This window comes from Octopus sinensis, unplaced genomic scaffold, assembly GCF_006345805.1.
Source record: "Octopus sinensis unplaced genomic scaffold, ASM634580v1 Contig02842, whole genome shotgun sequence".
NCBI classification, from domain to species: Eukaryota; Metazoa; Mollusca; class Cephalopoda; order Octopoda; family Octopodidae; genus Octopus; species Octopus sinensis.
The window spans coordinates 560,780-632,868 of record NW_021826031.1 but is presented as its reverse complement, the minus strand read 5'-3'; the positions used below and the strand labels follow the sequence as shown (position 1 = coordinate 632,868).

At 38.8% G+C, this 72,089-nt stretch overlaps 5 protein-coding genes and 1 pseudogene across 5 annotated transcripts in view; 5 read left to right on the top strand and 1 right to left on the bottom strand.

Moving 5' to 3' along the window:
• The window catches only part of LOC115227370 (myosin-9-like), a 2,723-nt gene extending 2,235 nt beyond the window's left edge, over positions 1-488 (top strand). The window contains exon 4 of the mRNA XM_029798232.1: positions 335-488. Coding sequence (XP_029654092.1) covers positions 335-488 — 154 coding nt within the window. The remainder of the gene's footprint in view (positions 1-334) is intronic.
• A 3,246-nt stretch (positions 489-3,734) lies between these two features.
• Positions 3,735-6,522, bottom strand: LOC115227379 (serine/threonine-protein phosphatase 6 catalytic subunit-like). The gene is made up of 3 exons (XM_036498605.1): positions 6,307-6,522; positions 4,324-4,537; positions 3,735-3,925 (listed from the first exon to the last, which is right to left on the bottom strand). The coding sequence occupies exons 1-3, from the start codon at positions 6,520-6,522 to the stop codon at positions 3,735-3,737; spliced, it is 621 nt and encodes a 206-aa protein (XP_036354498.1).
• Positions 6,523-10,375: 3,853 nt separating this feature from the next.
• On the top strand, positions 10,376-13,026 carry LOC115227369 (SCAN domain-containing protein 3-like). Its single transcript, XM_029798231.1, has 3 exons — positions 10,376-10,477; positions 11,638-11,874; positions 12,517-13,026. The coding sequence occupies exons 1-3, from the start codon at positions 10,376-10,378 to the stop codon at positions 13,024-13,026; spliced, it is 849 nt and encodes a 282-aa protein (XP_029654091.1).
• A 25,947-nt stretch (positions 13,027-38,973) lies between these two features.
• On the top strand, positions 38,974-41,498 carry LOC115227368 (annotated as a pseudogene).
• Positions 41,499-44,441: 2,943 nt separating this feature from the next.
• Positions 44,442-45,220, top strand: LOC115227367 (myosin-9-like). The gene is made up of 3 exons (XM_029798229.1): positions 44,442-44,537; positions 44,630-44,971; positions 45,002-45,220. Exons 1-3 carry the CDS (start codon positions 44,442-44,444, stop codon positions 45,218-45,220), a joined length of 657 nt encoding a protein of 218 aa, XP_029654089.1.
• Positions 45,221-66,305: 21,085 nt separating this feature from the next.
• LOC118760971 (thioredoxin-related transmembrane protein 2-like) lies at positions 66,306-67,200 on the top strand. Its single transcript, XM_036498604.1, has 2 exons — positions 66,306-66,865; positions 67,069-67,200. Exons 1-2 carry the CDS (start codon positions 66,338-66,340, stop codon positions 67,198-67,200), a joined length of 660 nt encoding a protein of 219 aa, XP_036354497.1. The 5' UTR covers positions 66,306-66,337.
• Positions 67,201-72,089: the final 4,889 nt, after the last annotated feature.

Sequence of the window (72,089 nt, the reverse complement as noted above, 5' to 3'; positions counted from 1 at the left end):
CCTTCCCAATCTTTTGTCCGAAGTGAAGAGGGACGTGGCGGACTTTGCCGCGTTTACCACGAGCCGCTTGTCCGTCAGCCATAGGTTCAGCCGATCCAAGTTAGCTTGAAGCCTTTCAGAGGCCTTCTGGATGTCCCGGTCCCGTGAGGCTAGTACGATGTCGTCCGCGTATGAGAGAACAATGTCATTGTTGTCGAGGGAGGGAGGTCTTCCAAAAATAGGTTTCCGGGGATAAGGGGGATCCGTTGGGTAGAAGACGAGATTTGGACTTCAGACCACCGAGGCACACCCTTCCCCTTCGTCCACTTAGAAAGTTGGTAATCCATATTTTTAGCTTCAGAGGAAAATCGGATTGGAATATCTTCCTTGAGAGGAGCTTTCTCAAGACGGAGTCGAAGGCTTTATGGATGTCGACGGAGCAGAGCACGGTCTTTTGGTGCCTCGGTTTGCTGGCAAAACCGGTACAGATGAAGTTTGACAAGGATTGAAGGTACGAAGACGTGGACTTCGCCTCCTTAAACCCATGTTGAAAATGTCTTTCGGGTAAGAAATCTTCTATTCTGCCAAGAACCAGTCTTTCCAGGATTTTTGACATCGAACATAACAGGGAAATCGGCCTGAAAGATGACGGGTCCCCTCTTGGTCTTCCAGGCTTCGTTTCCATATTGACGAAATCACATTGTTGCTGATTGAATAGTTGAAAATAGATGTTAGGAACCTGACTCCTTCGACACCAAGGTTTTTTAATATGTCTAAAATTTTAGATACAGCGGGAAGCAAGGAAATAGGTCTGTATCTCCCAGGGACATCATGAGGCATCCTGGGTTTTCCGATAAGGATTACCTCAGCCACTTTCCATCTAGAGGGGATCATCCCAAGTCGCAAGCTCCCGCTAAACAAGACCTGTAAGGCGGTGATCAACAACGGAGGGGCCTTCTTAAAGATAGCCATAGGGATCCGGTCCAGACCCGCCGCAGTGTTCTTACTTCGGGAGATCGCTGCCAGAATCTCCGCTTCGGAAATATCGCCTGCATCGTTCCTTGATATGCCCAGCTGGCAGCGCTTGTCCCACGACAATATCTGCTGGACAGTATCAAAGGACGATGTCTCCACGAACTGGCTTCCGTCAGTTCCAGAGATTTCATCGAGGTGGGTCGAAAATATTTCAGCCACCTCAGCCGGGTCCGAAACGAGGGTTCCATCAGAGCGTTTAAGGCGCACTGAATTTGCTACCACTCTCCCCGACAAGCTCTTCAACTGTTTCCAGAATTCCGGGAAGCGGGCGTCTACGCGTCTGCAGGCTCGCTCCCACCGTGAACTTTCGAGTTCACGGATTTCTCTTCGGATCTCCCTCTGAAGCCGGCTAATCCAGCCACGAAACCAAACACGGTTTTCCTTGTAAACGCATTTGTCCCGCTTAAACTTAATTTTATTTAAGACCCGGTATGGGAGCGTGGAATGTGACTTACTTTGCACTGAGTTCTGTTTGAAATTATCTCGCATATAATCAGTCAGGGCAGCATTGATTCCATTATCTAACGCCTCCAACTCACGTATATTGGCACAGGTATTCCCCACCAGAAGTGAGGGCAACCTGCTGGCCATGAACCTCTCCAGGTTGGCCCAAGAACCCGACCGGAGGTCGAAGTATCCCGGAACCCTTTGAGGGACTGGCTCGCGGAGTTCGTGCAATAGAGGCAGATGGTCGCTTCCAATATCGGGCAATAAGATTGTTTTACTAACCCAATTTAGCATTCCAGGACTGACCAGAGCAAGCCCTAGCCAGTCTCGTCCGCCTCGCGAATCGATGTGGTTTTGCTCACTTGAAGTCCGGATTTCCAGCCCGAGGTCTTCAACCAGCGTCTTCAGAGCCAAACCATGCGCATTGGTTACCCTGAAACCAAGCTCTATGTGCTTGGCGTTGTAAAAAGTGTTAAAAGATTAATCGCCCCGAGGGCCAGCGGTCTGACGGGTCGCCAAACTTTTCCCCCGGATAACGGCGATCGAAAACTGCTGGAAAAGCCAGTCCACCTCCCGAGTTATTGTTTATTATTATTATTATTTTAACCCAAGAATCACCAACAGTTATTATTATTTTAACCCAGGTGGTCTTGTTGGATGGCTAAGAAACCCTTTCCATCTTTCTTAATAAGTTGGTCAAGCGGAGTTGGGGTAATGTTGTTCAGTTTGGAAATTTTCGTTATGCTAGCCGCGGCTCGGCATAGTGTAGTCTCAATTTTAAGGCGGTTAGACCATGAGAGATTAGAACCCCAAGCGGCGCAGGCGTAGCCAATTGTTGGTTCGATGAATTGTTTGTAGATAGTGCCGAGAGCCGGGAACGGTGTCTTTAGTCCACCAAAAATCGATTTGATTAGTCCAATCTTTCTCTGACTGGATCCGATGGCCCTCTCTAAATGGGCAGTAAAACACATATGGGTGTCAAAAGTGACCCCCAGAATTTTAGGGTTCTTCGTGAATGGGATCTTTTCGTTGTCCAGAAAAAGAACAACAGTAAGGCCTCCAAGTCTCTTGTCCGACATAAATAGGGTAGTGGACGATTTTTCGGGGGAGATGTTCATCCTGTTTTGATATAGCCAAGTTCGAATTTGTAATAAGAGATCTTGTGTTCTTTTGAAAGCTTTCGAGAGGTCTTGGTCACGTGATCCAATGAGTAGGTCGTCAGCGTAGGCGAGAATGATTGTTTGAATTATTTAAATACAGAAATACAACATAATATCTATCTTATCTTACGACATAATATGCTCAATTCCAACTGTCTTAAAGTCAAGAATTTCACACAAAATAAATGGCTCATATTTACTCGATTATAGATCTCATGCAGAGGATAATAACTTCCAAATGGATCTTCATCAGCTGAAACCTTTTGACTCGGATTGTCATCAAATATGACAATTTGAGTTACGTCCTTTGGAGATCTTCTTAAAGAATATCCCATACTGGGCAAGTAATAAAGAACTGGAGAAGTATCTCTCGACGATAATCTCACCGGATTTTAAAATGGAGTGTTTCATGAAGGCTGGAAAAAACTTACAAAGTGTGACCTCAGCTTGGAAGAAACAGCAAACTGAAACTCCTGTTTGGAAGAATCGTCTGCTAACACAAGTCCTTAAAAGCAGTGTATCTTTTGGAACCCAAACGGATGAACCTATAGACGCAAAATATAATGACAACTATACTCAGACTGAGACTATAAATCTGGAAGCACCAGAAGTCTCAAAATTAATTCGGAAAAAAAACTAACGAGGGGCAGACGACCTATAATGGAAGTCCCCCTTAAAAAGGAACTCAACATTGCGATAGACAAGTCACTTAAATCAATTGAACCGGAAATCGTTAAACTGGGATCGAAGGATGTGATCTCTAACGAAAAAGAGCGATATTTACGGGTTTATTTGTGATTATAAAAATAAACAAAACGTAATCAAAAAGACCGTTTTTTTATTCATCTCTTTTATTCTGGACTTTACAGGATATTTCAAAAATCAGTTTTATAGGAATCGTTTTGTGTTTTTTCGAATTAAATTTAACGCTCGATAGAGCATTCTAAATTCCGTGTGTCGATAAATTATCAATTAAATTTTTACTAGCAAATCTTAATATATTCATATCGTATGTACGGTATCAAATAAGCATTGTTTTTTACAAGACTATATACAATAAATATTCCAGTTAATCAAATATTATTAAAAAATATCATTTTTAAATAGTCCATGTTATATAAAATAAGGAGTAACAATTCCTTGTGGCACTACTCTGTCCTCGTCCGGGACAGCATCAAACACTTTAATATCACGAGAATAATCCTCATTAAAGCGAACGATGGCAGCCTGGTTACCACAACGGTAGCAGTAATTGGGGGCAGACCACACGGTCAACACCTTATTGTCAAACATGTACTTAATCCCTAGAATAATATAACACAACACACCTTCATTCACCAACTGATGAGCACGACATATCAACTCAATTTGATTGACGTGACAAAACTACAATAAGCACTCTCAGCCTACGTTAAAAGTGACTGCTGATCCGAACAACCAGCCTGCTCCTCGAGGACTGATACTCCATGTCTCAATCTCTTCAGGGTCAGACCATAATAAGTCTACTCTCCAATATACACTAATCACCTGAAAATGCTCCTTGGTTGGGCACTTCCTGGTTACGGTGGATGAGTCTGATCTGATCAAGCGTGTTCACAGTCGGTGACAGTCCTCCGTGTACACATAAATACCTCCCGTCGATAATCTAAAACTCAAAATAGATATTTCACCGCAGTAATTGTGAAATAATCAAAGATCTCACAGCAGTGTCGCCAGGCACACGAATTCCCGTACTTGTTGAGGCATTCGTCTAGCAATGTTGCGATACCTCCACCGTAAAATCCGTAGACCTTCGTGATTCCTCGACTTTCATGGTTGCCTCGAAGAAGAATTATGTTTCCTGGCGAACGAGCCTTCAGGAGAAGCAGATAGGTCAGTGTCTCCAGACTGTAGTGCCCTCTGTCCACGTAGTCCCCCTGCGGTTATGAGGGGGGACATACCATAAAAATATAACTAGTGTTCGTTGGGTCTCCTCCGATCTCAAAGAGTCGTAACAAATCGTAAAACTGGCCGTGGATGTCCCCGCAGATTGTCACAGGAAGGTCTACTCTTTGGACATTTGCTTCTTCAATTAATATTTCCTTTACGTAATTACAAAGATTCTTTGTATTTTTTCGCATTTAAATCTACCATGAGATATGATTCTGGCAAATATTTGCACTTTTTACAGATCTCAATCCACTTATCAATGTCGCACATAAAATAATATATTTATAAACCAAATTGTTTTATATATATTTTATAAAAAAAAATAAATATCAACAAAATTGCAATAAAAATATTTTCAAATATATTATATATCATTAAATTCTGTAGTTTAGCTATGGATAATGGATCTGGACAGTCGTTGGTTCCAATCCGAAGGAGGCTAGTTTCATCCTAGAGTCAATTCTCGTTATCGTTCCTTTGCCCGCGAGGCAATGAGTACTTCTGGCACGACACAGTTGAAAAATGGGGATCTCTTACCTTCCTTCCGGTCTTAGCGTGGCGTTATAGGGTCCACCATGTCAGTTGGAATTTCCAGTCGGATATGGAAACCCTCAGGAGGCACTTAATGCCTACCGAAAAAAGGACTTCTAGAACTCTGACCCTAAGACATCGTCGTCTCAGTCCGATCATGTGGGCAGGATCGAACCTTTTAGAAGGATCTCCCTCGCTTGAATCGGGGATCACGGGGATTATAATTAACTGGCTTACCCTGGTCTTTTGGTCAATAAATAAATAAAATAAAAATTTAATTCTGTTATGATAATGATAAAATATTGCTCAAGTCGATTCCAAAACTTTAAGTAATGCCTTAAGAGCTCTTGTACATTGACTAAAATTAACGATTTCACATTTAATTAATTATTAAAACTTTCATTAAGTCAAGTTTCTAAAATTTGTAGTCACCTATGACCACAATTTTTGTTGTTTTTCTGACAAAAATACTAATACGTCGACAGGTTTCCTTCCATTCTAGGGCCAGTCGGTTTTTGCCGGGGTGACAGAAGCGTTCTAATGGGATGAATACTTTTCCTCTTAAGGAAATAAAGTCCTTGGTTTTGGGAGTCACTTGTGTTAAATTGTTTTCTACGACGATGTTAGCAAAGACAGTCAGCAAACCGAGTTCCGCTAGTGTTTAAGCTGAAGAGTCAAAGAGCACAAAATATGTATGTATTTCGGACGATTTTGACTTGTCCCTTTCTTCTTCAAAATCTCTGGATCCGTCGGCAAGCCTGCGACTCAACTTTTTTCTGATATTGGTTAAAAAATTTTGACGAAAACTAACGATCGGAGGCTTTTTCAAAAAATCTTGGTTGTTGTCCTTCACGGAAACTGTTACTAAATACCCAGCGGAGCGTCATTGTGCTGACCTTTAGGTTTTCGACCATCTTTTTAGTTAATTAATTTGTTTTCCGATTTATTCACATTAAAGGTTATTGATATCAAAAAAACAAATATTTTAAGTCATCAATTTATTATTTAGACTATTTTAGTTCTTTTTAGAGAGAACTAGCTGTTCAAGATTCTTAACCTTCAGGGTTAGTTCGTCAATTCTGATGTCCTTGAGCGTATTTAAGCTCTCCAACCTATGGATTTTGTCCTCCAAAATCTTTTAAATTAATTATAAAAAACCAACTTGAATGATCTCGTTCTTTTGCGAAATTTCAGCCAAATTGTTTACTTTTTCGTTCAAATTTACCTTTTTGTCGTATTCCTTAGGGCCTTCAATATAATAATTCAGAGGACCGGGGACTTTGGGTTTCCTGTCAGTCCAGGAGGTCAAGTTGTCGAGAATATAAAACAGGACCTTCTCGATGATCAGTGGTTTGCTGCTGACAATGTCTGAGATTTCCTTGTTCGTAAGTTCGAATCCAAGCTTGTGGAATATTTTGCTAAACAATGACCATCTGGACATGCCTGTTAATTAGATTCCAGTTTTCTGTCTTTTGGCGAGTTCCGTTGGCAGGGACGTAGTTGTGTAGATCCACCAAATGTGGGAAGTAGTATTTGATCACTTCTGCCATGAGAACTGTTTTCTGCTGACTTATGAACACTATTAACCCCCGTCAGAAAAGTCTCGGTTTATATTTTTTTTGGTTCTACTGAGGGGAATTGTGTCAATCCATGTATATAATTTTAGCAAGTCAGAGCTATCCGACATTAACGCTTGGTTACTTGTCAATAATTTTATTTTTATTATTGATCGATTTGTAAAATAATAATTCTTAATCTTATTCTATTTTTAATTTTGTAATATCGTTTTATTTGTCATCGGAATTTTATTTTATAAATAATAATTTTATGTACAAAGTTTTTTACTTCTACCCGGGTCCTCTACTCGGACCCTACTCTGGCTATCTGCCAATGACAATTTTTCTCTTGACCTAATTTGATTATAAAATAGATTAATATGCTAAAAAATAAAAAAAAAACTTCTACAGTAAGTGATGAGAAAAAGAATGCAACGGATATTATTTGTTCTTTTAACTATAAAAAATTGAAAAGAGGTGAATTTGAAAGAATTTCGACAGCAATAAATGATAAATTAAAATTCTTAATAAGAAACTGAATATTTCTGATTCAAGAAGACAGTCAGGTAGGATAACATACATTTTTAGTTGTATAGAAAATCCTTTTATAGAAGACTCAATTCTACCCTCCAACATAATGAGTGTCTTGACACGGACCGTTGCTTGAAGTTTTGGACTAATGCAGTGTTTCCCAAACTTTTTCTTGTTGTCGCCCCCTTTAACAAACTTTTTAGCAATATAGCCCACCATGAAAATTTACATGGAAATAAAAAGAAAAAAATAAATTTATTTATAACAACAATCAATGAGAACAATGACGTTGTATGAATTTAGAAACAAGTTCTACATTTGGCTTTATGTTCGTAAGACAAGCCGTAGATCTCCTCTCTTAGCAACGTCTAAGGCTTAGACTCTAAGCGGTTTCGACTTTTGGCCACTTTTGGCCACGAGTTGAGATAGAACGTTAAAGCTTCTCTCAACCAAGTAAGAAGTAGGAAAAGCGATAAAAAATAATTTAGCTTTCTCCCATAACACAAGATATTTTTCAGAAATATCCGCCTGTGGCCAAAAATGTTGATAGGACTTTCGTTTGAATGTTGGTTTCAATTCCCAATCATTTTTCAGGCAAAAGTTAATCATTTTTCGTGAAAATCTAGAGAGGCAAAGTTAATTTCTCCAAGGAAGGCAGCAATTCTGTGGGCCGAGCAGAAAAGAAAATCCCATATGGCCATGATCACAGAATTCCTGCATTGTAAATATGGAACGAACACACAAGGAGAGATAACCAAATCACTGAATAGATTGCGAATTGAGTCCTTACTGTCCAATATTAAGAAGAAAACACTCCACTCAAAGCTATTTGAATCCCTTGATGATAACAATTTTGATATTCAATCGTCTTCAACATGGCTTAAGAAAGGGAATTTATCTCCTAAATCTAAAGCTATGTTTTCACTTCTTCAAAACAGGAATATTTTTTCAGAGACTCTAATTCAAAATGTCTACATTGTAAATCTTCCAATAAGACAGTTGATCACATAATAACTAAATGCAACAGGATGCTTAATTCGGATTATACAAGAAGACATAATGAAATTGTGAGATACATCCACATGGACTTGTGCCGTAGATTTGGATTCAAAAAATCCAGAAGACTGAAAAATCACTCTGTCCGAGCATTATGTGCAACACCTTGGCAGAAATACGAGTTGATACAACAATTCCAACAGAGTTGAAAAAATAATATAACAAACCCGACATTTTCCTCTACGACAAAAAAGAGAACCTAATATGGCATATTGAAGTGGTTGTGACTTCAATAGATAACCTAAAGAGTCTGGAAGTAGAAAAATTGCACAAATACGACATTTTAGCCAGTGAATTAGAACTGATTCACAAGGCTAAGGTGAAGATTGTGCCAATTGTTATTACATGGGATGGAATCGTCTCAACGTTCTACCGCAAGTACATGAAGCTCCTTGGGATTGAAGAACGTGTTCGTTCTTACATCTAAACCAGCGGTTCTCAAATGCGGCCCCCGGGGCTGCATGTGGCCCCCAGGATTTTTTTGCGGCCCCTTTAGAGTAACTAACTTTTTTAATTTTTTAATAATGTTTAAATTTAATTATTCATTCTTAAGGTTAAACATATCCATAATTGATGATTTCATTAATCAATTTGAAGCACGTTTTGGGGTACATTTATATAAATTTAATTTTTAGAATTTTAAAGAATTCCTTCCTTTAATGAAAATATTCGCAACTCCATTCAGCGTGGAAATTAAGGATGCGCCTGCAAAGTTTCAACTAGAACTCATTAATTTACAACATGATATAGAACTGGCGGCATTGTTCAAAAATGCGTCCATTATTAATTTTTACGAATTAATTCCTCAAGACAAATTCAAAAATATAACGCACAATGCATATATGAATCTACATATTTATGCGAATCAATATTTAGTAAAATGTAAAATATATAAAATATTTTTTGTGCGGCCCGCGAAGCTAATCTTAATTATCGATTTGTTCCTTGAGCTAAAAAGGTTGAGAACCCCTGATCTAAACTGTAACGCTGAAGGCCACTCTGGAGAGCATGTTTGTCGAGTACAAACATGGCTTCAGTGAAATCATGGACTCTGCAAATTCCGTAAATAAGGACTGGCTGAAATATAATTTCTCTATGAAGATCAGCAAGTCCCTTAAGAGACCCAGAGACTGCACGCCCCAGGAGGATATTGAGGATCATGGCGGGGACGATCAAAGTGGAGTCATGGGGAACTCGGAAACAAAAATTTGAAAGTCGTCTAATTATGATTTTATCGACATAACGATCGATATGTATAAAGGTGATTATCAGAGTTCCCATTTTGATAGAAAATCTTTTAATACTCGCTACGTTGATGTCAAAGCGCTTTGAAAAATTTTACAGAAATAATCTACAGACTACCTAAAATTTTTATCGAACAGGTCTAAAGTGGAATCGTAACAAAGAGAATTTTCTAAGGAAAACGTGTATATTGATATCAAAAACTCTCAGACCACTTGGTTCTTATTTTTTAAGAGGAGTTATTATTCCCTTTAACGAGCTTGTTGAGGTTAGATGAGAGTTCTGATGTCACATCCAATGTAAATGAGGATTTTAGAACGGTCAGCAACTTTGTTAATTTTTTTTCTCTACGACAACAAAGAGAACCTAATATGGTTTATTGAAGTTGGATTCCAAAAACCGCAAATAAAAAATTGCTTCTGTAGTCATGTTAGCTGTCCAAAAGAAATAATTTTCATTTGTAATGTTATGAACCCTGTCTGCAATAACATCCTCGTCGTTATTTCACAATTCAAACAGTGATCACAACTCATGATTTTGAGAATCAGAAGGAATCCTGGTTTTTCGAAGAAATTTTTATTTAACTGCAAACACATGGACTAAAAACTTTACTGAACGCTGAATGATCATATTGCAGAACTTTTGTTTGAATGATTACACTTCTCTCACAAAATAATCACTTACGTCAACAGTTCTATTGCGAAAGCTCGTGCTGTCTGTTTTTAAACATCACAACAACTTAGCAAAGAGAGTTAGCAAAGCACCCTTAAAAAAATCCAACTTAAAAAGTCAGCCTCTCCAACTATAGAGATTAAGCTCCAGCTCAAAGATTTAAAAAACTGAGATCTTAAATCACAAAGATCAAGTGGTCCCGAGTGCTCTCCTCCATGAACAGGAATAGTTCGACGGATGTCAATTCAGAAGGCCATTAGAAAAACGCACTATGCTGAGAAAAGTCTATTGGAGGATGACTACAGCGAAGAGGAGCTTAACAAACTTATGAAACTTCACGTAAAAATCTTGCAAAAAGAACATCAAAAGTCTGCTCTCCCCATATCAGAGTACAAAAAACCAAAACGGGAGTAGAAAATTACTGCCTTTATGGATAACGATGTGATGATGACATCAAAAACTTTATGCTCTTATAATTTACAAGAGGATTCCAAATTACTTACGTCGAGAAAGGTTCAATTTATTTTCAAAATAGCACGCTGTTTTTACATTCTTGGTTGATATCTAAGATATCTTCTCGATCAAATAAGAAAAGTCGTCATTATCAAAAAGAATATTTAAAATATGGGTTTATTCAATGTACTGAAGATACGAAACAGTCTTATTGTCAAATTTGTTTTTTCTCAAATGAAGCGATGAAGCCATCACGATTACAGGATCTTTTCAAACCCAAGCACCCGGATAAAATGTCAAAGCAGATTGAATATTTTCAAACTTTAAAATACAATTTTGAAAATAAGAAAACGATCAAATCGTTATTCACAAAGCCAGTACATGATGGTTATTTAAATTTATTTACATGTAGTTGTGGGAGCGCAGATCCATTCTTATAAAATTGCTGAAATTATTGTGAAAACTTCCAGTTCTCATACTATCGCAGAAAATGTAATAATTCCATTGGAAGTAATAATATCGGATGTAATGCGTCAAGATGCTTCTAAAATATTAAAAGTCTATTTCTTAGCAATGATTCGATTCGTTGAAGAATTGATGAAATGGGTGATAAAGTAAAAGAAATTTTTATTTAAAGACTTAAGCGAAGTAAGTTTTCTTTACAAATTGATGAAAGCGTCATTGTTTATAGCAGGTGTTCTCAACCGGGGGCGAATCGCCCCCCTAGGGGCGAAAATTTTGTACAGGGAGGCGATAATTTTTTACAAGGGGGCGATAATATATTTAATAAAATATTCGAATTTTAATATAATACAAGTATTTATACATGTTAATTTTAATAATGTTTCAGATTTATTAATATTTTTTCTATAGTGTTTATCCTTAAATTTTATATTTAAAATAGCACGCTGTTTTTACATTCTTGTTTGGTATCCAAGATGTCTTCTCTCTAGTACATGATGGTTATTTAACATTTATCTATATGTAGTTGTGGGTGCGCACATCGCTTTTTATAAAATTGCTGAAATTATTGCGAAAAATTCCAGTTCTCATACTATCGCATAATTCCATCACTGGAAGTAATAATATCGGATGTAGTGCATCAAGATGCTTCTAAACTTATTAAAAGTCTACCTCTTAGCAATGATTCGATTCGTCGAAGAATTGATCAAATGGGTGACAATGTAAAGGAAATCCTTATTGAAAGACTGAAGCGAAGTAAGTTTTCATTACAAATTGATGAAAGCGTCATTGTAGATAGTAAAGCTGTTTTAATGGGATTTGTGAGGTTATTTTCGAAGTTTTAATAAAATTTAGGTATTTCGATAATGAATGTGTATTAAATGAGGATTTATTGTTTGTCGAATTATTGGAAACCTGTACAACTGGAATGTCAATATATTCCGTAGTAAAAGGGTTTTTTGAAACAAATGGAATATTATTTGAAAATTTGGTTTCCTGTGCGACTAATGGTGCTATGTCAATGGTTGGAAGATATAAGGGATTTGTTTCTTTTATTGAAAAAGATTATCTATGGGTCATTACGGTTCATTGTATTTTACATTGCCACCAACTGGTATCGAAGATTATATGTCCTGGTTTACATCAATCTTTAAATATTGTAATTAAAACAATTAACAGAATAAAAACACGAAGCAAATGTGATCGTCTTTTTAGAAAGTTTTGTAAGGATGCTGGTGAAGATTTTATTCGACTTTTATTACACACGGAAGTAAGATGGCTTTCAAAAGGAAATGCTTTCACGAAAAAATGATATATTCTATTTGAATTGGATTTTTACAAAATTTAATGAAATTACTATTCTTCTTCAAGGAAATTTTGTCAACATGATTGATTGCAAAAGAATAATGAAAACATTTGCAAGAAAATTATTGCTTTATCGACATAATTTTTCTATAAATCAGTTTGAAAACATTTCACAACTATCCGAGATAAGTAAATATTTTATTCAAAACAATATTATGACATATTGTCAACATTTGACGGAACTAGAAGCGGATATATCTCTTAGGTTCAAAGATTTGTTTGATTTGGAATTTGAAGCATGGATGATTGATCCGTTTTCATGTGTGCCAGAAGATATGAACGAAACAATCCAAGAAGAGATAATTGAATTGAAATATAATGAAGAATATATTCACAGATTTCAACAGGATGGTATCTCTAAATTTTGGCAATCAAAAGATCTAAAAATGAAATTTCCAAATTTATGGAAGGAAATGAGTAATGTACTATTGACATTCCCTACCACTTATTTAGTTGAAAGTGGATTTAGTTTTGTCAATCATAATACACAATGTGAAAGAAATAGACTGGAAGTGTGTTATAGAGGCGATATACGCCTAAAGTTGAGCAAAATTAAACCCGACATAGAATATTTAGCGAGTAAACATCAATATCAAGGGTCTCACTAATAATTTTAATACAAATTCAATTTTTTTTACATTTGATTTATTATTTTATATTTTGATTTTTGAGTTATATACAAAAAAAACCAATTAAGGGACAATGCCAAAAATTTTTTTAATTGTATGTGAACAAGGGGGCGATAAAATTTCAAAGGGGGCGATAAAATATCTTAGGGGGCGATGAACAAAAAAAGGTTGAGAATGCCTGGTTTATAGTAAAGCTGTTTTAATGGGATTTGTGAGGTTATTTTCGAATTTTTTTAATAAAATTTAGGTATTTCGATAATGAATGTGTATTAAATGAGGATTAATTGTTTGTCGAATTATTAGAAACCTGTACAACTGGAATGTTAATATATTCCGTAGTAAAAGTGTTTTTTGAAACAAATGAAATATTATTTGAAAATTTGGTTTCCTGTGCGACTGATGCTGCGATGTCAATGGTTGGAGATATAAGGGAATTGTTTTTCTTCTTAAAGATTATCCATGGGTCATTACCGTTCTTGGCGATATCGTGTTTTAGCGTCTTAAAATCATAAGGGACCAATTCTGATTAGAAATCGCAACTAAATTAATATTATTATATTATTTTTTAAAAATTATTATAATTAAATTATATGTACATACTGTGGCAACCCTAAATTTAAATTTTTTAAAACTACATTTTTTACAGCAACTTAGTAAAACATGAAAACAGTGAAAAACTCGATTATTAAGACAAAGGATACTGAGAATTAATAGTTATTAACATTTTAATAAATGCATTCCCGCCTCCACAGGGATACGTATCATTTCTCCACCGCCATTCAAATTCCGCCAGGTGAGAATTAAAAAGAACACGGGATGTTCCATTCATCCTTTTTAGCTTTTTCTTGGCGTGAGACCACAATGACTCGATTCCCTGCGTATGTGTGGAGCGATTGTTCTGGTCAACAAAATTGCGGCTGTGGTTGACTCTTAAATGATCGGCATATCCTAACAATTCGATTCTATTGTAGGCTGGCCAATAATCCGTACAGATAATCGAATTTTTGATTAGCTGATATTGAGCCAACCAATTGACCGTATCTTGCGTGGTCATTGTTATTTCCACAAAATCTCGGTGATTCAATTCAAATAGTAACAAATCATATGTTGGTTGAGTATTATTAACAATAATAGTCGATGCAGACGGCCTTCCACGAGACATTATTCAAAAATACTGTTAAAGCGTTGCAGATAATAATTATTTTGATAATTATAATAATTTTTAAAAAATAATATAATAATATTAATTTATTTGCGATTTCTAATCAAAATTGGTCCCTTATGATTTTAAGACGCTAAAACACGATATCGCCCCGTTCTTTGTATTTTACATCACCATCCACTGGTATCGAAGATTTTATGTTATGATTTACATCAATCTTTAAACATTGTAATCAAAACAATTAACAAAATAAAAACAAGAAGCAAAGTTTTGTAAGGATGCTGATGAAGATTTTATTCGACTTTTATTACATACGAAAGTAAGATGGCTTTCAAAGGAAATGCTTTAGAAAGATTTATTAATCTTTACAATGCAATTTTTGCAAACTGAAGAAAACTTGATTTAAACTGAAGAAATCATTTCACGAAAAAAATGATATATTCTATTTGAATTGGATTTTTACAAAATTTAATGAAATTACTATTCTTCTTCAAGGAAATTTTGTCAACATGATTGATTGCAAAAGAATAATGAAAACATTTGCAAGAAAATTATTGCTTTATCGACATAATTTTTTTCTATAAATCAGTTTGGAAACATTTCATAACTATCTGAGATAAGTAAATATTTTAGTCAAAACAATATTTGACGGAACTAGAAGCGGATATATCTCTTAGATTCAAAGATTTGTTTGATTTTGAATTTGAAGCATGGATGATTGATCCGTTTTCATGTGTGCTAGAAGATATGAACGAAACAATGCAGGAAGAGATAATTGAATTGATTTTAATTTTTATTAAGAAAGAAACTAATTAACTAAGTAATTTTACTAACTAAGTCCAGAGCCTTCGAAGTGAGCAGAAGGCGGCACTCCACGCACCTCCTCCCCTTCTTCCTCCTCTTCTCTGGCACTGTAGACCTTCGAGAAGGTGCAGTCCAGCGCCTCTTGCTGACTAAACGTCAGGAAAGGGCTGGATCGGCGAGCATCAAACGAGACACTCTCCAGAGTCCTCTTAAGAACAGTTGACTGTACAGTGGGCGCAAAAAAAATCCGGTTTTCTTATTTTTCGAATTTTTCAATATAAATTTTATATTATTTTTTTTTAATTTAGTATCATTTTGAAATGTAAATCGAGTATGTTTTTAATTTTAAGTATTTTTTTATTTTTCATAGAGATATCTTGAATTTAATTTTAAAATGCGCAAAAAAAACTCGGTTTTTTTAATTATTGAGTCTTTTATTCTCAAAAATTTGAAATTGCCGAAAGAAGCGTCAAACTATTGGATTGGGCACCGCAATCGCCAGATTTAAATCCAATAGAACATCTTTGGGCATATATTAAAAGTAAATTGTACGAAAATCCTCCAAAAAATATGCATGAGCTGAAAGATAAAATTATCGAAATTTGGGAAAATATGCCGAAAGATCTAATACAGAAACTCATAAACAGCATGCCGAGAAGGGTGTACGATGTTTTTATGGCTAAAGGACGGCATATTAAATATTAATTTGACATTTTTTTAAAAAACCGGGTTTTTTTTGCGCATTGTAAATTTAAATTGGAAATATCTCTTGAAAAAAATAATGAAAATAATCAAAATAAAAAAATAAGAGTTACTTTTCACTAAAATTTAAGATTAAAAAAAAATATTATATCGCACAATATAAAAAAATAGAGAAATTAGAAAACCGGATTTTTTTTGCGCCCACTGTATATAAGCCTGTAGAGACTTATCTACATCCAACTGTCTTAAGTACCGCTTGTGGTATTTGGTGACCAGTCCATCCCATGTCATCACACACGTGATGACATGGACTTTGCACTGGTGCATCAGTCCTAGCTCGTTTGCAAGGAGGTCATACTTCCTCCTTTTCTCCACTTTCACTATTTGCAAACGGTCTAGGCACGTGATGCCCACCTCCACGATAACAATCTCCCCGGTGACCTTATCGTGGACCACAATGTCGGGTCTGTTGTGCTGGACAACAATCGAGGTGCGTATGGGGGTATCCACCTTAATGCACACCCGCGAGTTCTCACACACCGATTGAACTCGATGGGTTCGCAACTTTCTGGACCGCCTCAAGCCGTACTTATTGCAGAGCAAAAGATGGAGGGACCTCACACCTCGTTATGCCTCCATGTGTAATCATTAGGGCAATTTTTTTTAGCACTTAAAAAAAAAAATTTAGCGCTAAATCTAGCATTTATAATTAAAAAAATTAGCACTTAAAATGATCAAATCTAGCATTTAAAATTGTAAAATCTATAACTTAAAATAATAAAAATTTATTTATTTAAAAACCAAGAGCACCGTCAGGCCAGAAAACAAGATTATTAGGTGATCCCGACATTCCCAATCAGACTACGCATCCTCTCTCTGTGTTCGATATGATCCCCAGGCGCCAAAATAATAAAAAAACATTTAAATTTTATCTCCGTTAATTTCAACTTAATATCGGGATTATTTACATGATGTTTAGCATTTGATACTAAAACTCCATCTGACTGAAATGCGTTAACAATTTCACAAATTTTTTCAAAATTCGTAAAATAATATTTCGCTGCTTTAAACCAACTTCCCCATCTGCATAAATTAAGAAAAAGAATACCTAGTAATTACGACATCAGGTGGGTATCCAACATCCTTGAACAAATTACGACGTCTTCGGTTTTTTACTGTGGCAGCTTTAATGCTTGCAATTAAGCCATCTATTTCCGGATATGCAGACTTTATACGTAAAACCGTATTGTGTAACAAATGAGAAACACAAGTCACATGATGCATGTGTTATACATGACCATTAAAGTTTTACCGCCTATTTATTTAGATACTTTTATATCACCAGAAATCATATAAGGAGCGGCATCTGAGATTAACAGATAAAAATTGTCACGAATAATCTTCATTTCTCTAATGACGTCATCTATTATTTGGCAGATGACAGCAGCATTGGCATGATTTTCCAGTGGTTTGCATTCAACCAAATAGGATTTTGTTGGAAAGCGAATGCTTCCAATTAGAATCACTACAAAACTTTTCCTTCGGATATCTGTTTCATCAATTATTATAAAAATCTTTTCGTTTTTAAAAGTTAAAAAATAAACTTTAATACGTTAATAATTTTGTCAACTCATTTATCTTTTTTTGTGCAAGAAATTTAACCGTAGTTCTGCATAAAAATTCGGACGGTGTTAATGTTAAATGTTTTAAACATTTTTTTGATCGAATCATTTTTTAATTTGTATAGCGGGATGTTTGCTTGCACAAAAGTTTCCGTGATCGTTCTTTAAACCGAATCTACTTTGATTGATTCAGTTAATCTCGTTTGAACTGAATCACATGAATGACCTACAATTGTATTACATTTATACGCATATTGTTCTGATGTTTTAAAGAAGAACAATGAGAATCGACAGAAAATTTTTTTGCACAGTTGACTTTGGATAAACAAAGAGAACAAAATAGAAGGCCATGGTCAGCAATACAAACTCATCTTGAATTCTGAACTATACGCTTGGCTTTCTTAAGCAACGAACACTTGGGTTTTGGCATCACTCAAAATACTATATAGCGTGCTAAATTATTTTATTTAATATGGGTGGCATTAAAAAAATTTTAAATGCAATTTAAATTAGCATTTAAAAAAAAATTAGCATTTAAAATTACAAATAGCATTTATAGCATTTATAATGTATGTTTTTTTTAACAAAATTAAAAAATAATTATTCCAAATTCAATTTTATATTAAAAAAAATATAAAAAGTAAAAATAGCATTTTAGCACTTAAATTGCCCTAGTAATCATGGTAAAGCATACTCCCGCACTTCGTGGCTAAATGGTCAACGGTCATTGCCTTACTCTTACAGTGGTTACACTGTTTCCGTTGACCATTAAAAAAGTTTCTATCCTGGAAATATGAGAACAACCCTTCTGATCGGGGAGAGTTATTCCCATATTTCAGCCACGTAGATGACGACGATACGTCAATGTGCTGCTAAAGAGAGTCTTGTGAAGGACTTTTAAGTTGATCTTTTTAATTAAAGACTCCTTTTGAAGTTTGGATCAACTCCTTCCATTAACTTGGGTAGCACCTAGACCATACTTAGCCGACACATAGCCTTTTATGTCCCTAGGTGTGTACCACGCGCTTTTTCAGCAGCAAGGATGGCAGCCTTCCTTTGGGATACACTCGACCCACTCCACAAGGTGTCGTGCATCTTAGTAAGAATTCGCTCACTTAAGTGTACGATGTTACTCAGTCCACGTCCTAGCTGCCCGCGAGACAAGTACAATCTCTCCTTATTGCTTGCCAACACGTGGACATGATTCTCTCGGAGTACTCTTCGGACAATAAGGTCCATTTCATCGTACTCACTCGGCTCGAATTCGATCAGGCCACGTAGTAGTTTAGCAATGAGATGGCATACTCGTTCAAGGCATGAAATAAGTTCCGTGCATTAAGCCGAGTCTTACATAACATTGCCGCCCTACTACGCACACCCTCCACTACACACTTTCTCGTTTCGGGTGTGATTAATGAGGCTGGACTCTCAACCACACCAAGATACTTATATCCTTGGTGTCCTCCAAGACTTTGACTAGGTCACCACACACAGGGGTGTTAGTCGCCGACTTGTTGTAGTTGAGCTCCAACCCCCACGGCCTTCATGAAACCTTTCAGGACTTTTACCCATTGAGTGAAGGATCTCTGAAGACCGAGCGAACAGCTTAATGTCGTCTATGAACATGAGATGGTTGGTGCTAAACACCCTCCTTCAGTTCGATCGACATTTGTTCGAATTGGGCAGTGAGGACTCTACTCAGCGGTTCTAGGCAGAGGACGAACAGCAGCGGAGACATGCTGTCGCCCTGTAATATGCCCCTCTCTAGTTTCACCTCGCCTATATCGCATTTGTTGTAATTTAGATGGACGTTCCACCTGTCCATCACAGTTGCAACAAATTTGATAAACACATTGGCAACTTAAGCATCGCAGACACTCAACGAGGTAGGCATGATCAACCGAGTCATATGCCTTCTTCACATCCACCCACATTGACACTAGTGAGTTTCCGTGGGCTCTCGCGAGGCATTTGTTGATCAGTGCCTGCTCCTTAGCTCCCTGACAATCCAGCCGAGTACCTAACTGGTTCTCGGACAGAACCCATTCACCTCCACGAAATTTCTGACCTCAGTAGCCACCACCTTAGTCATAACTTGTACAGGTTGGGCATACAGGTTATCGGACGATAATCTGTCGGAGCGGAAGGGTTATCTACTTTAGGGATCAAATAAGTGACCCCAGTACATAACCACTCTGGAATCGAGCCAGGGTCTAGTGTAAACTGTTCGATTGCTCGACACATGCAATCATGGATAGGTTTGCAATTTTTAATAAAGAAATTATACACTTATCGACCCCAGGTGTCTTCCAGTCAGAGAGACGGGTTACTGCTTCATCGAACTTCTTGCGGATGTCAGGGACACCACAAGACTCGGTCATCAAGGGAGCATCGGGTCCACAAAAACGGAAACGACACACCCTTGCGAGGACGTGCTTTCCACATACTCCCCCATGTGTCAAGCTTTCGGCCTTTTGCTGGGTACCCTCCTTCGTCTCTCCGTGCAACCGACGATAGAACGACCTGCGATTAAATTCAAACAGGTTGTTCTCCCGCCTGCGCTGACACCGAGACTCATGAGTTGAGAGCTTCTTCTGATAAACGAGAATCAGCTCCTCCCTCTCTGCCCGGACACGCCTCAACTCGTTGAGGTCCCATTTGGCAGCTCGTTCCCGACGAAGTAAAGTACGCACCAAGGGGAGTCTTGCCCTTGACCCCATTGCTCACATTCAAAATGTGCCCAGTCAGCGCTTCCAGCTCGGCTTTCCTTGCGGCTACTTTTGCGGCAATGTTTTCTCTCCATCTACTCTTTGGGGCAGGCCTCTGAGTGATTTCATCATAGGTTCTGTGCCGAGTACAAATAAAGAGAAATCTCGTCCATTGTCTCCGGAGGCTCACGCACGATCGCGTAAGCTATGGCACGATTGATGCAACCCATCACGTCACTTCTGAGTTGCCACCGAGGTATCTTTCGGGTCACTCTGCTCTGCGTCCGCAAGGGGGACAACACGATTCGCAGAGATATGCCTACTAAATATCTCCTTAACCTGCAAGAGTAGCGATAACTCACTACTCTGGTGCTCGTGTTGTTCAGAACACGGGGGGCATCCTGACGGCGTAACCGCAGCGGCAGTCCTCCCCCGCGAGCCAGAGGAGGGGTCTTGGCCAGCTTCTTCAGTGCATCTAACGATAGGTTCGAGCTAAAGCGTCGATTGAAACACTGAAGCAGGGTAGGCCACCCATTTCTGGGCATCCTGGAAGCTCTTCCCACACTTGGGAAAGGGCGGATTTAACCCAGTCCTCCCGGGTCGTGCACTCGATCCCTTCAGCAATGGCAAAGACGATGTTCTTGCCATCTGACGTCTGTCTCTCCGATGCGGTGTCCATCCTGCTCTAGGTATATTATTATTAATAATATTGTTAGTTTCTGTTGTCCAGGTAGAGCACACATCGAGATAGTAGCACGTTGCATAACAGACTATATAATTGAATTGAAATATAATTAAGAATATATTCACAGATTTCAAAAGGATGATATCTCTAAATTTTGGCAATCAAAAGATCTACAAATTAAATTTCCACATTTATGGAAGAAAATTAGAAATGTACTACAGTGAATCCTCCGCAAATTGGCACACCTCGCAAATTGGCCAATTTTAAATTGGCCAATTTTTTCACAATTTACTAAGAAAAAAATTAATTTTCTTAGTAAATTGGCCAATTCTCAAATTGCCACAATTTTTGAATTATTATTTTTTTAATTAGAAATGAACTTTTTTTTTTTTTTAAAAGCCCATGTTATAAAAGAAAATATAAGTTATGGCGATATCGTGTTTTAGCGTCTTAAAATCATAAGGGACCAATTTTGATTAGAAATCGCAATAAATTAATATTATTATATTATTTTTAAATTATTATAATTAAATTTATATGTACAATACTGTGGCAACCCTAAATTAAATTTTTTAAAACTACATTTTTTACAGCAACTTAGTAAAACATGAAAACAGTGAAAAATTCGAATTATTAAGACAAAAGATACTGAGAATTAATAGTTATTAACGTGTCTCGACTCCGATCAGGAACCTTCGACGACCAGAAAAATATTCCTAGGGTTGCCCCTCTCTTTTCCACAACAACCCAATGCCCTTCGTGCCAGGTACCTCTTGCGTATTTTCGATGAAAATAATTGTTTCATCCACTTCTACGACAATTGGGCAACATAGTTTCTGATTAATTCCACTGAGAGAACAAGGATGGTCCTCGACCCACTTTACGCATACATCACGTAAAAGTTTCCCCCAATCAATTGATGTTTTTTAAAGTCTGATCGAGATTCTTGCTGCAGATAATCGTTTCTAGTTGAGTGCCCAAAATAGATATAGTCCAAAATTTGCTTCAATTCAAGATGACTATGTGAGAAAAAGCTGCCATCTCGAATCGATTTTGAGAAATTGCATTTTTACATTTCCACTTTAATTTGTCGAGTCGGGATTTGTCTGAAAGAAGACGGCAATCCGTGCTGCAGTTTTCGCATTTCATCGAATTTTTTGATTAGCTGATATTGAGCCAACCAATTGACCGTATCTTGCGTGGTCATTTTTTTCCACAACAATCTCGGTGATTCAATTCAAATAGTAACAAATCATATGTTGGTTGAGTATTATTACAATAATAGTCGATGCAGACGGCCTTCCACAATACATCATTCAAAATACTGTTAAAGCGTTGCAGATAATAATTATTTTGATATATAATAATTTTTAAAAATAATATAATAATATTAATTTATTTGCGATTTTCTAATCAAAATTGGTCCCTTATGATTTTAAGACGCTAAACACGATATCGCCTAAGTTAATTAAGGTGCTTAAGAGCAGAAAGGATAGCGTGGCTATTACCTCTGACAACGGTTGTTGAAAGGCGTTGAAAGCCATTCGGTCTCCCTTCTATCTTTCGTCTGAACCGAGATCAGGGATCCAAGTTTCCTAATAAAAGAGATGGATTTCCGGACCGAAGACTCCAGATGACTCCACAATAATCGGTTGCACTATGAACCTGTCCTTGAGCTCTGAATATTTTAATTTTTTTCGTAGTTCTGTGAAGCATATCCTGGAGAGGAGGCTGAGGCGATCAGGTTTGTCTCTGAGTAGGTGTCGGTGCAAGCGCAGTCCCAAACAAGGCACTTCCCGTTGGTGTACGGGAAAATTGTTATCCCATCAGGTCTTTTTCCGTCTGTGCGATGAGACCAGGAGGCTCCAGCTGTGCCGGGAAACCAGCTGCATGCAAAGCGTTCTTGACAATTAGGTTCATTGCGTGATGTCTTGGAACCGGCCTGCACTGCGTCTGCATGAGAGAGCGTGGCCGTCCGAATTCGTCAACGGAAGCCCCTCAAACTACAGCGGTGCTGGCGACAGATCTTCATGCAAAGGCGTAGGAGATTGCAATTCGCAATGTCTCGTCGTCCAGTTTGTTTCCGACTGAAGGGATAGGACATGCATTGAGCCACGCTCCCGGATTGTTTTTGTGAAGCGCTTCTAAGGCATGCAAGACGAGATTGATCAGAGACCTCTTCCAAGTGGTGGTAATTGACATAGAATACAGTCGTCCCAACATCTCTGTGAGAATGAGTTAGCAGGTGTCTTGAGGCCTTTGTTCGACCAAATTCGATTGCCATCTGATACAGGAGGATGCGTTGCGTTCAGTGGAAAGGGGAGAACAGCAACCACCAGTGAGTCCACACGACAATCGAAAGAGGAAAGCGGGTAATGCAATATCTGCTGGGGACCGGAGACCAATGCCTCCGAATCGTATTGGAAGCGTGGCTTGGGTCCACGAGGCTTCGTCAAAACGAATGTTGCAGAGATTTTCGGCACTGTGTTTCAGCCCTGTTTCCAGTTCTTTGAGAAGTTCAGGTTTATAAAGCAGGGGGCAGAGCGGAGAACGTGTTGTAGCTTGGGGAGTGATATGAAGTTTTTCAACAAGAAAAACCCTTCGTGAGCGTCCAGGATGGATAGCCTGCTTGACATGAGCTCAAAAGTGGATAATTTCCGGACAGTATTTTCTCGATTCCTTCCGAGAAAATGGGAGATCCTAAGACTTCAAGCGACCCTTTCCTGGTTATAATACCACCCGGTAAGATTGAGTGATTTTTTCCACTATAGTCGCGAAATCTTCCTCGTTGGCGTTGAGGTTTATGATCTCACATTTTGAAGGGTTCAACTGTAATCCAATTTTGTTCAGACTTACAGCGATTGATCTCTATATCAAGATGACTTGGTGAGCAGGACCACACAATAGTAATCATCCAGATCCACCAAACTTTGAGCGGTGATTTTACGGCGTGTGCTGTTGGGTTAACGCCCATGGAGAAGAGTAATGGACCAGGGGGTCACCTTGTTGGACCCCAGAGGAGGACAAGATCGTGTGTCCGTCTATCATTAGTTCAGGTGTGCAACCGTAGCACATGCTGGCCATCGGGAGTAATGGAATGTTATGTTTGCTGCATTCTTTAAGAAGTATGAGCGGTCGATGCAATTAAAAGCATTTTTCATGTCCAATTTAGCAAGAATACAGTCGTTATAAGCAGAGTGTGAAAACTCTGTAAAATCCCTCACGGCGTGGACAGTGGCTTCGCAGCCACCTTTAACACCGACCCCATCTGTATGTTATGGAAAATTTTCGGAAACAGATGTGAAGACCTGGCGCAAGCGATCTTAGCCGCCAGTCTCCTGAAAACATTACCGACGGATATGGGACGGATTCCACCGTCCTTTTATTCATTCGCGGTCAGGTACCCGAGAGAAAAAGGGAGCGTGGGAAATCAGACAGAGACCCTTCGAGGAATGCGTTCATTAGACCACAAATATCCGTCAAAAGACGTTCTCCGGCTGCGGAAGCTGAAGAGGAGACCAGATCCATGATATGACTTGGACGGAGGCCATCGATTCCACCGCTGCTACTAGGCGAAAAGACTTCAGGCTCTCAACACTTCGTCTTTATCGACATGCACAAATCATGATCCGGGCTTGGTGTTGGTACTGTTGTAGGAGAAGATGGAGTGGGATGTTTTGCTAGGAGGGACTGTAATGTTTGTTCGTCAACCCTCGCAACTTTATCGTCTGAGGAAATTATTCTCAAGGCGGCCGAGAAGTCGCCCGACATTAACTTGGAACGTACTCTCTTGCGTAGGTTTTTCGTTGTGGTTTAGTCTTGGTTTTGACAGTGAGTGGCTTTCCTGAGATAAATGTGTCGATGGAAAGGGGAAGTAAGAAGAAATAGATCTTTTAAGTTTGGAAGTGAAATTCCCGGCAATTTATCTCCACGGGTCAGGCCAAGTCCGAAAAAGGGAAGCAGAACGCTTTTGCCCAATCCTCGTCCCTGTTTGAGGACATAGCTCTGGATAGATGAGACAAGGCCTCCGCAGCTGCTGGACGAGCTGGTTTCGGTAAACGGATAGGGATGCTTCTCGAATGACGATATCTTGATAGGTAGGATAGTATTGCGTTCGATGAAGTTAGTATATTGGGAGATTGATCATGGGAACTATCAAACAATGTGGGTGTGTCGTGGAATGAGGCAGCTGCCAGGCAAGAGTTACAGTGCCATATTGGATGCTGGAAACGGTTTCTTCGAAATCTTGAGACATCCAATATGGAAGTAAGCATGGCATTTGGCGCAGTAAATGCCGTTTTTGCGGCAGTTATTTTTACTGCATTTACCACATGGTAATGGATCGTGAAAAGGGATGACATGTAAAAATAGGAAAAGAAGTATTAAGAAAGATAACAGAAATACCGACGAAAGAAATAGTAACAACTAAGACAACTCGATAATGTATTAAATTATACAAAAGATATGAAAAATAACAGATAAATTGAAAAAAATTACACCACAACAACAACAACGTGTTGATTTTTAAAATAAACTATTTTTTTAATCACATGTCTTATAAAATTTCTCGTGGACGTTATACTCGGCTCACTTTTCTTGAAAAAACACAAATTATAAACTACAAGGAAGAAAATGACAGTGTTTCGTGTCAGCTTCTGGCTGACAGATTCTCACATTTATTCCACAAGACGATCTCGAGAAAGACGATCAATAATCTACTGCTTAATAAAGACTCTATTTTACGGGATTCGAAAATCTAAAAATTCGTATAAAGCTGCTCACAAACCAAAATTTCCTACGCTTGAAGAAAAATTGATCGATGGATGGATACAATAGAGTCTAAAGGTATTAATTGAAAACCAATTTTTAGGTGGTTTTTTGAATGATTCCTTAATATCGTGTAAGGCTGCGCATTTTGCCAAAGAGCTACAACTTAGTAACTTTAAAAATTCTAATGGATTTCTGGCAAAATTCAAAAAGAGACACGTTTTAGAATGCTAAAATTACATGGAGAGATGCGAACAGATAAAGTAGTAATGACATTAATTCTTTTCGTGAAGAATTTAAAGAAATTTCTAAATCGTATAAGCCTGATCTAATTTATAATTTGGATGAAACTACATTATACTACAAGCTTATTCCATCGAAAAGCGTATGCAGAAACCGATTCCAAGGATACAAAAATTTTAAAGACCGTGTGTCTATTATGCTTCTTTGTTCAAACATGACCGGAAGTCATAAATTGAAACCTGTGATGATTGGAAACCAAAAATGCCTAGATGTTTTAAAAATTTTGACTATGGATGTCTTGTCTCATATTATAGCTCACAGAAAGCTTGGATGACTGGATCTATTTTTTTGATTGGATTATTAGCTTGATCTCCAGCTTAAATTAAAAAGAAGAAATTTTATTGCTAATAGACCACTGTCCTGCACATTCTATTCTCAAAACTTGGATTGTATTAAGATTTTATTTTTTCCTAAAAATTCTACTGGATTACTACAACCAATGGATATTGGAATTATAAAAACCTTCAAGACTCATTTCATGAGAAGAAAGCTACAGTACTTAACTGATTTGCTGGACTGAAAATATTTCTGTATACAATTCATACAAAAAATTGACATTAAAAGATGCAATTTTGTTTGTTAATATGGCTTGGGATGACGTATCTACTGAAACTATTCAAATTGTTTTAAGATTTTAAATGAATCTAATCACGAAAATACATTAATTGAACATTATGAGACTGAAATTGAAAGAACTGACATTTTCGATCCTCTAATGAGCGAAGATTTTCTAAATATCGAAAACACAGAAGATCAAGATATAAACGAAAATTGTTTACAAGAGGATCAAGAGTCTGAAATTAGCGACGAAGAGACAAAAATATATCCACTCGATAGAAAAGATATTGCAAAGACATTAACTAGAATAGAAAGGCAACTTTACTGTAATGCAGAAAATGAGAATGATGTTTCGCTGATTACTGCAATAAGAAAATACAAGAAAATGTAAAAAGAGCAAATAAAAAGGAATTAGGGATTGAATTTTATTTTAATAAAATTTAAACGTGTTTATTTTATTTTTTAAATATTGATTTTTTTCAAATTGGCCATTTTCTCAAATTGGCCATAAAATCTCTATGTACCAAAAATGGCCAATTTGCGAGGATTCACTGTATTGAGATTCCTTAACACTTATTTAGTTGAAAGTGGATTTAGTTTTGTCACTCATAACACACATTGTGAAAGAAATAGACTGAAAGTGTATTATAGAGGGGATATACGCCTGAAGTTGAGCAGAATTAAACCCGATATTAAATATGTAGCAAGTAAAAATCAATATCAAGAGTCTCACAAATAATTTTTAATACAAATTCAATTTTTCAATTGATTTATTGTTTATATTTTGATTTTTAAGTTATATACAAAAAACAACCAATTAAGGGACAATGCACAAAAATTTTTAAATTGTATGTGGACAAGGAGAAGATAAAATATCTTAGGGGGTGATGAACAAAAAAAAGTTGAGAATGCCTGGTCTAAGCAATGAGTTATTTTTTTATTTTTAGAAAAATTAATTTTTTAACATGTCAAAATTGTTTTAATCAATTATTTTAGAATGACCCTAGGATAGCGTGTGAATTTCCGCGGACAATTGCACACGAAATCCTCTGGAAGAGCCACGACGTCTCCCCCGGATCACCTGTTTTTTTGGTGATTAGACCACCCAATCTTCGAATGAACGAAAAACTCTCTGATCCAAAGACTCCGGAAGTCTCCACAGCGATCGGCTGGAAAAGATATCTGTCTGCCAGGAAAGAGTATTTCTTTTTCTTCAACTCTTCAGAACGTTTTGCAGCAGACCCAGGAAAGGATGCCGAACTTCCGAATGAAGAAGGTCCAAACGTGTCAGGGCAGGTAAAATCCCAAACAAGTGCTTTCCCTCTCGTGTACGGGTAGATGGTTACGCCGTCTGGGCGTTTGCCATCCCCTCTATCAAGACCAGCTGGTTCGAGTTGAGAGTGGAAAATAAAATATTATTTAAAATAAAATATTAGCTTTTATTAGAATGCTTTCACTTGCCCTACTGTTATTCACGTAGTGATTCAAAGTGATTGTGAATTAACAGAACGGTTTTAAAAAATTGCTTATTTTAAAAGATTTCATGAATTGAATTGAATTCAGTAGAGAACATGTTGCGGAACATACAGAAAAACTTTTGGTACTTGTAGATTTCATGCTGCATGAAATAAGGCTCTAACTTAATTTTGGAAAATTTTTTTGATTAAAAATATGAAATTTAAAAAAAAATGAACAATGCCGAATTTATAAATATTATTAAATTTTTTTAAAAAATTTTTAATTCTTATTTATTTATATTTTTTACCCCCGCCCCTTCAATTGAAGGAAGCCGGTGGCTAACAAGAACGTTAGGGCCAATGTCGGACGCTCCCAAGATCCCCGATCGTGATCCGGTGTTCCGAGGAAGTAGAAGGCGGGCCTGGACAGGAGAAAAGGTCGTTGAGGGAATAGGAAGGGGTTATTTCACCAAGACCGATTTTTATGCGATAATCGTGTAGGCCAGTATGGTGGCCACAGCGGAGGCGAGCCAAGTTCACTCGGGCTTCTCTTGAGAGGGAGGATTCGATCTTATTAATTGGCGGCGGAAGGCGTCCCAGAAGCTTGTTTATTCCAAGACATCTGATTGCCCTCGTAGCCACCAGGTCGTGAATCCCCTTCTGGTTAATGTCCGGAGGGGATCGTATAAGCTTGCGGACTTTGTCCGCGAGGGTCGGAACTATTCTCCTGTTGTTAGTGGAGTGCCAGAGGAAGTAGCCAGGGTGATTTAGGTTCGGCATTTGTCAAGAATTGCAGCCCGAGCATTTCAAAATGGTCACTGATTGGAAGGATTTTCGATTCCCAATGTAGGTGGTCGGTAGGTGTCGTTTTTAGACAGCCGGTAATAATTCGTAATGCTGAGTTTTGAGTTCTCTGAAGTTTTTCAAGGTTTGTAATAGATAAGCAGGAACCCCAAGCAGGGATGGCGTAGTTCATAGTTGTTCTAATAAACTGCTTGTATACAGTTGTTAGACTTTCCTTATCCTGCCCAAATGAAGTCCCCGCAATAGCTCGGAGCACATTGAGTTTTTTCTGGGATTTTCCACAGATATATGAAACATTTTCGAGAAGGACAAACAGCAATCAAATATCAGACCCAAGATTTTGGGGGATTTTTCAACTGGAGTGGAGTGTTGTCTAGGAATAGTTTAGGCTCTAAGTTGAACTGACGGCGTCAGTTGTGAATAGCGTAACAGATGATTTGGAAGGAGAAGGTTGAAGAAGATTGCATTTCAGCCAGGACGAAGAGTGTTCATGTGTTCCTGCAGAAATCCAGAAGCGGTGATTATGTTTGGTGGCGGGAGGCAAAAATTAAGTCATCAGCGTAGGAGAGAAGTAGAGTATTATTGTTCGTCGGGATATTTGACAGATGTAAGTTAAATAAGGCAGGTGAAAGGACCGAGCCTTGGGAACTCCGTTAGGCAAGTATTTGTAGCGTGAGTAAGAAGACATGATTGTGGTGCGACCAAGACGCCCAGAGAGAAAAGAGAGTAGCCATGACTTTATTTGGTGGGGGAATTCCGTATCGGTTATTTTCCTACACAGAACGTGTCTTGACGTTCTGTCAAATGCCTTTTCAATGTCGATGGATGCAATAATTGTTCTTTGAGGTGGCTTATGATTGTTAAACCCATCCGCAATGAATTGTGTCAGTTTTGAAAGATGGGTGGAAGTGGAATGCAAAGAACGAAGCCATGTTGAGATTCAGCAAGTGGGAGGAAAGGTTTTATGATGCTCAATACAACTCGCTCTGTTATTTTTGAAACCACTGAGATCAAAGAGATAGGTCGAAAAGAGGAGGGGTCAGAGGTATCACGATTTGGCTTTGGGATAGGGATGATGGTAGATTTCTTCCAAAGCATAGGAACCAGACCGTGGTTGATCGAGTATTCGATTAAATTGGTCAGAGCCAGAAAGCCATTAGGACCCAGATTTTTTAGGTGGTGGATGGCAAGGCCATCAGGACCTCTGGCGTTAGAATTCCGCGAGTTAACACAAGTTGCCTGGTAAGTGATTCTGGGATGTTAATATAGTCAGTAGAATTGTCATTTGACTTATAATGTGATTTTCTTACGAAACGGAGATCCTTTGGGGTAGGAAGGTGACTGATTTTTGCATAATGGCGAATTAAGATGTTGGCTTGATCCTGGAAAGATAGGACAGATTTTTGGTCGAGATACCGGTGGCATGTGAGAGGGGACATGTTTGCCTCGTGTGAATTTTCTTGAGGGTTCTCCAGAAAGCACGGGATCCAGTATTTGGGGTTATTGAAGTGATAATCATCATTCCAGTTTTATTTTTCTTTCTTGATTAATTCGTCATTTGTTTGTTGATTTCTGCTAGAGATTCTCCATTTCCATTGATAGAAGTCGTCGATTTGATCCTCCTTCGTTTTTTGAATAGTTCAATGATAGGTGGGGGAAATGGAGGCCGTGATTTCGGATGAAGCCGCGGGGAATAAATTTTTTGTCCGCAGAAAGATGTACTAGTAAAAGAAGCAACGGCAGCGCGTCAAATGATTGAATGGAGGAGCAAGAAAAATTACTGAATATACGTTCAGTTTCACTCCTGAACGAGTCCCATTTCCCACGTTTGTAGTTAATGTAGGTCTTCGTATTCTCTTCTTTACAGGGTGATGGTTTATTTTGATTAGAATAGGATTGTGGTCCGTTGGTAGGTCGTACAGAACTGTCCATTTGGCGTCGAGGGCGATGTTTGGGGAACATAAGGTAATGTCAGGAGAAGTGTTTGAATCTCCAGGTCGCATTGCACAGCGGGTGTGTAGAAGAGGGTTGTTTAGAGTGATCAATTCTTCCGCATCCGTTGTGATTTGCTGGCCACGTTTGTCAGTTTTGTTTGTGGATAACCAGAGAGGATGGTGGGCGTTGAAGTCGCCACATAGAATACAGTTTTCAATTGAAAAAGAGGCAGTAAGTTCGGTGTATAATTGGGAGCACATGACGAAATCGGGGGGATATATGTGTTAACAACAGAGTAACATATCTTGTTAATGTTAATTTGAATAGATGAAATTTCGGTAAATCGATCATTAGTTAAGAGAGATTCAATGTTGGCAGTTGAATCTGCAAGGGAATGGCCTCGTGAATGAGAGTAATGAGACCACCGCCAGGCTTTCCAGACTGGCGGTCACGACGAATGGTGGAATATCCCTTAAAACGGGGGGTTTTGGGATTTTGGAGTAAGTTTGGTCTCTTGAATAAGAGCTATATCAATAGAGTTCGTGTGTTAGAAAGTAGCGTAGGTCCATTGCATTTCTGGAAATCCCGTTGATGTTCAATTGAAGGATGGTTAGTGTTCTAATTGGCTCAGGTCCAGGTTTTGTTCCACATCTCCACACCGAATCAACAATAGAGTCAGGGAACGTAAGCTTGGCGCTCGTCCCGTAGCCACACCAACCAACCGTTTGACAGGTTGGTTGGCAAGGGGGAAAAGTTGGTTCTGTTTGTTGCTGATGTGAAATCAGCATCCCATCGTCTCCACGAGAAGGTGAACACATGACGATTTTGAATTCTTAACGTCTTAATGGTGTTAAGACTATACCGACAAAGTAAAAAAGTTATTAAAGTCAAAAAAGTTCAGTTGTTTCGACGTAGTGTGACGTTCGGTGGGCGATATCCAACGATTGCGTCTAATAATTCGTCGAAAGCGTTGTCCAAATGGCTCACTTGCCTTCTCCATAAAAATTCTACACATTAAATCGGAGTATACCATACCAGCAAAGTATTCACCCATGTAGTGTCGTGCGGTTCCTCTGTGTCTTTTATTGCGCCATTTTGCGCTCCCCCACATTCTCTCCACAGTCTGAGTATGTGCACCGGTCCTCGGGTCTACAAAATTCCGCCTGTGATTGACTGTAAGGTTTCTGACAGAACTATAAGTTCGGCACTCGCTTTTATTGCACACCCATGTGGTATTATCCCGCTGAAGGGCCATGAAATGTCTTTTTTCGCATTTCTTTTCCATTGGTATGATTCCGACCTCCTGTAAGAACGTAACTGACTCCATTTCCGACCGTGGTAGTTCGCGAGGGTCCTTAATCCAAAATTCTTAAGAATAAATCTGTGATTTCTGCAGACGGTTTGGTCACCGACAGTTCAAGCATTACATATTTTGAAAAAGAATTTCACAATTACCAAAATAAATTTTGGTAACATCAAATTCATACCCAGCTAAAGCCATCATTTATCGCCGAATATCTTTTGAGGTCAATTAAATCCGCAATGTATTTCTCCTGGTGTCTTCTCCTGGTGTCTTCTTGCAATGGTTGGCGTAATTAGGAGCTTTGTAGACAATAATTTTTTTCGACTGAGAATATTTACAGAAAGGAGTTATTACCTGACAGAAAGCACAAAGCGCAATTACTTTAGAAATTTTGTATCTATTCAATTCATAATAGAAATTTCTTAATTTTGAAAAAAGTCGGTTTTTCCCAAAGTGGTTATAGTTATGTTCCGCCTAACTTTTATTTATTAAGTTGCTCCTCAACCCGCTTAAGCTTTAGAGAGTTAAGATCGGTTATTGATTTTTTCAGATCGAGAAAATTTGCCAGAGAATAGTTGATATTCAAAAGATGGCATTTTCCTTCATTTACTTATAGCTTGAAGTGGCGGAGGGCAAGGGCAAGATTGAGAGGTCCCGGAAAATAGACTCAATGGATCCTAAAAAAAGAGTTTAGGGAGTGTACGGCATCATCGATTGCAAGAGCGAAAAGGAGAGGCCCGAGTGGGTCACCCTACTGAACTCCTGTCCGGGAACCGACGACTTAATTCCCGAAAATGAACAACTTTCTTCGTCGTAGGTGAGGAGACCAACTGGGCGATCTCTGGAACCCTTTTAAGGCAAGCCTCAAGGATATAATTTCTCCTTGTGCTATTAAAAGTGTTGCGTAAATTGAACTTTACGGCTGCGTAGAGGAAGTTGAGTCCTGAGCTAGAGAAGAAAAGACTTCTGGAAGCCTCGAAACTGAGGCCTCGAAACCGTTGGCGATCTCCACCCACCCTGAGTTATGAGGAGCAAATTCGGAGCTGAGGCGGAGGCATACACTCCTCACTGCCAATTTAGCAGTCAGAAGACGGAAGTAGTTTGCAATCCCTATGCAACGAATCCCGTATTGTTCTGAAAACTGAACAAACCAATTAGTCATAATGTAATAATGTGACTCAAACACTCAGTAGTACTAAAAGTTTTAAAATGATTTACAGATGGCCTGGTCTTTAATAGGGAAAACAGTACATTTGATTCAGATACATTACACCACCAAATGTACGGCAATCAAAGTTATTAGGAAGGTTGCTTTCAGACAACGTGAAAACCACCAAAATGTGGGTTCCCAATCATGAACTCTAATCTTTTTCTTTTTTGACGACATTTAAAACTCTTGCAAATATTCCATTCTCAAATACCTCTGAGTTGATAAAACATGTTGCATCGATTGTGAGCCAGAACGAACCTATTTTATACCAGTCTTTACACGATGAAACCTAAATAAATTTCTGTGATTATTCCGTGCTATCTGATACTCAGCTTGAGAGTAAAATAAGGTAATTGAAATATCAAAGTGTTCTTTGTGGACTTGCTCGCTTTTCTCTAGGTCAAATATTTCTTAGATCAAGTCAAGATAAACAGAAATTTTATTTTCTGTAATATTCTAAAAGTAAAACTGACAAAGTATCCTCTCAATGACATCATTTATATTTCTATCGGTCAATTTAGGCTCATATTGCCTGTAAAGAGTATACTGCACTGAGTACTTTATAGTGCGAGTGAAAAAGGAGTCAGCCAAACATTTCATATCTCACTGGCTCCCATTTTTTATTCGTGAAAAATCGATATGTATTTGTTTTGTAAAATTCTGAGGTGATCAGTTCCTAGATTAGACGGTCTTCTGGACTTTTCAAACGGAAACTGTCCCTCGAACGGGATAAGTAAGTGACTGGTTTTTTCTGAGAGATTTTTAAGACAAATAAACTTTAAAGTCACTCAAGTTTAGAAATTTAGATAACAAATTTTGCTGCTTAGATAGATCATCAAATTTGAAAAAATTTATTCTAATCAACATATTATTGCAGTTCAAATTAAAAATATAATTTATTCATTTTTATTAGCTTTTTTTTCACAAAGTGTTAATTTATTAAAAATATGGAAAGTTAAATTAATCAGAAATTAATCGGCCAGCAAGCCGGATGGAACAGCTGTTCCCACGCACAACGGTCAACAGGATCCTTTGGATTAGGAATGTAAATTCCCTAGGATCCTTGGAGCGTAAAGAACAGAGGTGGCCAAGTTTCTTCAGATGATCAACTGTCTTTGTGCCAAAGACGCACGAAGTCTCAACACAATGGGCCAAAACCAAAAGCCGTCTAACAAGCCCTGGTATTTTTCGGATTTTGTATATTCAGCCCTATTAGCACGGGACCCGGGCAGAGAGGCGGATTCGTTGATGGCCGACTTAGAGAAGGAATCAACACCGTGCATCCCAAACTAGTGGTTTACCAGCGTCGAAAGCGAACAACGTCGAGCCATCAGGCTTTTTCCATCACCACGGTCAAGACCAATTGGCTCAAGGACAGAAGGATACCTGCCTTTTCGAGGGCATGGAGAATGATCTTGTTAAGAGCCGAATGACGAGTATGCGACCTGCGCTTTTCTTGCAGGAAAGGGCATGGAGCCCGTATGTGTCCATCGTTGATCCACACCGGCATGGGTGGGGATACAAATCGGTAGTCCGAGACGAAGGCATATTCCAAAACGGAGGGCATCAGAGTCGAGGCAGGTATCCAAATGGGTCGTGGGAAAGCAGTTAAGCCAGGAGCCAGAATACGGTTGGCGACTGGCACGGAAGCAAGCTAGTCTGTGCTGGTCCAAGAGACGCTCCAACGAGTCAACGTAATATTCACAAATAATTTTGTCCCATTCACGTTGGAGAGATCGTTCTGACGGTAAGACGAAATCCTTTTCTTTCCAAAGCAAGAGCGCAGAATTGATATCAGAGTCCAAAGTTGATTCGGGTGATTTTTCAAGAATCTTATGGACAAGAAGATACAATCCTGAAGAAGATGAAAGGAAAGCGGGAAGAGAAAGGTCGAGCGCGGAGCGAAGCCCCAGACCGCCAAAGGATACAGGAAGTTTGGCCTGACACCAACCAACGTCATCAAACTTGACATTAAAAATCTTCTCAGCGGAAGAACGCACCAGAGCGTCGAAAGAATCCAAGGCAATAGGAATAGAAAAGCAGCGGGAACTCCTTAGGACATAATTGATTTTCGGGATCAGAAGATATTTTTGAGAATGAAATAAAAGCAGTGGGGATCAATATCTGCAAGTTTATCACAAAGGGAAGAAAGGGAATTCTTCTTGGAATTAAGAATACGGATGGCGGATTGGTCGTAGATTGGACCACCCAAGATTTCGAGATCGGCAGTGGAAGTATGTCTCAGATCGGGCAAAAGGCCTCGAAACTGAGAAAAAATGTTTTGAAAACTAACACGATCGATGTTAACATTTACGATTTCAGATTTGAGAGAATTAATTTTGAGACCAATGGATGACAAAGCTGGGATTAGAGATTCCAAGTCCTTTATCAAAATATCGGGCGGACCACCCATAGTACAGTTATCCAAATACCAAATATTCAGAGGCGACAAATTCTTACGGGCAATAAAATCCACGGAAAGGGCAAATAATAATGGGCCCAAAGGATCGCCTTGCTGTACACCACAAGAAGAGGAAATAAAGGAATCACCTGCAGCCAAAAGGCTCGGGTATCCATATGAAAGAAAAACAAATGGCAGCAATGAAGGAATTCTATCTTTACAAACCTCAAGTAGATGCTCTCTGTTGAGAGAATTGAACGCATTTTTAACATCCAATTTTAGCAGTAGCCGGGGCTTTTCAGAGAGGTGAGTCGAATCAATAAAACACCGGGATGCGTGGACCGAGGTCTCGCAGCCGCCAGGCACGCCAACGCCCGACTGAATGGGCTGGAGTTCGTCACTAATAGACGGAATTACCAGTTTGCACCCGACTTTTGCAAACAAACGGCGGAAAACGTTTCCGACGGCAATAGGCCTGATGCCGGCGTCTTTTTTCTCCAATGCTGTCAGGTTCGCAGAGAAGAAAAGCAATCTAGCATGTTCAGATATATCCCCGCAGAGGAATAAGTTACATAGCTTGGTGATAGAATGTGAAAGACAGTTTCCGGCCTCGGCAGTATCGGAAATGAGGTCGATTAAGTGAATGGGACGGAGACCGTCAACACCACCACTACTATTGCCTCTGAAAGATTTCAAGGCAAACAAAAGTTGCTGGACAGACGAAGAAGCAATCGAGACCCCCTCTGGAGTTTGGGCACAAAAATTAGACACATTGCCAGTCGGGTGCTTAGAGCTGAGAATTTTGACTACATCCGGAGTAATGGTGCGGACGGAATCGGAAGATGAAAGAATGCGGACCGCAGAACCGACGTCGTGCGCCATTAGCTTTTTGATATAAAAATGCAATGATCATTTAATTATCGAAATTATATTATAATTTTCCAATTTTGGGAAGGCAAGTCCCTGATTTGGGACGCAACTTGTGTTGACTCGTTCTCCGCGTCGGTGTTACTAAAGTCCATCACTAACCCGGGTTCTGCCAGTGCTCAGGCTGAAGAGGCTAAGAGGTCGAAGTATAAAAATATTTCGGACTCTTACGAGTTTGTCCCCCTCGCCTTCGAAACATCTGGAATTGTCGGCAGGTCTGCAACTCGCCTTCTTGCCGACATTGCCAGGAGAATTGCCAAGAAGACCAACGACCGGAGGGAGACGAGCTGGCTCTTCCAGCGAATCTCGGTCGCAGTGCTCTGCGGAAACTGCCACTCGATACGCAGTGCGGCGACTTTGAGCTGACCTCCAGGCTCTTTATTAATTCGTGTATAACTTATTCCCCATTTTGAAAAAAAGTCTCGTTCTAAAAAAAAAAAAATTTCCTAATCCAATTCCAAAAAATTTCACAAATTTCATTAATTTGAAAAAAATACTACGCAATATATTATTTTTAGCTGATTTGAATCTATATTTTATTGAGTAATAAAAATTTTTTCTTAGAACACGCTCGAACAATTTGTTCAACTGATGAAATATGTAATCCCTGCCAGTGCAATTTTCCTGTCACCAAAAAGTTTTCCAATCGTTGGAAAGAGCTTCCAGATGGTCAGGAATCGGTAGCCTACCCTGCTTCAGTGCTTCAATCGACGCTTTAGCTCAACTTATTGTTGAATGCAGTGAAGAAGGTTGCCAAGACGCCTCTTCCTGGCTTGCGGAAGAGTACTGGCGCTGGGGTTACTCCGACGGGATGCCCCCGTTTTCTGAACAACAAGAAAACCAGAGTAGCGAATTATTGCTACTTTTGCAAGTTAAGAAAATATTTAGTAGGCATATCTCTGCGAATCGTGTTGTCCCTTTTGCGGACCGCAGAGTGACTCGAAAGATATCTTGGGACGGTCAGTAAAGTAACCCTAAACGAGTTTACGAGACGGTCAGTTTTGTCTTACAGACTTCGCACTGACTTTTCTTATTGTGCTAATTGAAGATTGCGATTTATTTTGGCCCAAGTACTATTGCGCTTTATGGGTTGTGTTGGAGTGAGTGTGGGTTATAGTTGGCTACCATAAGGTGTATAATTTCATTATATAAAATTGAAAACCAATCAATGATTACATGTGTCGAACAATCGAACAGTTTACATCTGACCCTGGCTCAATTTCAGAGTGTTTATGTAATGGGGTCACTTATTTTATGCCTAAAGTAGATAACATGTATCCCCAACATGTAACAGTTGATGATTAAAGTGGTAGCTACTGAGGTCAGAAATTTTATGGAGTGCCTGCAAAGACTCGATGGGCAAAATCTTGGAACGTTATATGATGGTCGTGGGTCTGGAGCTCAAATACAAGTTGACGACTGACACTCCTGTGTGTGGTGACCTAGTCAAAGTCTTGAAGATCTCCAAGAGTATAAGTATCTTGGCGTGGTTGAGTGCCCAGCTTCATTAATCACAACTGAAACGAGAAAGTATAAAGTGGAGGGTTGCGTAGTATGGCAGAAATGTTATACAAAACTCGCCTAAATGTAGGGAATTTATTCCATGCCTTGAACGAGTACACGATCTCATTGCTAAACTACTACGTAGGCCTGATCGATTTCGAGCCGAGTGAGTACGATGAAATTGACCTTATTTTCCGAAGAGTACTCCGAAAGAATTACTTCCACGTATTGGCAAGCAATAAGCAGGCATTATACTTATCTCATGGGCAGCTAAGACGTGGACTGAGTAACATCGTGTATTTTATAAAAAACGATAACAAGAACAAAGTTAGATGCTACCTAAAGTGACTGAAAGGATAGTCAAGAGGCTAGGTCAACGACACCGCGCTGCATATTGAATGACAGTTTCCACGAAATACAGCTACCGTGATTCATTGAAAAAGCCAGCTCTTTTCCCTCCGGTCGTTTGTTTTTGAAGAGATTCTCATACCATAGTCAGTGAGGAGTTGAGTTGCGACCTTGCCAACGATTTACGAGGTTTCGAAGGCAAGAGGAACAAACTCAAAAGAGACCCGAATACACAGGTATTTCGTCCTTTTTAACTCTTCGGCCTGAGCACTAACAGATCCCGGATTGGTGCAAGTCTTTGGTAGCATCGTCGCCGAAGAAAACTCGACGCAAATGGCATCCCAAACCAGGTACTTACTTTCCCTAAAAAGGAATGTCGGGATGCTTGCCGTCGCTCCAAAAAAGGCCGACTGGCTCTAAAATGAAAGGGAAATCAGCCGACTCTAAAGCCCTCCTGACAATTAAATAGTTTTTTTGTTCTGATAATCTAAATAAAACATTATTTTCTCAAAAATCTTTCAACTCATCAAAAAAATTTATTTAATAAATAATAATAGATTTTAATTTGGAGTATTTTTTATTGGCTAGGCCAATTAATTAAAATAGAATTAATTCTTATAAATAATTTAAATTAAGAAATAACTTCATTATGACCTCACAAGATGTGCTAAAAGATCTCTGCAGAAAAGAGAATGAACTCTCTGACGAATCTGCACTAAAAGAATGGTCATCAAAGAAAATGGCATGGATATCAGATCCAGAAAAAGGCTTTGTTGCAGGAAGCATCACGAACATCGACGGGGAAATTATTGAAGTCAAGCTAGAAAATGGTCAAATAAAAAACGTTACAAAAATGGATGTCCACAAAATGAATCCACCAAAATTTGACAAAGTTGAAGACATGGCCGAGCTCACGTGTCTAAATGAAGCCTCTGTATTGCACAATATCCGTCTTCGCTACAATGCTGGCCTAATTTATGTAAATGGCCTATTTTCCATTTTTAATGAGCAGACTTATTCTGGACTGTTCTGCGTTGTTATTAACCCCTACCGGAAGATGCCAATATACACACCGCAAATCATCAACCACTACAGCACGAAACGCAAGACCGAGCTCCCTCCACACGTGTACGCCATCGCGTCTGAGGCTTACAGAAATATGATCCAGGGTAGCTTTGTTGCACAAAACACGTAGATCGGGACAATCAGTCGATTCTTTGCACGTACTGATTACCCGGTAATCAAATTAGGGGAGAGTCTGGAGCGGGAAAAACTGAAAATACCAAAAAAATCATCCAATTTTTAGCTCAGGTCGCTGCAAAAACGGAAAAATCTCACGACGTGGCTGGGGTTAGTTTTTTATTTTGATCCTCAAATAGGAAGACTTGAACGAGCGGCTTTTGCAAACAAATCCAATCTTAGAGGCCTTTGGGAACGCAAAAACTATAAAAAATGACAATTCTTCAAGATTTGTACTTTTTTCTAATTATTAAAGGGAAAATTCATTAAAATAAACTTTAATTCTTCTGGGCTAATATCGTCTGTTAACATTGACACATGTAATTTGAATTTTGAAAATTTTAGACTTGTTGGAGAAAAGTAGAGTCGTTAGGCAATCAGAGAACGAACGGTGTTTTCATATTTTCTATCAAATTCTCTCAAATGGTTTTTCTCAAGAATTAAAGAGTTTTATTAATCATGAAACATGTTTCAGCTGAATTTATGTGCGAGGATCTGAGCAATTATCCATATTTGACGTACAAAAATATCCAGGTCCCAGGAATTGATGACTCCAAACTTTTTCAAGAAACTCAAGAAGCTTTTAATGTTCTTGGAATCTCGTCAGACGTCACGAATAGTTGGTAGTTTTGTTAACATTGCAGATATTTACAAAATTCTTTTTGGGATTTTGACCTTTGGAAAAATAGAGTTTGGAAAAGAACGGAACGGCGACCAAGCGACGTTACCGGACAATTCATGTTCCAAATTATATTTACATTCACAGATGCTCAAAAAATGTGCCATTTATTAGGAATTCAAATTGGAGCTTTTACTCAAGCTATTTTGAAGCCAAAGTTCAAAGTCGGGATTGAAACTGTACAAAAGGCACAGACAAAGGACCAGGTATTGTAAATTCCGAAATTGTTCTCAGGCAGTCTTTTCAGTGGAGTCAATTGTGAAAGCAACCTATGAGAAACTGTTTAATTACATTGTAGTGAAGATCAATAAACAGCTTAACAAAAATAAATTGGTTCACGAAAACTTCATTGGAATTTTGGATATTGCAGGATTCGAAGTCTTTGCGGTTCATTTTTGGAGTCATTTCCTTTAGGTCAACGGATTCGAACAGTTGTGCATAAATTTCACCAATGAGAAATTACAGCAGTTGTTCAATCATACAATGTTTATTATGGAACAAGAGGAATACAAAAAGGAAAATATTAGCTGGGATTTTATCGACTTTGGACTTGATCTGCAACCCACCATTGAACTTATCGAGAAAGTCTTGATTTTTTTGCATTTTTAAGCCTCTTGGTATCTTATCGGTGCTTGACGAGGAATGTTTGTTTCCAAAAGCTACACACAAATCATTCGTTGAAAAACTTATTTCGCAAAATAAAGAGAAGAACAAATTCATTGTTCCTGAAAAACTAAAAAAATTTGCTGATTTTGGTATCCAACACTATGCCGGCAGAGTTTAAGCTTTATTAACTACTATAGGTGGACTATTTCTGCGTAGATTGGCTAATTAAGAACACGGATCCACTTAACGACAACATTGTGACTATACTTGAATCCTCTTCGAACCCTCTTGTCTCGGAGATATGGAAAGAAGGTTTTCTGAGCATTTTTATTTTTCATTTAGGCCGTTCTGCGATAGGCACTGAAGAAAGTTCGCGTAAAAAACGTGGAATGTTGCGGACGGTCTCTCAACTTTACAGAGGACAATTGACAAAGTTGATTGAAACTCTCACCAATACCAAAGTCCATTTTGTCCGCTGTATAATACCCAACTTACAGAAAAAGGTAAATTTATCGTTTTTATTTCAGCCTGCGATGATTGACCATTCTCTTATTTTGGATCAACTTCGTTGCAACGGAGTGCTCGAGGGAATTCGAATTTGTCGTCAGGGATTCCCGAACAGAATTATTTACCAGGATTTTTTTCAACGATATTCAATTCTAGTCTTTAAAAAAGAAATGGATAATTTTATGGATAGTCGAAAGGCCACTGAGAACATGGTACTTTAATTAAGGAAATTGTGGTAGTTGGCGGAACTTGAGTTAGACTCAACCCTCTACCGACTTGGGACAACTAAAATATTTTTTCGAGCTGGAGTATTGGCCAATTTGGAGGAAGAGAGAGATATTAAGCTCAATGCAATCATGATCGACATGTGCACAAAATGTCGAATGTTTTTGGCCAAAAAGTGCAAATTTGACTTAAGATAATTATAGACATTACCTAAAACTGCAGAATATACTTTCCAGCGTTGTTGTCATCCAAAAGAACTTTCGAGGGTATAATCGACTAAGGGAGTGGGGATGGTTTAAGATGTATACTAAAGTTTACTTCGAGAATAATATCGATAGCTACTCCCACTCGTCGACTTCAAGAGAGAAGACGACGAGAAGAAAGCTGTCGAGAATGAAATGAACTCTCTCAAAGAACAAGTCAAAAAATTGACCGCGCAAATACAAAACTTGATAGATCAAATTTCGAAATTAGAGCAAGAAAATTCAAAGGCGTCTACAAATCTTGTAGAAGAAGTTAACAGAAATGAAGAACTTGAGCAGGTGAGGATTTCTCTTGAAAGTAGGAACTTGCCGATCTGAGCAAAAAGAAAAATGAATATAACAGTTTGATTGAAGAAATGAACGAAGAAATGCAAGAAATTGAACAAAATTCCAAAAAAGTGATAAAAGAAAGGCAGGAATTGGAGGAAATAGTCGCAGAAACAGAGAAAACGTAATTGAATAGGATGCTGTAATTGATAGGTTGAGGGAGCAGGAAGATAAGTATGGACGGGTAATGCACGAAAAAGGCAATTTGGAACAAAAACTGCAGGAGCGAACGGACGATTTGTCCAATAAAACTCATTTGATTGAAAATGTGCATAATATTAGATTATGCTAAGCTTAAAAAAGAAAATAAGACTGCCGAATCTAATTTGATCAAAATGGAGGAACTGTTACACGCTGAAGAAGATCAAAAGAAAAACATGCAAAAAATAAACAAAAAACTGGAAGCGAGTGTCTCCGAATTGCAAGCACAGCTGCAGAGTGAAATAACTGTAAAGTCTTTTAATATTCCACAGGACAAAGTGAATTCTCAAAAAGCCGAACGGAAGGGTGCCTCAGACGTGAGAGAGTTGAAAGAACAAGTCGAGGAACAAAAAACGACAATTCAATACATGAACCAGAAAATTTTGGCCAACAATGAGCAACTGAGCTTTTTAACAGCAAAGTCTATAGTTTTTTATGATTTAATAGGGCGGACGAAGAAAGTATGCTAAAGGAAAAGTCAATGAAGGAAAACCGTGAGTTGAAATTTACTCTGGAGGAGTTAAAGGAGGAGCTTGAAGGGGAAATAGAAACCCGAAAAAACCTTGAAAAGTCCAAACACTTTCTCATGAACGTTTGAAATATAAATGATTTCAAGGAATTGGAAGGAATGAGACTTCAAGAAGAGGAGGCTGCGGATTTGAGTCAAGCCGAGAGGAACTTGATGAAAGAAAAAGATACCAAAATAAATTTACTCCAAAAACAAATGGAAGAGCTCAGTGCGGAAAATGAAGATGCCATGCGAATCGCTAAGAAAAGGCCGTGGATGAAATCAGTCGTCTTACCGATCAAGTTGAATCAGTTCAGAAGGTCGAGAAATTCTACTATGTTTAGAGTGAAAACAATTTTATGAAAAAACTTAAAGTGACTGAAACTGAAAAAGAAGAATTGGCCGCAGAAGTTGACAGTTTAAACAAAAACAAGCAAGACGCTGATAAAAAACGGAAACAACTTGAACAGCAAATCATGGAACTGGGTCAAAAAGCAACCGATCTAGAAAAAATCAAGTCGGACATGTCTAAACAGAAATCCAAGGACGCGGTATTATGAGTGGGAACTATTTTTAGTCCGAAATATCAAGGATAAGCGAAGCGTTAGACGACGCAGAAAAGAAAAACACCGAACTTGAACGACAATTAAAACAGTCATCTTCCCAATTGGAAGAAATCAAGTCCAAACTCGAGGACGAGAAGAATTCACTGTCCAAAGCGAACAGTCAAGTGAACAAAATGGAGGCCATTATCGACGAACTGAACGAACACATCGAAGAAGAGGCATTGAATTCTGAGGCCAAAGGGAAACAGATAATGTCACTTCAATCGAAAGTATTCCTCCAAACACATTTCAGTACAACGATGCCGTCAGTAACGTTTCTGTTTTGACCGAAGAAAAAGAGCGGATAGAAGAAATTACAAAAAAACTTCAAAAAGAAATAGAATCAGTTAGGACTGAACTTGATATTATTTCGGCTGCCAAGCACAAAATCGAAAAAGCAAGCACGGTGTATCAAAATGAGGTTTATTTTTGTGATTAGTTTGAAAGTTGGCGGACTCAAATTCCCAAATTGAAGCCCTTGAACTCGAAATGTCGAATCTTACAAAAAAACAAAAAAAATATGACTCCGCCATGTCCGAAGTGAAGACACTAAACACAAAGTTTGTTTCAAATTGTACAATTTTCAAGCCTCACAAAAGAGCGGGATACATTTGAACAAAATTTAAGAAACCTTGAAAGCAAATGTCTCTCGTTGACGCGAGCATGCGACGAAAAGAACAACGAACTTGAAGAGATGACAAAAAGGCAGATCGCTACTTCAAAGGAATTAGCGGATGTGAAATCGACTGTCTCGGGGGAGGCGGCAGATGTCTTCCTTGACTATTTATGTTTAGAACGTGAACATGAAAGCACAACTACGGGACTTGAAGAAGAAAAACGAGGAAATATCTTCTCATCATGAAGAACTTCAGGACGAATTATTTACTACTCAAAATGAACTGAATCGGAAGGAGGTGGCATTTCAGGCAGAAAGAACCGACTATTCTAGAAAAATTAACGAAATGTCCGAGGAAATGGAAAATAAACTACGATCTATCAACAAGAAGGTGTTCATATAGATAATGTGTTTCACAGATGGAAGAAACGCAGCAGGAGCTCCAGTCTGAGAGTCGAGCCAAAGCTTCCGCTTTAGCCTCTAAAAAGAAATTGGAGATTGAATCGCAAGAATTTGTAAGCAGAATGGACGAATTAAAATCAACTGTTGAAAATTTGACCAAACAAAACAAAAAGCAGAATGTTCTCTTTTTGAATTTAACGATTAGAATTTGTGCAAAGAAATGCAAAAAGATTTGGAAAATGCCAAGAGTAACGAAAGTTCTTTGAATGAATCATGCAGTCAACTTCAATCAAAACTGAACTCTGCGTTACAATCAGTTGCAGAAATGACCTCGCGGGTCACTAATTTGGAGCAAAGTGAGAAAAACATGTCCTCTGAAAAAGACGAAATAAATCAAGAACTTGAAACCCTACAAGGAAAATTATCCCAAACCCAATCTGAGATCTCTCAACTGAAAAGAATCAATCACAACCTAGCAGAAGAATTGGACGAAGAAAAAGTTAATCACGAAGAATTAGAAGACGAATTGCGTAAATCAAATATTCTTGTATATCCACTTCCCAATTACTGTTTCTAGAAAGACCAGTACAGTAACCAAATCTCCGCGGAGAAAGCAAATTGTGAAAAATACAAGACACAAAATTCGGATAACGAAAAGAAAAATAAAGAATTGACTGAACAACTCATGTCCATTCAAGAAGAACTGACAAAAGTCAAGGGTTACAAAGATTCTTTGGAGTCTAAAATGCGAAAAATGGCATCAATGGAGACTGAACTTGAACAGGAAATAAGGTAAACTGAATAGCTTCCTTATTCCAAGGCAACGACGGGAAGCGGAGAAAAAACTTAAATTAACGAACAAGAAGTTAAAGGAGTCCGTTATTTTGGCAGACACAATGCAAGAAGATCTGAACAGGTCAAAGTCCGAGGTTTTCTGGCACAGATAAAGTCTAGAATGACACATTCATATCACGGAACAAAACCCTTAAAAAAAACTGCGAAGAACTCGAAGATACTGTGGATAGTTTTAAGAATAAGCTAAGGAAGATTCAGTCGGAAAAAGACGAACTTGAGGAGGAAAATCAAAACCTATCCAAGGAAATAAACCGACTAAAAACAATAAAGTAGCATATGTAGTCTACGTATTAGTCGATCCGCAAATAAGAAATATTAGATTTACTAATAATATTCGGATATTGGATATTTTTATTAATAAAGACTTCTAAATCAGAAACTCTTTCTTCTATATCAGTAGTTCCCAACCTTTTAGAGAACGTGGCACCCTATTTGGCTTACTGAACCCATATATAGTTTTTAATAAAACTGAAAAAACTGACGAATGGAATGATTTTATCACTTCAATAACCCCAAATACTGGATCCCGTGCTTTCTGGAGAACCCTCAAGAAAATTCACACGAGGCAAACATGTCCCCTCTCACATGCCACCGGTATCTCGACCAAAAAATCTGTCCTATCTTTCCAGGATCAAGCCAACATCTTAATTCGCCATTATGCAAAAATCAGTCACCTTCCTACCCCAAAGGATCTCCGTTTCGTAAGAAAATCACATTATAAGTCAAATGACAATTCTACTGACTATATTAACATCCCAGAATCATTTACCAGGCAACTTGTTGTTAACTCGCGGAATTCTAACGCCAGAGGTCCTGATGGCCTTGCCATCCACCACCTAAAAAATCTGGGTCCTAATGGCTTTCTGGCTCTGACCAATTTAATCGAATACTCGATCAACCATGGTCTGGTTCCTATGCTTTGGAAGAAATCTACCATCATCCCTATCCCAAAGCCAAATCGTGATACCTCTGACCCCTCCTCTTTTCGACCTATCTCTTTGATCTCAGTGGTTTCAAAAATAACAGAGCGAGTTGTATTGAGCATCATAAAACCTTTCCTCCCACTTGCTGAATCTCAACATGGCTTTCGTCTTTGCATTCCACTTCCACCCATCTTTCAAAACTGACACAATTCATTGCGGATGGTTTAACAATCATAAGCCACCTCAAAGAACAATTATTGCATCCATCGACATTGAAAAGGCATTTGACAGAACGTCAAGACACGTTCTGTGTAGGAAAATAACCGATACGGAATTCCCCCACCAAATAAAGTCATGGCTACTCTCTTTTCTCTCTGGGCGTCTTGGTCGCACCACAATCATGTCTTCTTACTCACGCTACAAATACTTGCCTAACGGAGTTCCCCAAGGCTCGGTCCTTTCACCTGCCTTATTTAACTTACATCTGTCAAATATCCCGACGAACAATAATACTCTACTTCTCTCCTACGCTGATGACTTAATTTTTGCCTCCCGCCACCAAAACATAATCACCGCTTCTGGATTTCTGCAGGAACACATGAACACTCTTTCGTCCTGGCTGAAATGCAATCTTCTTCAACCTTCTCCTTCCAAATCATCTGTTACGCTATTCACAACTGACCGCCGTCAGTTCAACTTAGAGCCTAAACTATTCCTAGACAACACTCCACTCCCAGTTGAAAAATCCCCCAAAATCTTGGGTCTGATATTTGATTGCTGTTTGTCCTTCTCGAAACATGTTTCATATATCTGTGGAAAATCCCAGAAAAAACTCAATGTGCTCCGAGCTATTGCGGGGACTTCATTTGGGCAGGATAAGGAAAGTCTAACAACTGTATACAAGCAGTTTATTAGAACAACTATGAACTACGCCATCCCTGCTTGGGGTTCCTGCTTATCTAATACAAACCTTGAAAAACTTCAGAGAACTCAAAACTCAGCATTACGAATTATTACCGGCTGTCTAAAAACGACACCTACCGACCACCTACATTGGGAATCGAAAATCCTTCCAATCAGTGACCATTTTGAAATGCTCGGGCTGCAATTCTTGACAAATGCCGAACCCTAAATCACCCTGGCTACTTCCTCTGGCACTCCACTAACAACAGGAGAATAGTTCCGACCCTCGCGGACAAAGTCCGCAAGCTTATACGATCCCCTCCGGACATTAACCAGAAGGGGATTCACGACCTGGTGGCTACGAGGGCAATCAGATGTCTTGGAATAAACAAGCTTCTGGGACGCCTTCCGCCGCCAATAATAAGATCGAATCCTCCCTCTCAAGAGAAGCCCGAGTGAACTTGGCTCGTCTCCGCTGTGGCCACCATACTGGCCTACACGATTATCGCATAAAAATCGGTCTTGGTGAAATAACCCCTTCCTATTCCCTCAACGACCTTTTCTCCTGTCCAGGCCCGCCTTCTACTTCCTCGGAACACCGGATCACGATCGGGGATCTTTGGGAGCGTCCGACATTGGCCCTAACGTTCTTGTTAGCCACCGGCTTCCTTCAATTGAAGGGGCCGGGGGTAAATAAATAAATAAATAAATAGTTTTTAATAATTATCAGTGTTTATTAATACAAAAATTAGTGAGATGGTTAGGCTGATGTCTCTTGCATAGGTCTGTAATATTCGGCCTAGCTTTTAAAAGGATAAACGCACGTCTCGTTCTACGTATAGTAAGTTAGCGCATTCTTATGCTCTATATTTCCACTTTCATAGAGATAAGTCGTTAGAAAGTGAACTAAAACTCTTAAAGCGTGGTTTGTTATAATAGGATATTCTTTTTTATAATCAGCCAGGACGAATCAATATTACGCTTTAAATATTTCATTTTTAATGTTCTGTCACTTGATATAAAAGCAAGTTCTTCTTCCTCCTTTGAATAAAAACTCGTTTCTAGTTATTTCGTAGTCACCCAATCATAGAGTTTTATTTATTTATTAAATCACCAAGACCACGCTAAAAACCGAACAAACGTCACGTGATCTCGATGCACTCAACCAGGGACCTCATCTTCGCTCGGTGATCTTTCCACGAGCCCACACAAAATCGCACCGGGCGGCAGACCGTTTTTGGCGGAGCATTCGCTGACGGGCCCAGGTTCATCTTGATGAGGTCTTCTAGAGAAGCTGGACCGGGCGTTGGCTATCATGCGACCAACGATCGGTTAATCTGAGGGCCCTTTGTTGGGCCTCCTCGATTCGCCTCCTGTTGGACCACGATAACCGCGGACCCCATGATCTGCAGGCGTAGGCAATACAAGGTTCGAAGTACTGGCGGTAGTATTCGCCAGTACCGGGTGCGACCCGTTTTTCCATATTCCGGATAGAGTTCGTAGGATGTTCAACTTTTTTTTCGCAATTGCGAAGGAGGTGTCTGCATGTGGGGAGAAACAGAGGTGCATGTCTAGGGTATCCCTAGGACCGTCTGACTCCTGTAGAAGCGTACGGACATATTATTCAGCTTTAAGTCGACTGAAGTCCTTCCCAATCTTTTGTCCGAAGTGAAGAGGGACGTGGCGGACTTTGCCGCGTTTACCACGAGCCGCTTGTCCGTCAGCCATAGGTTCAGCCGATCCAAGTTAGCTTGAAGCCTTTCAGAGGCCTTCTGGATGTCCCGGTCCCGTGAGGCTAGTACGATGTCGTCCGCGTATGAGAGAACAATGTCATTGTTGTCGAGGGAGGGAGGTCTTCCAAAAATAGGTTTCCGGGGATAAGGGGGATCCGTTGGGTAGAAGACGAGATTTGGACTTCAGACCACCGAGGCACACCCTTCCCCTTCGTCCACTTAGAAAGTTGGTAATCCATATTTTTAGCTTCAGAGGAAAATCGGATTGGAATATCTTCCTTGAGAGGAGCTTTCTCAAGACGGAGTCGAAGGCTTTATGGATGTCGACGGAGCAGAGCACGGTCTTTTGGTGCCTCGGTTTGCTGGCAAAACCGGTACAGATGAAGTTTGACAGGATTGAAGGTACGAAGACGTGGACTTCGCCTCCTTAAACCCATGTTGAAAATGTCTTTCGGGTAAGAAATCTTCTATTCTGCCAAGAACCAGTCTTTCCAGGATTTTTGACATCGAACATAACAGGGAAATCGGCCTGAAAGATGACGGGTCCCCTCTTGGTCTTCCAGGCTTCGTTTCCATATTGACGAAATCACATTGTTGCTGATTGAATAGTTGAAAATAGATGTTAGGAACCTGACTCCTTCGACACCAAGGTTTTTTAATATGTCGCGAGCGACCAAGCGCAGCAAGCGACCACTCAATTTCTAGATCCGATAAATCAACAAATCTATAAATTGACAAATACACGGGAATTAAGGTCGGTGATAGGACGAGACTGCTGCCAAAGCAAATACACGGGCGAACGAACGAACAGATTTTATTGACTTAGCAGCCGAAAGAGGAGAGTTATATGAAAAGGTTTTATTAAAATCGAGACACCGAAAGCCTCCTCCTTGCTTTCCTTTTCACTTCTCATGCCCTTTGCAATGAGCAGAGGACTTGCCGAATGTTTTGAGTTTGTTCGTCTAGCTCTCTGGGGAGATCCTGATCAAGCCGTAGCTTATACGCCAGTTTAATCGCAAGCGCCTTGTTTTCTCCAGTTTGGTGATTGTGCGATTCTCTCGTCTGTAGGGTACCAACCTTCATGTCCATAGATAAGGACTGGTTCTAAAGTCGCCTTATAGATGAAGAGAAAGGTGTCTGGGGAGAGATGGAAGCGTATAAGGCTTCTCAGGATCCCGGAACATTTCCTTCTTCTAGATTTCACGAACTTAAGGAACGATCCGTCAGCCCCGATCGTTACCCCAAGGTAGCGTAGGTCGTCAGAGATTCTTAGTCCATTGTCTCCAGAAGTGGTTCTCTTCCTTTCCGAGTTTTAGAAACCCACGTGATGGTGGACTTGTCTCGTGCTAAGGAGAGGGCTTTCTCCGTAGCCCAAGACTCAACCCTCGCTATATATTCCTCAGCCTTTTCCAAGAGAGGTCCTTGGATCGCGACAGATCCGTAACCAATATGTCGTCCGCATAGATGATTAGTAGACTCTCCGGATTTACTGGTTTCGGGATGTCGGCAACGTATAAGTTGAAAAGTAGAGGGCTCAGGACCGACCCTTGAGGCACTCCCCTCCTTAGATTGATTGTATCCGAGGTCCGGTTACCACATCTGATAAAAGACTTTCGCATGTGTAAGAAATTCTCTAGCCATTTGACAGTCCTTTGCCCCGGATGGATACTGATGATCCTTTCCAGGAGGCCTAGGTACCAAACGCTGTCGAACGCCTTTGAAATGTCCAGACAAACAGCTGTCATCCCCATCTTGTGTGTAAGGGCCCTCGAGATTTGCGTTTCCAGTTGGGCAAAGCAGAATTGATATTTTAGAATAATGAGAAAAAATCTAAATGCTTCATAATTTATTTAATAAATATATTTGTTGATGACAGGCTTGTTAGCTGTCAAAGTCGCGTCTAGCGCTCGGTCGCGCGCTGCGCTCGCGACATAATAGGATGACCGGGATTTTGTCCGGGCCGTGAGAATACGATGATTTTGTAGAGTGCAAGGTATCTTCCATCTCCTTTACCGAGAGAAGGAGAGGTTCAGCCCGTTTTTTAGGCTTCTGTTGGAGGGGAGTGAATCGGATTTCCTGTGCTCCTTGTGTGCATTTTTCGCATAGAAATTCATGAAGTTGTTCACGTCTTTTTTATCGAAATCTTCGAAAGGTTCAGGGGCGTCCCCCCTGGCCACGTGCAGAATGGCTTTCCACACTTCACCCGTTGAACGATTACGTTTCATGGTAGTAAGAATGCGATTCCATTTCAGATAGGTGTGCCTGTGATCACTGGTCTTCAATTCCTTGTTCAAATATCTGATGCGGGTAATTATGTCGGAAGACATTCAGTTTGACTTCTTGAGGCGATTTCTCTCCTTGGCCAGACCGGATATCCTTCGACTACAAGCAGAGTGAGGTGGACGTTTAGGAATAGCCATTGCACTTGCTTTCAGAATGATCTTCGAGAAGAACCCAATGGCCTTGTCGAGAGAGCTAAGGCTGCACAGATTGCAATTTTTTAGTCTCGTGTTCAATATCTCTTGAACAAAGGCCAGTTGGCCGCTTTGTACTTTCCTGGTGACAACTTTTCTTTTGATCTTCACCGTTATCGGGTTGTGATCGCTTCTCGTTTCATAGAGGACTGACCACTCCGTAGATGATGCGAGAGAAGGAGAGCATAAAGTTACATCGGGTGACGGAGGTTTGTCGGTCCCTCTGAATGAGGTTCTTGTGTTTCTCGATGGGTCGTTCAGGATAGTTAAGGAATCCAATTGGGAAAGTAGAGATTTCCCTCTCGTATCCGCCAACTGATTACAGAGCCAAAGGGGGTGTTTCGCATTGAGGTCACCGCATAAGATGACCCCGTCTACACGTGCCAGATTGGAGAGAGTAGGGAGGCAATAGCTCCTTGGACAAGAGCCAGGAGGTGGGATGTACATATTGACGAGCAATAAACGACCCTTCGATGTGCCAAGCGAGATCCCAATTAACTCGGAAACCTCATCAGCCTCGATGATCTTCCTCACTTCAGCGGAGATGTCAGAGAAATTCACGTTGTTTCTGATTAGAGTGAGAAGACCGCCCCCTTTCAGAGTGAGAGTGAGACTTAGGTAGGGTGCATCGTCCTGGGACGAAAATGTCACCAGGGGGACAAGTTTTGATGGTTCTTTTCCAGTGGGCATTAGGTACCCCCTAAGCGTTTCCAAATCTGAATTGCGAGATTCAAGCGAGTTGGTGAACCACATAACGCCACGCTGCCAGAACATAAATCTAGAGTTCAGCTGATAGGATGGAAAATAATTCTTCAAACCTATAAATAATGACTCCAAATGATCAATAATTAGTAGAATAATTTATTTACACTTCCTTTCTTTTTTCATTTATAAAACATATGATCAATAAAGGAAAGGAACTAGCTATAGTGACGCAGACTTGACAATCAGTCCAGCGAAGACGCGCTGCAAATCGAAAAACCGTTCCCGTGAAAAATTAAGACCGAGACGTGCTGAAAGAGCCAGCTCGTCTCCCTCCGGTCATTGGTCTTTGATGCGATTTTTTTGTCCAACAGTCTTAACAACTTCTCAGCCTCTTTGCCGACCATGCCAATGGTCTCAAAGACGAGGGGCACGAACTCATTGTCCTTCGAAAGGTGAGCGTATTTCAACATTTCTTTTCCTCCGCAAGCGCGAAAGCATAGTCGGACGAAAATGCTGTCCTGGACAACAATGTCTCCGACAGGGAATCCACGCAGGTCACGTCCCAAACAAGAGACCTAACTCTCCTGAATGGGAATGTAGTCATACTCAGTATAGCATGGCACGGAAATCGGCCAGCACAAGAACAAACCCCGATACCTCCAAAACGAATCGGGAGCACAGCACGAGAACGTCCCACCTTAGTAAACAAGATGTTCAGAAGAAATTGCAACGACAACGTAACAGCGTTATCCAAAGCCAGAATTTCTTGATGTAAACGACAACATGGAGAAGAGCGAAGCAAATAGGTCAGTCGAGGGATACAAAGAAAGTTCTTGAAACAAAAAGTGTGAATTAAGTCCGGATTCTTATTTTTCGCAACAGAAACATAGCCTTTAACATGCCCCGTCATTGCAGGAGCACCAACAGTGCAGATACCCACACATTCATTTCAATCTAACTAGTATACAGAGTCATTCCATAAAAATTGATAGGGCTTATTACTGTATTTTCTTGATTATAACACTCAAGTTTTTGCTATATAATTAATTCCAATAAATGAGGTGCGTGTTATAATCAATAGCTAAAATAAATTACAAATTTTCGCTCGGTACGATTATAAATTTTTGGTTTTACGTCAAAAATCGGAGAGCAGAGACCACCACTGCCCCCTTCTAGCGTTGTACTTGCCTCAGTTCACCCTTCTTCAGTTCAGTTTTGAACATTGTACAAGCAACATGATATCATAACGAGCAAATTATAGCGCAGCGTTCAAGAAAAGGCATAAAAGTGGCATTTCCGATTTTCGCCAGCGCAGAATTTTAGGTACGCACGATATTTGATTTCTGCGTTTTTCCAGATTTTTTTGGCTCAAAATTTACCTGCGTATTATTTTCTCTGCGCGTTAAAATCGAGAAAATACAATATACGTTTTAGATAGGTCTTATAATATAGAGAACACGGCATTTGTCCGAAAGTGAAATTAATTTTATGATTTCTGTAGTTTGACTCTCAATAACCAACTGTACTAATTCAATCTTAAATGTTAATTTCTATATGAGGTCAAAAAAATAACTCAAATTATACATTATTACCTTTTATTTAAACATGTGATCACAATATTAATAAATGACCTACTCGTTAGCCTTAATAAGAATATCGCTGTAATTTACCTTAGAGATTTCTCAATGGGCTCTTAATGTTATCAAATTGGTGTTTCAGAAACAAGCACAAATTTCAAATTTTATATATTAGTTATTCCAGTCAAATATTATTCTTTTTTCGAGTATATGTTAAAATATGTTTAAAAACGTGTTTAACATTTCTTTGAGTCAATGAAGAACATTCGAAATATGCAGAAGCTCCGACTGTTTTTGAAACTTTTTTAGCCTCTGTCGAGATAACGAATTTGAAAAAATCATTGCTCATTTTCTTGGAACTAAGGTCGCATTTGGTCCCCACCAAAATTGTCGGACACGAGGGATTTCGTACTCTGAGATAACCAATCCATTTTTTGGATATGGAAATAAGGGATTTCTTGTCAGACATGTCGAAGCAGAGGGCGACTCCGTCAGCTTTATTCAAATATTTATTTAAGAGATCGAATTCCTATGAAAAGTTGACATCCAGACTGACCCCTTTAAAATTTAGATCCCCCCCATAGTCGATTAAGTAATAAATTGTGTTTCCCATTATCCCTTCAAGTCGACAATTCCAAATTACCCTCGTATATGTCACAATTTGTAGGATTGTAGGTACGAGTAAATTTTCCCGAGTGAGCAGCGATAAGACTGCTTTTACCGACATGGGCATCCCCGATGAGGAGAATATACACTTTTTCAGTTTTTTCGTTGTCCATTAGTTCAGGAAATACGTCTTCTTGTTATATATTTGGTATTGACGTCAGGTTAACGTTATTCTGGGAAACTACTTGTGTTTCAGTATTACGCTTTATCTTTAGTTTTGTATTTATCTGTAATACAAACCACGATATAAATGCGCCGCACAATTTCGGCAGATAACTAAGGTCAGTGGATGGCGTAGCTTACAAATATCTCTAAAACAAGAGAAATTTTTTTACAAAAATTCACTTTCATTGTTTAAGTGAAAACTAGGCTGCTAATTAATTCTTAATAAATAGGCCATCTTAAATTGGTTCAAGGTCAAATGAAAATAAATAGCCCAATCACAGTATATTTCCTTAGTGTTAAAAATGGGCGGAATTGAACAGTCTTATAACTGACCTAAGACCTCAAATAATATCCACTAAACTTGTTTTAAATCACGACACTGCTGAATGTACATATTAGTCAAAAGAAAAATGTATTGCTCTATCTGTGTCGTATGTAGGAATTATAGAATTAAACAGAAATGTATTTTAGCTAACAGAATGACTTATCTCAGTCGACCCAACACTGTCAAATCGATAGGTTTTGTTAGAATCGGCGTCTAAAACCTCAACTGCTCCCAAATTCTGCAGTGCCACACATTGGGAAACCTGAATCCCGGAAAATAGTGGAAGTACGTCAACTTCAAAGACAAGTTTGGCTGTCGGGTCAACAACAGGGACCCGCCATCTAGTTCTGCCAATCCAAAGCACAGAGGCTCCCTCTTCGTTGAGAAAAATGAGGACACCATTGAATGGTTCAATCCTTTTAAAACAACAAGGCCCACTTGTTATTGAAGAAAGTAAGGCGAATTGTGTGGGGTATATGAACTGTTCCCTTCGAATAGTCACATTTCACTTCGACTTCCGGAAGCTTGTTCGACTAAAAATATTGCAGAGAGATACAGGACAACAAATAACACTGAGTATTGCTCCAGTTCTGTTGGGGACGTGTACTCTTCTCCACTGTGTTACAAGTTTGGCAACGGGGACGTTTTTCACGTCTCTGAAAACGAACTCCGCAGGAATGTTGAAATTGCCTGTGAGAAGGATCACAAATATTTTAGTAAGAATACAATCATGCTCTAATTCATGTCCCCTTCAATGATGATACTGCGATTACCCGGACATATCCGTGCTGGTTATCGACATATTCGGGGAATACTGCGAATCCACGGTGGCAGTGATCGACTCTATCCGTACAGAAGTCAATCCTTTGTTGTGAATGGAGCAGTGGACCACAACTCGTCGACTCTACCAATGTGTCACAATACTGCCACATTGACCAAATGTGTTGTCAGTCGAACGTCGAGCAGATCAGTGACCTATCAAGTGCAATTGTGAGAAATACACAGAAATTGAGTACTTTGGAGAGTGACAGTCGGTCAGTTGTGTGACAGGTGTAGTAAACCTGCAATTTAAGTCTAGAATATGATTCTAACAGAACTGGTGTTTATCAGTGGTAGGGAAACTGACAGTGAACAGGATTGCCCGTAAATGGCCAGACAATAATTTCTCAGAATCAAAATTGCCATATTCCTCGACATTGCAAACATTTCGGACGTAAGATTCGAGCTATGCTTATAAGAGTGTCAGTACGGAGTATTCGAACAAATTTAAATCGTAGCTGGTCTCATTGGCGACAACGAACAGGACATTGAGATCTTCACCTCGGTAAACAAGTCTGCTGAATGAGTTTCCCCTACCCGCAGTCAGTACTGAGATGGCTTGCAATTTCCGATATTGCACGAGGTCCCCCGTTGTTTATGTTGGTTACTTGTTTCTGAATGAATTCAGGGTCGTAAGAATAAAAGGATGATTGTACATTTGTTTGATTATTCAATGGAAAAACTTATTTATTTATAAAATTTAAACCATGAAGAGAAAGACCACGTCGAATCATTATAATTGTATTATCTTGTTTAATATTTTATTTATTAATAAATAAAATAAATCTTAGGTTCGACGTGAAGTTGAGTTGTGAGTCGTTTTTATTATATTATGTCGCGAGCGCAGCGCGCGACCGAGCGCTAGACGCGACTTTGACACCAAAAAGCCTATCATCAACAAATATATTTATTAAATTATTTAAAATTTTACATGATTTAAAATTAAAATTGAAATAACTCAAGTTTCCATGAATCCCATAAAATAATTTATAAGTAGACCTTAGTTGAGTTAGTGACGCAACTCTATTGCACAAGTCTTAATCACATATGAGGCTACAAAGAGATTTTACTTTGCTATCATTCAATGTCAGAGGACTATCTGACCTATCCAAGCGAAAAATCTATGCCGGGATCTGAATGCATATGGTGCAACTATCGGATGCTTTCAAGAAACGAAGGTCAAAGGCGGGCTAGATGAGATACACAACGAGTATCGAATCATTCTCCTTCCATCAGAATCACGTCATTAGGGCAGGGGAATTCAATTCACAAATACTACCGTGTGAACGACCGCATATGTTACTACAACTGAGACAAAAACTTTGACCAACACGGATCGAATAATCAGCATTATAAATGTCTACGCCCCACAAAGTGGAAGACTGAAGAAGAACATGGATGAACTAGACTCTTTCTATCACATGCTATCAAAGACCTACACGAGTATAAAAACCATCCTTCCTTATACTAATTGCCGGTGATTGGAATGCTAAGGCAGGCAAAGGCCGTGGTGAAGAAGTGTTCATGGGCAGACATGGACGGGGGATAAGAAATGCACCAGGTGAAATGCTACTGAAAAATGGAGACGAAAAATGGAGACGACCTAGATACTCTCAGGAGTATAGCATACAACCGCACATCATGGAAAATTATGACCGAAAAGATAGTCTCATATGTGGCACATGTGGGAACTTAATTAGTTTAAATTACATTATGTTCCTATGACAGTGCTAATAATAATAATAATAAGTAGACCTTAATAGAAAAGTAAAATCAATGAATACTGAAGCTAATGGTTAGGTTGTGAGGGGGATAATAATTTGACAGATCTCATTGCTATTTTTTCGTTTTAATCTCTAAATAGGTCTCTAATCAAAAATGAACTGTGCAGACAGGCTTGCTCCTTCAGAAGATTCTTTTTTTGACATTTTTATAAATTATGAAGCATTTGATTTTTTCTCATTATTCTAAAATATCAATTATAAATTTTAAAATATTATTTTTATTTATGAATCGGTTTTAAAGCTTATTCTGCTTTGGCATTGATTTTAATTTTTGTTATCGAATATATTTAATCCCAAATACAAGCCTGGGTATTTGTCAATTTATAGATTTTTTGATTGATCGGATCTAGAAATTGAGTGGTCGCTCGCTGCGCTCGGTCGCTCGCTGCGCTCGCGACATATTAAATAAACCAAAAAAATCTTAATCTATCCTTCACTACAGTGAAATAATAATAATAATAGAGGCACGTCCGCAAGATCGCAACTTAATGTGAAATCTCGCACTGGCCAGCCACATAAGATCAAGATAGAAGAGAGAACATGTTATTAGGAACTAACTAATCCAAACGAACGAATCCAAACGAGCTGCCCCCGCATCTATTTTTCTCTCGTGCTGTGGCTGATGTAGACATCCGGTTCCGCAGTGAAATCACTGATGACGGCGTCACTCGTCAATCCTGGGTGCATGTAATGCATGGAACCTTCAGCCGGAATGATAGCAGTGAGATTCGAACCCAGAGCTTCGCTAAACTGCCAAATCTTCAAGCACTGCACCACCCGGCCAGTGAAATATCTTTTTTAATTATTAAATAATATTTCATATTAAAGAAATGTAGTTTTATTATTATCTTTAATTAATATTTTTTACTTTTTTAAAACAAATGAAACTTCGACGATTCATATCTCGAATTTTCTTTGTATTGCAATAAGGAAGCTGACTTCTCTGTCAAGTCAACTGACACTCCCAGTTATTTTTCTTATGCATATTGGTTACCCTGATATTTTGATTGTTACAGTTGTCGATCTTCACTTCATGTTGTGGTCAGCAACGAACATTTAATTGATAACCATTGACTGACTGTACCCCCTAGACAAAGCAACTATGTTCAATTTTTTCATATATTTATAAAATTTGGTTACTACTACATCTCATGTGAATACAATGTGTCGTTTATGTTGTGCCCAATTCTCCAGCAAGTTGGTCTTACTTGTGGAGTTTCTTAATTTTTTAATTATATTTTTTACAAATTATTAAATGGCGCCCAAATTATGTTTTTTCATTTTGTGAGGCATCTTTGATGAATGGTCAGAACTTTATCCAGGAATTTAACGAATTGATGGGGAGTATGCCAGTTTTATTAATCCCGAACGTCGATTCGATAACATTTATTCCATCGATTCACACTGAGCAGTATCTCCAAGATTTGGGAGTATCAACTGGCAGGCACCAAATCAGTCCCACTTCGACATATACAAGGAGGGTCTGTTCAATGTGCACCTGCAAATATACTCCGCATTGGAGATACCTACAAAACAAGCAAAATCTGATTTGTCTATCATGTTATGTCAAATGCATGAAACGTCCATATTCCACGCCCTATGTCGATTCCTTGGTTCAGATTGTGGACAAAGTCTCACGGTTAGAACATCCATTCCGGTCTGCCGTTCCCCTCGAGCCTCATTTCAAAAGAGGTCGGAAAATTCGTTTTGACAAAGATTGATTTGTATTATTGCTCAAATAAAGTTGTTTGTAATTACTTTTATTGAGCGGCTAGCTGTGGAGGAAGGTAAATTGAGGTGACTGTCTGATTGGAATTGCCAATTAGTCATATTTGATGCTGTCTGGGATTTTCAGCATTTCTTAGTCCAAGGACAGGCCAGTATATATTGACGGATTCTGCCTAAAAGTGACCACCCTTCCCCAGAATGAAGCAAATGCGCCTGCTGCAAGATCGAAACTGGTTTTTTCAAGAACGGAGAAAATAAATTCAGTCACTGCAAATCATCTAAAAAGACCGTTGATCTCCTCCCCACCAGATATGGGCGAATGCATAACTCCATTATGAAGTGGTGAAATGCTTGCATCTATATCACCAATATGGATTTAAAAAGTCAAAAAAATAAAGTTGTTATTTTTAAGAATAAATTATTTTTGATATGATTCATATAAATTATTTAGATTTAGCAATTACCTCGATGTTTTGCCAGGTTATCCGCTCGATATATTACGGCTATAGAGTATAAAGAGACTTGACTACTTTCCATACCTGAATTGGTCAAAGGTATTCTTTCCATTTAAATTAAGAAATTTCCGAGGTCCTTTTTTAAAGGTCAGAACAAGAACCTGAAACTACTGGCTCGAGCATTTAAAAATATATTTCACTAATTCTAACTTTTACATGTGAAAATGATAATGAACGACAAAAAGTGTGCAGAGAGCAGGGATGTGGTCATATCCGATTTAGTTTCCATCGGATTATACAATATTGATCAACGACAGGATATGTTTGTGCTCATCTGCATGCAGTTGTCTGGACGGGACAACATGTATATGTTTATGTCATGTGGTGGTAGTGAAAAGGAGATTCAAGGATGGGAGCTGTTGGCTATTTATTTGACTTATGTCGCACCCCAGCCATCACTTTTGGACGACATTGCCGCGCTTTGTCGGTTTCACACTAATGAAAAATGTCCCAAACTTACTCAAATTATTGACTACATTCTTCTTTTAATAGCCAAAGCCAGGGTCCACAGAGTGACCACGGTGTGTTCTCAGGTTACCGCCGAGCACATTCGCCATGTTCGGGTTGGTCCTTTTGGCTAGTCACCACAGAAATTTATTTACGAAAAGTCGTCTTTTGGTTCCTCGCTCAGTCAGATACTCCAACAACAGCATTCACGCTTCCCCGATCTCCGACTTCCATGGATCCTGACTACTCTCACTACTAAAATGCTCGAGTGTGGATCGCCCTTTGTAGAAGGTATTTTTCGGTGAGCATTTCTTGACTTATTTGGAGTATTCCTGGAGATGTGGATGACGTAATGGCGACTAAACGAGAATGTGAAGTATTCCAGGACCCTTCGACCAAGGATCCACACGTTAGTGTCCTCAACTGCCTTAATCTGAAGGTTTTGTGTTCCACTTTAAAGATGTGGTGTCGAGAATTGGAAGAACCTCTTGTGTGTTGCAGCCTTTATGATGCCTGTGTGAATGAGATCCCCACAAAGGCCAGCGTCCTCAAAATCGTTTCCCTCCTTCCTAACGAGAACGCGAATGCCTTGAAGCATTTGATCCACTTTTTGCAGGTTTGAAGGTCTAAGTTTATGAAGGTTTTTCTCAGTGAGGAATCTGTAGCAATGACTAAGATGAAGGCGGAGACAATTGCTATGATCATGGCACCAAATATTATCCGGAGCAAGGATAACTCGGTCTTTAAGGCTATGGAGTCGGCCTCCAAAGAGATCGCCTTTGTAATGACTCTGATGAATGAACTCGACACTTCAGACGCACTTGAGTTGTGACAGTTATATACAAATAATTGCTTTTTCCAATGGTAGGGCAGTTTGTGCGTCACTCCTGATACTGCTTAATTCTACTTCCTTAAATTTTTATTAGTTTGATTAGAATATCACCACCGACTATTTTTTGAATCGTCCAGAAGGTCCCTGTAAACGTGAAGCTAAAGAAACAAGCGTTTTAGTTGTTGTTTTCCATGGATGTAGCCCGAATTAACCACAGTTGATTAGCAGAGATAGTGGAGCTGCCTCAAGGGCGAGCCTTTGTAGGACCAGATTTAGCGGAAGTTTAACAGAGGAGTATTACGGAACCCTGAGGGTACCGTAAACGCAAATTTATTTATAATTCTAAACAGAAAATATGAGGTTTGTTGTTGCTGTTGTTGCATAACCTTGATCTCACATCAAGTTATGAGACAAGCAGCTTGCAGAAATAACAGCGCCCTCCCAGGTTGCTCCCATAGGACTTCCGGGAGTGAATTGCAAATTTTTTACGGAGCGAAAGAAGACCAGGACAGCGGAATAGATGGGCGGTTTTGTGCTCGTCAGCATGGCAAATGGGACAAAAGGGGGAGATCGAGATGTCCATTTTGTGTGCATAGTGGTTTAATGAGGAGTGATGACCAGAACGGAAACGAGCCAAGTTTGTCTGAGCCGAACGGTTGAGAAGCAATTTAGAACAGTGAACGTCATTAGGAGGTTTATTGAGTACAGAGTTAGGCGTCAGCTTAAGAATAGCTGATGTGGATGTCAAATTGTGAATTTTCCTCATCGGATATGAGCATATGCAAGCCATCGATTTTTGCAAGGATCCGAGAATATAGATTCGACGGCGTGTTCTTCACTGAACAAGAATTTCCGTTTAGCACGTTTAGAGCAGAACATGGATGATAGGGAATTCGAGATGCAAATAAAAATTGCGCTCCTCTTATATTTAGATGATCTTCAATTGGCAAAAGGTTTGTTTCACAGTGGAGGTTATCAATTGGGTTGATTTCAGACACCCAAATATTGTGCGCATGGCCTTGTTTTGTACTGATTTAAATGCCATTGTCGAGTTTATGAATAGGCAGGGCGCCCAGCTTGGACTCGCATAACTTAATACGGAGCATATGTATTGTTTGTAAACTCGTTTGAGGAGTGGCTTCTGGGCGCCAGTAATGTGCCCACTTATTGCTTTTAGTATGTTTTTGCGTCTGTTTGCTTTGTCAGAAATGTTAGAGACATGCTTGTTGAAGGACATAGTTGGATCAAAAGTAAGTCCGAGGATAGTAGGGTTTTTGCATAGTGGGAGGTCAGAACCAAAGAGAGATAACTTCGGGTGAAGGTTTGATTGTCTTCTGTCGGAAGAAAATAAAGTGACCGATGATTTCGAGGGCGAAGCCTCGAGACTGTTTTCAATTCTCAACGGAGTATAGTTGTTGCTGGATGAGGTTCTTTGATTATAAATAAACAATTTATTTTTGAATTCTTATTTTAGAGAAAGTATAAAACTTATTAAGAATAATTAGTAAGACTTTTTTTGATAATTAGTAGCCTACATAAAGTAATGTCATTAACTATTAACCAGCATTTGTAGTTACATTAATCTCTTCATGAAAATCAGGTTTACTTGTACAATAACAGTTTAATAGCAATAAAAATGTATTCCTGATTTATTTTCATCTAGAAACTACTGGAGGACGATCAGACAAAACAAAAAAAGGTAATTTAAAATACTGGCCTATTTAACATAATTTAGAAATTCAAAATACGCGCATTTTCTTCATTTAAAATTAAGTTGAAAAAGTCTTCCTCGTTTTACTCACATAATCTCGATGACCTGGTCTCCTTTTACAGCGACCCTGATCATCATCTCCCTCATTTCTACGTCGACTTTATAAACCACATCGAACAAAATAGTATTCCCACGTTTATTGATAAACTTTTATTAGTCCTCAGCACAAAGTATTTGTACTTTGAAGACCTCCTGGTCGATGCCGAGCTTATAAAGGACTCCTATGAAAGCCACCAGGACGTCGACCTCACACTTTATTCAGTCAACGCCGCCGCCACGTCCCTCAAACTGTTCATTTCTAAAATTCCTGGAACTTTGTTTGGAACACAAATTGTCCCTCTCAATGGTCAGTAAACTTAATATTCCAGAATTATCCTCCAAGGCCACTGACCAAGCAATCGATGAAATCATTGCTCGTCTTCCCGTCCCCAACCACCGAGTCCTCACTGCTCTCGTCAGACACCTTCGGTTCGTCGGAAAATTTGTTCGATTGGACTTTTCGATTTAAGGTTCAACACACGAAAATGTCCCTCCACGAACTTACGTTCATTTTTTCCAGAGAAATATCAATAAATTTCGATGTTTTTTGGAGAATTGTGGATGGCAATTTCTTTCAGGGAGAGCACTCCGGGACCACGTTTGCAGAGGACTGCTTTAAGTCATTTGAAGGTGAAGTTTCCGGGACGAGAAACGATTTTTTGTCGCTTGAAACTCTGAATGATCCGACTCAGGATATTTTGTTAATTTATTGATAGTTTGAAGAAAATATGCAAAACGGAGACATCAAAAACGCATTTAGAGATGAATTGTGCAATTTCCGTTGGTATTTTTTTAAATGGTAGAGATCAACCTGGTATCCGAGATCAAAAAGAATGAAGCCCTCGTCAAACTACTCAAAAAACAGATTGACTTGAACCTCAATGCAGAGGAATCAGACAGAAAGAGCTGTTCGGACGTTCTGATTCAAAGTCTAAATGAAATGAATCAGTCTCTCGTGGATCAACTTTACAATGAGAAAAAACGTTTTTATAGTCTGAAAGCGTACCTCAAGATTATTCAAGGAAGACAAGAAAAATGACCATTATAATAACTATCGCTATAAAATAATAAATATTTAATTCAAAAAGTATATTATCAATTTAAAGCTAAGTGTTAATTAAATAATCTTGTCCTTCTGGTCAATACATCTTCCATTCGCACAGTGATTCAGGTAGGCAAGCCCGCATCTTTCCATTCAAGGTGCCGGCAGACACTGTCGATAATCCCGGATTAATAGAATGGGTACTATTTTTACTCTCGCACAATAAATTAATTCCAGCACTTTGAAAAAAGTTATATTTTCAATCTCCACTTGTAAATTTTTGGAAGATGTTATCCCAACTTCAACCAAAAAATTTTGATTCTTCATTTTTTTCGAACACGAAGAAATCGGATTTGTTATGTTTTAAGACGATATCAATCTTTATAAATGTATTCACCCTGATTTCAATCTTTTCATTCGCAAATATAGATTCTACTTAATGTGTTTTGAGCTATTGCTATTCTTGATAAAAGGCTTAAAAATGATATTTCAAACATAATTAGCATGACTAATTCACACATATCTCCGCCGAGTATTTAACTCCTTAATTGTCCGCCGACCTCTTTCTTGGTTGAAGAACTTTGTCTCAAATAAAGAGTTTTCTAAAATCCAAGCAAAATGTTGTACAAGAAAATTTAGAAAATTATGTAATTTGTATGTGTAAAAAACAGTTTTGGTGTTATTATTGTTTAGTTATAAAATTAATTTTTTGGGTTAATTTTTTTATTTTTTAAATAAATTGGAAAAAAAATCGGGGTAAAAAAATCGTTCTAGTCATTATTCAAATATCATAAACCTCCTGGAACATAAGTAACAGAATGTACAGGACGGAATGAGACATTTTGATAAAATCTGGTTCAGTAGATACTTGTTCAGTTTTTTGATAATTAAAACTGATTTTTCAAGTAGATATTTCTGCTTAAAGTATTCTTCAATAGTGGCCAGACAAGTTTTTTCTAGCATTTCTGCCTGAAAAATCGAGAAGCTTCTTTTGCAGACACTACTTCGGTTTTTTAAGTTCATAAGGAATCCCAAAAGCATACGTTCATTTAGAAGAGAAATTGAAGTCAATCCTCTTCCAAAATTGTTAGGTATAATCTTTGCTCGCCGATCGCAGATGTATCTTGTCCATTAATTTTCCCGGAGAGGTATCGTCTACCACAGCGGTTCTCAACCTTTTTAGACTGGGGACCACTTTTGCACTATAAAATTTTGTGGGACCACCTTAAATAAAATAAACATTTTTTGGTATTAGCGCACAATTTTGGCCTCGCCAGGGCCAGGTTTAGACATGTTCGAATATTTATTATAAAAATAAATGAACATATGAAAATAACAGAAATTAATAGTATTTAGTGAGATTTCTGATCTTGTTGCTCAGAATAATTTACTTATCAGGCTCATGTTCGACAAAGCTACTGCATATCATCTTGTACGTAGTCTATTTCTATATTTTGGTTTTAGAAAAGTCAGACACGACATCGCCATTTCACAGTGATAAGTAGTGGGGAATGCAAGTATTGATTCCAATGCAGTTTTACTCAAAATGGGGAATTCTTTCGCATCTGACACCTAACAATAAAAAAGTATTATTAATGAAAATACCAAAAATCTAATAATGAAGTACAATTGAAATAATCTGAGCAGACTGATTACATTGAAGTTCAATCAAGCTCTGCTGAAAATTGAGTCCTGATATTCTTTAAATGAGGTCAAAAAAGGCTGAACGATCCAGTTTGGAATTGGGTCTTCAACAGGAATTTTCTGGGTGTACCGACTCTTTGTGGCGCCTAAGTTGAGAAGGTTTCAGTGAATTGTTTCCCAAAATTTTATGGCAAATCATGCATTTTGCCTTTATTTCATTATTTGGGGCAATGAATTTAGTGAATCCAAATTGTACGTAAGAATCCGACCAAAGACGACGATTCTTGTTAACCATAACTAGAATGATAAACCACGCTAATCAAATCAGATTAATTTCAATGTTTTTGATTTATACTTAATTGTACAATTAGTTTTAATTTAATTAATATATTTTGCGAAAATTCCTGGGGACCACTAAAAATTTTGGGGACCCACGATTGAGAACCGCTTGATTAATTTCTGTTTTTGATTTATACTTAATGTACAATTAGTTTTAACTTTAATATTATTTTATTTTTCGAAAATTCCTGGGGACCACTAAAAATTTTCTGGGGACCACTAGTGGTCCCCGGGGACACGGTGAGAACCGCGGGTCTAACCATTTCATATTCAAATGACTCAATCTCGACTAGTCCAATGTAAATAAATATTTATATAATAAAAGAATTAACATTTAGATAATGATTTTATTTAAAATGACAGTCGATTAGGTGTGATGACTCAATACATAAAATATTGGGGCGACCGTCTGTCAAAAAATGCAGATTACTTGGCAGTGACAATCGACGTGGTCGTGTCCTCTTTCTACATTCCTTTCAAACTACTCTTAACTAATGGCCCTTTAAGTGTGGATATTTTTGACATGGTTTGTCTATGCAGGCCTACTGTTTAGATGGAGTGTCAAATCTTGTTTGCCACCGTCGTCTATGGCATTATGCGAGCACGGAGGCAGGGTAAGTCTTTCAAATGTTATTTGGAGGTACCTTAAATGACTCCCTTGACAAATTCAATAATATTTCCCGAATTGGATCAGCATGCTTATTTTTCCTTAAATCTGTGCCCCACTTTGTGGTCTACGTCATTTTTTGTGTCCTTTCTGGTCTACTCCAGAAATATGTGTTGTCCCTCAAGCCACGTGCCACCTCCAAAGTCGTCCAACTCAATCGAATAACCTTTAAGTCACAGGTGGAGGGAATGAGGTCCCCAGCCCTTTATTGGGTCGTCGAATTCTACGCTTCGTGGTGTGGGCCTTGTTGGCGATTCTCACAACTCATGGATTCTTTGTCAAATCGTTTCCACAAAGAGAATCTGAAATTTGGAAGGATCGACGTTGCCCAAAACCCCCAGGAATCCGAAAAATATAAAATTGATACTTCCGTGTGGACTAAACAACTTCCGACTGTCATTTTGTTTAAGGGGGGCGTAGAGAAGGCCAGAATCCCAGTCATTCGAGCACACCGTTTGTCCTATGGACAGGCGAATTGTATTACCGAGGTTTGTGTTTTGTATATATTACGTAGTCTATGGTTATTGAGACTTTCCACTTGCAGCGAATTTTCAATGATTAATTTAAGTTAACTGATTAATAAACATTCTACATTAGTCTAATTTTATTATATATGTCAGAGTGATTACGCTAGGTTTTATTCCTTAAGAAAGATTATCTTTAGGTAGAGAGCGTGGTATTCTTTACTTAGGTCACAAAGACTTGGAGAGAAGTCCCCGTTCAGGGTGGATATTACCGGACGAACTGGTGGTTGCTGCTCCTGGATCACAGGGATCAATTCATCAAACTTAAAAATGAAGAACTGAGAAGGCGAGTGATGTAACGGGGAATCGAATTTGTTTAACATAAAATGTTTAGGCACATGAATCCTGGCCTATTAATATTTATTTGAATAAACTAAAATCCGATTTTGACAGAGGATTAGAACACAAAGCTGATTACATTTTAGTGAAATTGACTTTTTCGAATGTACTTTGGACAAAAATGAAATTATATCGAATGTCTCAATAGATTGGTCAATTAATATTACACCAAATATCGGTTTCCAATTATTAATCAATTTGTGGTTTGCAGTCTTACACTATTGAGGTAACAGTTTATTGGGAAATTATAACAGTCAGTCCATCACAACTTGCCCAGTTCAAAGAGTAGGGAGATCATCCATCCTTCCAGACATAGAATTTTTGATAAAATCAGTTTGAATTCAGGACTTGGGGAGGCAAGTCGAAGGAAAGCAGTCATGACCAAATTCAATTGGTGGTCCGTCAGGTCATGGCTGGAATTTATGGCCAAGAGTTTCCACATCAATCTCAGTTTGTCAATTTCTAAGGAAATTTGAATGAATGAAGGTACGAGTTGAAAGAAAGTATCCCATTAATTATGTCGCTGCGTTTTGATTAATATTTTACCGCTTGCGTATTTATTGCTGAAATTTAATTAATCAATATTATTGAAATTTCTTATTAATTAAATAAATAATATTTTCGATCAACTAAGTCACCAATTATAGGAAAGAAACTTAATCCAACCGATGAGGCTTCTGTATGGCTACTGCTCTCAGTGGAGGCAATAAAAACTTTGGTATGCCCCTCTTTAAGCTTATTTCACAAATTGTCATGTTAATGAATAAAATTTAATTGGAAAAAGTTTGACAGTTCATTTTGAATCGATTTGTATCGATTTAGTCTTATAGGAAAAGTAGAGATTGATAAAAAACGTTTTTTTATCATTTTTGAAAAATTTGGAAGAGAAAGTATGGGTAAATAAACTTTATTCTTGACTCATAATCTGAAACTGTACAAGGAACAATTGTCTCAAAACGGGGGTAAATACCATTTAGCCTACTATCCAGCTCAATATTTTTTTGTAATGGGAGAATTTTGTTTTTAACGGAGACTATTATATTCTTTTTATATTCGTTGACTCCTTTTTTAATTGTCAACGACTTGATGTATGTTTTCTCATTCATATTTAATGATCTTTTATTCTTGAATAAACTAAATTTATCAATGTTAGTTTTTGATTTTACTTTTATTTTAGTGATTCTCAAATTTATTTTGATTAAAAAAATGTATTTTGTATGTTTTCCATTTGCGAGTACAGTCTAAATTTTCTTTATAGATATTATCGACAAATTTGTCAGTTTCCGCATTCGTTCACGACATTGTTTATTAGTTATTTTGTAGAATAGAATAGAATAGTGTTTATTGAGCAAAAAGAAAAAGAAAAACAAGGAAGAAAAACATCGGCGGGGAGATAAAAACAAGGCACCGAAGTGTCTCTTTCCATGCGTATCCCCAATACTAGTCATGTTTGACGACAATTCTCCAAGACCATCCGGATCGTGGGCACAGAGGATTCTTGTGAGTCTTTTAGCCTTCCGTCAAGTTGTACTCCGTAAGCCAATTTCATAGCGAAACGTCTTGTCTTTTCCAACTGTTCGATCAGGTAGTCACTCTCCTCCGTACCGTACCAGCCCTCGTAGCCATATGTGAGGACTGGCTGCACACACGTTTTGTATACGTAGATGTACGTTTCCGGATCCAGATGGAACCTGGTTAAGCTTTTGAGGATCCTCACACTCCTCTTTCTCTGATTTGCTATATGCTCTACGTACGAGCCACGACAGTTAATGGTTGCTCCCAGGTAAGAAAGATTTTTTCTTTTCGAGAGATCCATCACATAGCTACTCATCGCATATGCACAAGACTCCGCATAGCGACTCCCTCTCCGCAACCATGAAATGGTGCTCTTCTCCGGTGCTTGGGTCAAACCCTTCTCTATAGTCACATCTTTAGCGTTGCAATGTATGATTTCAGTCGTCTCCAAGACTGCGATATCCTTTTCGAGGTATCCATGACCAGGATATCGTCAGCATAGATAACGAGCTTGCCAGTACGTGTCGACGGCAGAGGAATGTCCGCCAAGAAGAGGTTGAACAGAAGTGGACTCAAGATAGATCCCTGCGGGACTCCCCTTCTAAGTTCCACACACCCCGATAGGCGGTTTCCACAGCGGACAAATGATTGTCTTCCTGACAAGAAGCTCTCCAGCCATCGATAGTTATTTTGTAATGTTTCTTACAATTGTAGCGGAATCGCGAATTTTTTTAATTTGATACCAACAGATCAATATCCCGTTCAATCTCTCCAGGTTTCAAGGCAGAGAGATTCGTCCGTAAGCGGGTGCCACTTCCGATGGCAAAACTCACGATGCAGAACAAGATCGAAGCCCAATCTGTGGTCAGATTGGCAACGAAGATGGGTTTCAAGGAAATTTCATTCGGATGATTAAAAAAACCGAAAGTCCAATGCTTCAGATTTCAGAAATTTGGGCATATCGCAATTTCTGTAGGGAACAGAAGCGCTGTCTATGGTTTGGAACCAGTGCAACTCCGAGCCTGAGTACTATAGAACGTGTGTTAACTGCTGCTTATCGGATCACTAAGCGAAGTAGAAAGGTTGCCCTTTTGCAAAAGGCTTCCAAATAAATAAGTTCTCGAACGTCAGTGGGGGAAAACTCAAGCCGAAACAAGTTGAAATACCTTCCGGAAGGGATGAATCGTCGTCCAGGAAAAAATTAACTCCCTGATCAGGCTGGAATCTGGAGTGCTGATCCTAAAAATCTGGGAGGGAACGATTGTCTACCGGAAAAGGCTGAGGTACGGAGAAGGAAATCCGATCCAGAAGGTAATATTAACACTTTCATCTCCACTTGATGCATAGGATATCTTGCTAACCCCACTTGAACCAAAACAGAAAAAAACTCTTTTACAAAGACGGGCGGCCCCCAGGCACTAGGGTAGCCGTCTTCAAAATCAAGTGTGAGCGTGATAACGCTTATCAATTCCCGTTTTCTCACGAGACGGACAACGGAGCTGAGGTCCCTTCTGACTTTGGCGACGACAGATATTTTGATTGTTTATGAAACCTAAAATGAATGGATCTCGGCACATCAAATTCGAAGGCTACAGATCCTTTCATATTTCATGGAAGACAAAGGCGGTTCCGAGAACCTCACTTTACTACAAAGCCAACATCTTTGTAAAGAATTTAAGGATCTTTGAAGAGAACCGATGCGAACTGATCGCATTAGAACTCTTAACTTTTATTGGATGGATAACGATCGGTGCAATGTACTCAAAGGACCTAAGAAACTACTTTGATGTGATCAGGAAATTCTTTGAAGATAATGAGATTCTTACGGGAGATCTCAATGCAAAAAATACTGCTTATGGACGTGAGACCTCTAATTAAGATGGATGGCTTTACTAAAGATCACGAGGAAATATGACCTTAATGTTTGGACTTCTGAAGAACTCAATCATTTTTGCTTCAGAGACGGACTATTTTTATCTTTTGCCTCTGTCAGCCTCTTTTGCGACAGGCTCGGGATAGAACTGGACATTGGCAGTGACTATTTGCCCCAGTCAATGTTGTTGCGCACGTCCACGACGTTGTTGTCAGATGTCTTCCCGGGTACGATGTGCCTCATGTGCAATGTCCCATATTCAACATATACATAGGTGCAGTCTTGGAACCCTCTCCTACATGCACATGTCCACAAGTGAAAATATTAATCGTTTTGATATGGTCCTATGAACGCATATAGCGGCCTTTCTGGATAGATTCGCATCTAAGAAACTTATGAAATCCCAGGGATCTTGCGTTAATCCTGGTAAAAATATTCAATGCTAGTTTAAACAATGGTCATGTTCCAGCTGACTGGAAACGAACAGTCGTCCGAATAATCCCAAAACCTGGAAAACCGAATACGCAGATAGGAAGCTATAGGCCAATTTGCTTTATCTGTACAATCTCGAAGATAATGGAAAGAATCGCTTTTATTTGTTTATCGACTTAAGTTGGGCAAAATAATATACAGTGAACCCTCGCAAATTGGCCATTTTTTTCACAATTTACTAAGAAAAAAATTAATTTTCTTAGTCGAATGCACAGAAGATCAAAATATAAACGAAAATTGTTTACAAGAGTCTGAAGGTAGCGACGAGAAGACAAAAATCATATATCCACTCGATAGAAAAGATATTGCAAGAAGATTAACTAAAATAGAAAGGGAACTTTACTGTAATGCAGAAAATGAGAATGATGTTTCGCTCATTACTGCAATAAGAAATTACAAAGCAAAGTTAAAAAGAGCCAATAAAAAGAAAATTTAAACGTGTTTATTTTATTTTTTTAAGTATTGATTTTTTTTCAATTGGCCATTTCTCAAATTGGCCATAAAATTTGTATGTACCAAAAATGGCCAATTTGCGAGGGTTCACTGTACTCACGGAAAAACAGTAGAGATCTAGACCTGGTCGATCAACCGGTCACTGTTTCTCGCTTTTTGAGGAAAAACTGTCTCGAGCCAAACTGCGTAATGCTTGCCTAAAGGCAGTTTGCTTGTACAGACTTCTGTGATGATTGTTAAAACAATGGAACTTTGTCAAATCTGAATAAAATTTTATTAAAAAACAGAGAAAAGCGTTTAGCTGAGGTTAAAACTGATGCTTTTTCTATTCTCGTTGCTGGTATTCATCGTTTACCTATATTTTTAAGATAAATATTTTAATATTCGATATTGAGTAAGATAATTCTAAATTCATCAAGTAACGTTCAAATATAAAGTTATTGTAGAAATAAAAAAAACACTTTCAAATAAAAATTTATTTCCTAAATCTTTTGTTTAATTCCTTTCTTGATGCCT

Bases quoted from the DNA above. Each gene is read 5' to 3' on its own strand.
- LOC115227379 (XM_036498605.1), bottom strand. From the start codon at position 6,522: ATGTCCAGATGGTCATTGTTTAGCAAAATATTCCACAAGCTTGGATTC. The intron at 4,538-6,306 runs GTAAATTTGAAC...TCATAACCGCAG, and splicing joins CTAAGGAATACGACAAAAAG to GGGGACTACGTGGACAGAGG. The intron at 3,926-4,323 runs GTGAGATCTTTG...ATATTATTCTAG, and splicing joins GTGTGCCTGGCGACACTGCT to GGATTAAGTACATGTTTGAC.
- LOC115227369 (XM_029798231.1), top strand. From the start codon at position 10,376: ATGTCAATTCAGAAGGCCATTAGAAAAACGCACTATGCTGAGAAAAGT. The intron at 10,478-11,637 runs GTAAAAATCTTG...GAAAAATTCCAG, and splicing joins ACAAACTTATGAAACTTCAC to TTCTCATACTATCGCATAAT. The intron at 11,875-12,516 runs GTGAGGTTATTT...TCTATAAATCAG, and splicing joins AAGCTGTTTTAATGGGATTT to TTTGAAAACATTTCACAACT.
- LOC115227367 (XM_029798229.1), top strand. From the start codon at position 44,442: ATGGAAGAAACGCAGCAGGAGCTCCAGTCTGAGAGTCGAGCCAAAGCT. The intron at 44,538-44,629 runs GTAAGCAGAATG...TTTAACGATTAG, and splicing joins AGATTGAATCGCAAGAATTT to AATTTGTGCAAAGAAATGCA. The intron at 44,972-45,001 runs GTATATCCACTT...TACTGTTTCTAG, and splicing joins TGCGTAAATCAAATATTCTT to AAAGACCAGTACAGTAACCA.
- LOC118760971 (XM_036498604.1), top strand. From the start codon at position 66,338: ATGTTATTTGGAGGTACCTTAAATGACTCCCTTGACAAATTCAATAAT. The intron at 66,866-67,068 runs GTTTGTGTTTTG...TTCTTTACTTAG, and splicing joins AGGCGAATTGTATTACCGAG to GTCACAAAGACTTGGAGAGA.